This window comes from Xenopus tropicalis, chromosome 2 (assembly GCF_000004195.4).
Source record: "Xenopus tropicalis strain Nigerian chromosome 2, UCB_Xtro_10.0, whole genome shotgun sequence".
Lineage (NCBI taxonomy): Eukaryota > Metazoa > Chordata > Amphibia > Anura > Pipidae > Xenopus > Xenopus tropicalis.
In genome coordinates, this window is record NC_030678.2 from 83708397 (window position 1) to 83768270 (window position 59874).

Sequence of the window (59874 nt, forward strand, 5' to 3'; positions counted from 1 at the left end):
AATATACAGGGCAGTATTCAGTGTTTAGATTAGATTACACATTTGAATTAATTGCTACTCTATTCTAAAGTTCTAAAGTTACTTCTTAGGGGCACATTTACTAATCCACGAACGTCCGAAAAGCGTCCGAATGTGTTTTTTTCGTAATGATCTGTACTTTGCGACTTTTTCGAGCTCTCAATATGAAAGTTGCGATAATTCGCGAAAGTCATAATGGCTATGAAAAAGTCGAGAAAATTCACGAAAGTTATAATGGCAATGAAAAAGTCGTGACAATTCTCCAAAGGCATAATGGCAATGAAAAAGTTGTGACAATTCTCCAAAGGCATAATGGCAATGAAAAAGTCGCGACAATTCACAAAATTTGTTATGGCTATGAAAAAGTCGCGACAATTCGCGCAAGTCGTACAGGTTACGGAAAAGTCGCAACAATTTACGAGAAAAGTCGTAACGGCGACGAAAAAATCGCAAAATATACGAAAAAGTTGCAAATTGTTCGTTTTCCAATCCAAATTTTTCAGATTCGGATTCGTGGATTAGTAAATCAGCCCCTAAGGGGCTGATTTACTAAGACACGAATTCGAATTGGAAAAATTCCGATTGGAAAATGAACATTTTGCGTCTTTTTTGCGATTTTTTTCGCCGCCTTTACGACTTTTCGGAAATTGTCGCGACTTTTTCGTTACCAATACGATTTTTGCGAAAAAACGCGAGTTTTTCGTAGCCATTACGATTCGCTCGTATCTTGTCGCGACTTTTTCGTATTGAGCGCTCGTAAGCGGTGGGCGAAACTTTCAGACTTAGCATGATATTGGAAGCCTCCCATAGGACTCAATGGCACTCTGCAGCTCCAACCTGGCCCAAGAAAAGTCACCATACTGAAGCTTGAATGAATCCGAACGCTACGAAAAAATCGCAACATTTTGCGCAACTTTCGGAATGGCTACGAAAAAGGCGCGACTTTTCGCGCAAGTTTTAACGCTACGAAAAAATCGACAGATTTTACGCAACATTCGGATGGCAACGAAAAAGTCGCGATAATTTTCAGAAAAAATCGCCAAATACCGATCATTACGAAAAAAACGCAATCGGACGCATTCGGCCAGTTCGTGAGTAAGTAAATGGGCCCCTTAGTGTTGAAACCAAATAATAGGTTACTGTTTGTCACCTAGTAACTGTCATAAGTGCCGGAACACTGAAGATACTTCAAACATCGACCTGGGTCTTTGATCTTTTGGTCATTGGTCATTTTCTTCATAAGCAACAAATAACAGGTAATAAAACCTAATCAATTAGTCCATGCTTTATATATTCTTTATCTATATAGATATGGGACTCACAGTGATGGGCAAACTTAATTAGCACTTATTGCTAGCGGTCAATGGGTGTTTTTCATGGCTACCGCAATACTTTTTTTGCGGCCATCGAAGCCAAGACGAAACCTGGTGAAAAATTTTGTTCATTATTCCAAGTCAGTGGCAGACATTTTTTGAACATTTTGTGCTTTCCATGGGGGGGTTGTATTTCCACTTATGGAACAAGATTTAGAACTCTAAACTAAATACAAACATTTTTTGGGATTTATCCCAGAAAACATTTTTGCTCCAAAATCCTACTAGTTTTAAAAGCCTCATGTCATGCCAGTTCTAGATGTTTTAGGAATATTTTTGACTTCTGTAGATCAAGAACTCCCAGCAGTACATAACTACATTTGTAAAGCACTACATATGGTATACTTAGATTCCAAAGCCAAAAAATCCTGTAACAGTAAGTTTACCCCCCCAGAAAAGCACATTTTTAGAAAGTAAACATTCTGCCAAATCCAATATGGGTAACTATATTTTTCTACTCCTAATTACCAAGCTTAAAAGGACATGTAAAGCCTACATTTGCCTATAATGTATATCAGTTGGGCATGTTTCCCCTACCCAAATGGCATCATTTGTACTGCATATATCCCCTCCAGTTGCTAGCACCATCACATTTTCCTAAAGCAAATAGCAGCTTTCACCCGGTGGCCATTTTTCCTCGGATAAATAATCAGTTACATTTAAATCTGCAAACAACATACACACACAGAGACCCTTATTCAGCATACATTTCATCAAGAATACAGGCTCACACAGGTAGAACTGTTGATAAAAGTTCTGCTTTGTTTGAGCACTGTAATGGTAAAGCTGAGCTCAGGAGAAAAAAATTGAAGCAGACAGCTAGAGCTGAGTTTCTATGGGAACCAGCAATGCCATCTCTTTACTGGCTGCTAGACTGGGGGCGTGTTTAGTAACCTGAGCTTAGAACAACTGAGCATGCCCACAAGCCAGAAATCAAAGCAAATTCCTGAGGAAGGGGGCCGATTGGGTTACAGAAGGAGAAGGAAATCTCTGGACAACCAGTGTGGCAAGAATTGAAAGATTTCAAAGAGGCTGTTCACTGATTAAATTTTTGTGTGTGGGGTTTACATGTCCTTTAAAGCTTTTCTGAACTTGGCAATTTTTAGAAAAATGTATGAAAATTCTGAAAATCACATCAAAGCATTTCACTTTCCAACTTTGTATCTCCAACATGCCATTAGGTATTAAAAAAATATCCTAAATATGAATGCCAAGGCTCCACCAAACAGTTTGATGCTTTTTGTGCATTTGATCACAAAAGTATATGGCATGTAGAAACCCTAAAGTATACTACTGAAAAAATATAATGCCCAAAGGCCTGCATGTTCCCTGCTTCTTCTCATTGCATAAGGGCTGGGGAATAAGCAGAAAATAAAAAAGTGGCATAAGAAGCCACTCCCCCACCTGGAAGTGCTGTAGAACATAGAATGTACATTCTGTGGATAAAAGTAGTGAAGTACGATAGAATGTAGATTCTATGTTCCATGGCACTTAAAGGGGGTTACATTTATCAGTTGTTCAATAAAAAAACATCACACCTACAATTATTTTCAATTTTATTTATAGACCACAAATATCTAGAATCCATAAAAATACTTTGAAGCTATTTTTTGTATATGACATTTAAATAAATCTGTAATAGAAAATCAAACATTCTTTTTCTCTTTCAAAAGAAAATACAGCATAGCGGACTCACAAATGCTTAAAATCATTAAAAAAAACCATTAAACGGATGTTTAAAATACTACATTAAAATATCTAAAACTGTACATGTTTGCATTAACAATCAATAATAAAAAGCAAACTGCATGTATACAAATATGTTTTATTGAGAGTTAATAATGATCCAGCATTTACAGGAACCAAGTGAGACACAGTAACAGCCTAACAGAACTGAAAATCTATTTTTGTACAATTTGTCCTCTATATAATATAATGCAGCAGGAGGAAGCTACTGTAACATTATCTAAATCTACTAAAGGGTGCAACAAAAGTTATTAGAGGCAGACAGAGGTAATTGGTTCAAGCAGAAGAGGTTAGGCTTAGGCATACGGTCCCCTCCATTACTCTGATCTGATGTGTTATTAAACTTTGCTTATGGCAAATCATTTTTTTAATTCAGGTTTTGCAGGACAAATCTTAGGCTTAGCTTTGCAAGCAAACAGCAGTTGGGAAGTCAGAATGGAAGATATGTAATAGAGGGCCCCACTATCAATATGTCTATACATTGGGTTAAGTAAGCCCAGCTTCAGGCCAGAAAGAGGAAGAATGGGACATCTAATAATTTTGTCTTCATTTTCTACAGTTCATTTTCAACACTGAATAAAACAGTCCAATCTATAACATAGGTGAACTAGTAAGCAGGAACATATGTATTCTAACAGCAGTGCTCCTTTAATCTATTATGAATGTTTATTAGAATCTAGTGTTTTTATGTTATAATTTTATAAATATATATAGATATATAAAGAGAGAGAGAGATACAGTGAGGTTATATTGTTTATATATAGGTAATAATGTACCCTCTGTTGTAAAATCTAAGGATATTAAAAGTCACTTTTAAGGATATTAAAAGAGTTCCATAAAGATACAAAGGCACAAGAATGTAAGTCATGTGACTCCCAAGTTGACTTCCAATAGTAAAGGGGTACAATATTTCCTATAATACAAATTTTTAGTAGGTCCTGTGACATCACTAAGCATATAGGATACAATACAACCATGAATATCCTGTAAAATATACCCTTAAATGGTGCTTAGTAATGTCATCAGTTATACACAATGCTTAGTGATAGTGAATTTTTCACATGACTAAAACTTGTACAATAAATTACGTTCTCCCTGTACTAAAAGTAATTAAAAGTCCCTTTTGGACGACCTGTATTAATGCAAAATAGCAAAAAAAAGTCTGCAAAATTCTGGGAATTGTAATATCAAAGTCAGGAAGGCACTTAATGTACTTTCACATGTATGAGAGGTATTTTGGTAGGATCCTAGTTAATTAAATGTTTCCTATAAATTATTACTCAAGACTTAAAATATAAATGGTAATATTCCGCTGCTGACAGTGTTATACACAATGCTTAGTGCTAGTGAATTTTTCACATGACTAAAACTTGTACAATAAATTACGTTCTCCCTGTACTAAAAGTAATTAAAAGTCCCTTTTGGACGACCTGTATTAAAGCAAAATAGCAAGAAAAAAGTCTGCAAAATTCTGGGAATTGTAATATCAAAGTCAGGAAGGCACTTAATGTACTTTCACATGTATAAGAGGTATTTTGGTAAGATCCTAGTTAATTAAATGTTTCCTACAAATTATTACTCAAGACTTAAAATATAAATGGCAATATTCCGCTGCTGACAGTGCTGGAATAATCTAACGGCGAAACATATTTAATGGGGTTTTTCACTTTCAATGTGCAAATCCTATAAAACTACTAACAATGCTCTCTCTGTGTCAGAAAATCTTTTAAAAAAATTAAAAAAACAAAAACAAACCAAAAGGTGCATTGTAAATGTTTTATACCTTAAAAGTCATTCCTTCAACTGTCTCTCTCTCAGTTTTCTGAAGGAATGGGAGTGGGGAATTTTGAACCTGACACACTGAGAACTTTATATATGCTGCTTACATCACCACCCCCAGGCTTTTCCCTTACTTTTTTCCTATTGGACACTGATGCTTCCCTCCCCAGGTAATTAATCAGGTGCTTCATTGCTACCTTTCATTGGCTGCCATCTTGTGAGCATTATTGTTTAACACATAGGTAAACAGATTCAGAATATCACAAAGCTTATCTTTTTACTTTGCATTTTGTTTGAAAATGTTTTTATATATACAAATATGAAATTCTTTCTGCATATATGACCACATGACAAGCTAGCAACCCCTACACACACCCTGCCCAAAAGTGACTGACTTTTCCCTCTGAATAACACCATTTGCCTGCACCCCCCATGCCGAAAAACTACAGTTCTCTTCTCACAAGCCCCTCCATAATCTTTTCCTTACACCTCCATCAAGTCACAAAAACCTGTACAGATAACAGACTTCTACCTTAAAGCATGATGGCACACCAGGTCCCAAAAAGTGAGAGATTTTTCTCTCCTCACATGCTGGCCCTCCCCCTTCGTACTGAAAGCTGTGTGTCTTGCAAATTAACAACTCTCACAAAACACTAAGCAGATGTATCAAATCAGAGGCAGATTGACAGGAGATGCAGCCAGATGTGGAGTTAAGCTGTGAAAATAACTGCACAGGCACAAGTGATCTTAAAGCCTTTTCTGCCAGCACTATGTGTGACATCATACAAGAAAGTGGTGACTGTAGCGTTCTTGATGAGCGGAAACCCCCACCAGCAGAGGGACCATGATGAAGTGAAGGTTTAGCAAAGGGATCCATTCTGAAGTGAATATCTCAAAAGCTACAGATTTTCTGTTTATATGGCAAAAATTGTTTTTTTACGTGAACTGTTACATTTCTGAATGTTTTACAAACTTTGGAATTACAAACAGTCATCAACACATGAGATGTTTTGTCTCAATTAAAATTTCCCAATTGAAAGAACTGTTTCTGATAAAAGTGAAATAACTTTAATGTTTAAGGCCAGGGGCGTACAGTGGCATACCTGGGCCAAACCCAATCACCCACAGGTCCTAGGACCCAGCCGTGGGCAATCATGGGAGTTGAGGGGGTTCTAAACGGGTAGCCTCCCTTATGCCACTGGTTATGGCACATGCATGTGTTTCTCTCTCCAAACACAGATCTCTTCGCTTCAAGGTGCTTAACTGCTTGCGGTTATGTGAGACTTTCTTAGAGACAATGCTGTCTGCAAAAAGAGCACCTTAAGGAATATAGAGAAGTGGTGTCGTAACCCATGGGATTTATCAGAGCTATTTTCTGTAAACACACCTATAAAACTAGGTGTTTGCACAAGTGAAACAGTCATGTTCTTTTAAAGGCTGCCACGTTCTTTGGACACTTAGTTTAAAAGTATGGAAATCCAATTTCACAACCAGTTCCATTGTTGAAATCAGCACAGGTTGTAATACAGGTTTGTTTCCTGGCAGAGAACCATGGTGATGAATAAGTGCAAGTTTCACACAATAGCCTGCCATCTTTTCAGTTCAGTACACAGAATGCACTATATATTTAGACAGTCCTTAGGACAAATAAAAACTTACAATCATTAGAGGTCTAATGTTCATTGATGGTGGCTGTTGAAACTCCTTGATGCTGAGTAAAATACTGGAGTGAAAGCTGGCAAATACTTTACTCTGGGTGATGCTCATGGGTCCTCAGGCTGGAGGAATTGTTGGACAAATTCCTGGCACCTCCTCTTGTCTGAGTTGCTGGGTTTTGGCAAGTCAGGTGGGGGTCGGAGCAGCAAGTTTCCAAATATACTTGCTAGAGGGAACACAATTGAAAAGATACAGTGGGAAAGTTAAACATTTCACAAAGCTAGGGGCACACATATATTTTTTTAATTACCCTGGAACAGACATCAAAACTACTATGTTTGGCATTCAGTGTTCCAAAATGATACCCAGTGACTGACAAAGCAGCATACCACAGAGCAGCATGTTACCGGTGGGAAAGTTAAACATTTCACAAAGCTAAGGGCACACTTATATACAGTATTTTTTTTTAATTACCCTGGAACAGAGGTCAAAACTACTATGTTCGGAATTCAGTGTTCCAAAATGATACCCAGTGACTGACAAAGCAGCATACCACAGAGCAGCATGTTACCAGTGACAAGCATGGAAACAAACAGCCAGTGGGAAAGGAAATTATTATCTTTCTTTAAAGAGTGCAATGTGCTATTATCTTTATGCTTTTTTACTTTAATAAAGTAAAAAATAAAATGTTTTTTGTGTGACAAATGAACAAATGAATCAAACAACACATGTACAATCTGGGTTAACCCTATAATTCAGGCATTTACTGCCATATCTGCAGCAGGGGTGACTAAAACTATGAGGGATACAACACTGATGCTGGTATCAGAAAGAGTACAGTTAGCTCTCAGTTTGGCAGGGGTATCTTGGTTGTTGCTGCACCATTAATCGGTTTTCTATCCCTTGGAAAAACCAATTTTTCTCAGATTTAAATATGTAAATTATGGCTTTTATCTGGTTTGATGGATGCAAAACCAGGGTTCCTTACATATGGGAGGATATCCAACACTTTTGCACAGGTATGCAATAAATACTTTATTTACATAGAGAGAACAGAGCACTGTGGTTGATGAGAGGGAATGACTATGCCCAGATGATACTGTACTTTACCCACCAGTAGGTGAAGTAGTTGTTGCCATTATTCATTCCTAATAACTTTTTGTGAGTATATGATAGGCAGTGTATGCGACAAGGATAATAAAACAAATAAAAGCCAGGCACATTTTGAGACAAAGCAAATATTTGCCAAAGGATTCCTACCTTCTTCACATAATATAACCTATCCATGAAATAATGGACATTAGCCATCAGATATGGAACTACATTCATGGTGTGATGAAAACTCGAGTCTCTCTAGAGTTTTAAGACTTTTTGGGTTTCAGCTGCCCTCAGTTTATAATAAGATAAAAGGTAAAATACTTTAACTGCAGCCACCTTGCAATAGTGTTCCAAGAGTGTTGGAGAGAACATAATATTAACATTCATACTAATTATTTTTTAATTACTGCCATTGAGGTTGGGCTACCCCATTTGCTGTTTGTCCACTGCTGGTCCAACGGTTCCACAGTCTCGGAAGCTTTTCTGTAGACCAGATTTTTTAACTTCTCTGCTAAGACCCCACTTTGTGGTACAACATTTGGGGATCAATATTTAGACTATATACATAAAAACACACAGAACACAGTAAGGTGAATAGTTAAAATGGCCCCCACACCAGCACTATAGCAGTGCATAATATCAGCGTAGTGCAAATTTAAATGTAAAGTGCCCATAACTTCTCATGCATCTTATACTTCCAACACATAAAAATGAACTTCAACGCAACTTAGAAACAATTGCACTGATCGTCTGGTGGACATAATTTTGGCATATGGTGAGAGTGATGCATTTTCCTGATTCTTTTGGCACATCTGTGCTATGCCTATTAACAACTGTGAACCATGAAGCTATGGCCTGGTTCGAAGATGGCGTTAAGTAAATTCAAACATGGACTGTAGTGATTATGCAGATATTTTACAGAACCAGTTAAATTCAACTGTGCAGTCTTGAAAAAGGCCAATAATACAGTAAGACAACTGTTCAAGAGCTTCAAATACCCATACCCAAAACAGGTTTGTTTACCTAGTTTGACTGCTGCAAAAAGTGCAAGAATACAGTAAATTACCTAGAATTTTGATGTCCAGATGATTCTTCTCAGAGTTATTTAACATCTCTTGCAGAAAGGAGATCAAATACTTAAAGACATTTTTATGGTGCAGAGGTAACATAGACACAACCTTAACAAAACAAAGAAAAATGCTATGTCACTGACATTACAACACTACTATGTATGGCTCTGATGACAAAAAAAAACAACAAGTGGAAGAATATTTGTTTTGTTTTACTTCCAAAGCTTAGAAAGCAATTGTATTAATTAATTAATCTTTCCACAGTAAAATTACCTCTTTGCTGCTGGAATAATCTCCAATAGACTCCAGACATTTCTGATAAGACTGGTAACAAATGACAGGCTCAGGAAGTGCTTCCAGGAACAGTAATAGAGCTTCTACAACAGAGTGGTTGCTGCCAGCTGCCAAGTCCATTAAGAAATAAAGTTCAAATGAAAATATGTGATTCTATTTATACATGCAAGAGTAAAGCTGGAAAGTAAGAGACTTGGCTTTCTAGCATATTAGAGCATGGGAAGAAAAGAGATGCATTTTTTTGTGCTACACTACAAGGTCTGAAAAGAGACAACCATGCAAGGAGCTTATTAGGTATAACAAATAGAAGAGACACAGATTTGAAGGATACGTAGGGATTCTGGATATCCAGAATCCAGGCAGTCTCTGATGGCTTCAAACTCTGACATTAAACCAGGCTGTTGGAACAAATCTTCCTGCAATTACAGAGCAAAATATATTGATTTTCAGTATCATTTAGGTGTGCCTAAAAAGTAGCAGTGGTCCCATACCTCTAAGAGAAATTTTTAAATTTTTGTAGCTCCATGAAGGCGAAAATGACTGCATGTTTTCTAGAAGTAAGCATGTCACTTGGTGTTTGCTGGTGATTTACATTTACCTTCAGTGGGGGAGTGTTTTGTCACTCTGCTACTGAGCTACAAAGCACACTTGCCCTACGGAAATTTGTCCCCCTAAAGTCCCTGTTAGTGAAAGTCACACAGGAAGAAGAATGGAAGAGGCAGTGTACCTGTTGAGAAGCATTACGATACAAATGATCCACCATCATCCAGAGCTCTTTGGGGATTTTAGCAGGCTTCTCTGCACCAAGAAAATTATCCTTCATCTGTAAGGGCATTTGGGCCTGCAAAGAATTGTGGGCACTGAATGAGATTCGCAGATGTTTGTACTTGAAATGTTGGAGTTTTTTCAATTCTCTCTCTCTACGAGCCAATGCGGTCCCAATTTTAGGCCAGATCTCAGTTTGGTAAGGGCATCGGGGGTGCCCATACACGGGCAGATAAGCTGTCGAATCTGTCTTAAAGGACCCAAATTGTCAGCTAAAATCTGCCCGTGTATGACCACCTACTAGCAATGTTGGTCAAATCCAAACTATATAACAAGTGCTAGTTACTAGACACCTTTGATATTTAGATATAGTAGTACAGGTATAGGACCCGTTATCCAGAATGCTCGGGACCAAGGGTATTCCGGATAAGGGGTCTTTCCGTAATTTGGATCTTCATACCTTAAGTCTACTAAAAAATCAATAAAACATTAATTAAATCCAATAGGATTGTTTTGCATCCAATAAGGATTAATTATATCTTAGTTTGGATCAAATACAAGGTACAGTTTTATTATTACAGAGAAAAAGGAAATCAATTTTAAAAATCCTTATTATTTGATTATAATAGAGTCTATGGGAGACAGGCTTTCCGTAATTCGGAGCTTTCTGGATAATGGGTTTCCGGATAAGGGGTCCGATACCTGTACTAAATTTCTATTTGCGATATAGATGCAAATCATTTGCCTCCTTGCTTGTTATAAATCAATTATTTGACAATTGAATTCTCCAACGGTTGCTGAATTACAGTTTCCAGCAATGCCACTAGCCATATGTTGAGAGATGTTGTTCAGTAACAGCTGTAATCCTCAATCTTAGACTGTGATCCTACCAATTGTGTAATGGTTTCTTCGGACGTGTCCCTCATGTAGCCATTCATGTAACACAGCATTTGGATAGAGGAACCAAAGCAGCTGTGCAGATAGTTTCCTGTCACTGACAAAAAGAAATCCTTCCCTCGGTCAAGGTGCAGAATAAGAATGTCCTCAATTTTTTCTTCAGCTGCGTTGAGTGCAGCAGCGGTTTGATTATTGACAAATACTTCTAACTCTATCTGCATGCTTGAACCTGAAAAAAAAAAAAGAATGCATTCAAGTACAGGCAGAACTGCACTTGAGGTCGACAACAATCAGACATCAAAGAACAACTAAAACCTCCGTCCCATACGTGCTTATTTTATTAATGTTGGGGTAAATTTGTTTTGCACACTTCTTCCTAAAAAACAGCCAATGAAATGTCAGATCTCTTTATTCTAGACTTTCTAAATCTTATATCTTAGTTTTAATGCTTTAAAATATTGATTCATAATAGTGATTCAAACACTGAAACAGAAGCCTAAAAAAAACCACCAAGAAAAGGAGAACCATGTTCTGTATTCAGAAGACATAAGAGGTAAAGAGGCCTAGCATGGAGGAATAGCCCAGAATCAAAATTTATAAAATACATCCAAAGATGGGTTCTGCCAACCCACAGTATTAGATTATTCAAAAACATATCCACCACCATATATAGACATTTATCAGGTTTAATGCAACCAATAACCCTGAGTCTGTGTGGCAGGGATCTTAAGGATAATTTTTTTGAGACATTGTAGCTATTATAAGCTTTCACTGTATGTAAATGTAGAGAAGGCTGCATGTTTTAAATACTACCTGGAGTAAGGAATCCTTTACTTGGATTAGCTCTAAGCCAAGGCTTGCTGTAGGATTCTTCATCGAGTTTTCTGATGAATTCAAACTGACAAGCAACTTGTCCATCATTATGAATGGTAAAAGTCTGTACTTGCAGTTGCCTATACTTCACATCTTTGAAGTGAAACTATAAAAAGAATATAAAATAGAAATTATCTGTAGTTCATTTTTTTTTCCCAAGTTTTGTAAAATGTATAAACTCACAAGCAGATATAATTCTAAATTATTTAAAGGTCACAATCAAGTTGTGCATTTATTACAACTGCCAGCTGACTGTCCCTACCAAGGCAAAAAATTAGGTAGTTCCCACTCATACATTCAAGTGCAAGTTAGCCTAATGTCTGCGGATAAACACAGGCCAAGAATCAGCCCCTAAACTGGCAACACCCTTTCCCTATGCCTGCACCTGAAGCCATTGTGTCGGCCTGAGCGCAGAGAGGCGGAGTGGATTTCAGCACAGAAACGTGCAAGTATACGTATGAAAGGCTGATCCTCGGCCTGTGGATGCCATTGTAGCATTTAAAATTAAATTTTTTTATACAGTGGACAATGGAGATCTAAGGCAATTTGGATGTAGTTTTTGTTCTTCTGCTCCTTTATCTGGTGTTGAAATCTAGGGCCCCACTCACCCTAGCGACCATGCAGATTGGAAGATAAATAGAAAAAGTCTACATATAAAGACAAGTACTAAAAACAAATGATAAACCCTAAAAATCTAGCCTGAACATGAATGTGATATTTGGTTCTCAGAATATTAATAATTTAGACTATAAATTTATTTCAGGAACAAATGCCAATCAATAGAAAATATACCTAGGAAAAATATATCTGCAAGAACATTTACCTATAATTAAAAGTGAAGAAATTCAAATATTTAATTATCCTAAATAACAGTAGTATAAATACTTTCAAGGCTAAGGTCACACAAGTGCTGTTTTTATTTGCATCTGTCATATTTTAGATTATATCGGCCAGGGTACAGCAACCTTATGCTTGAAAATCTTGAAACTGCCAATGTTCTCTATGCCTGACCGGCCAGTTAGTGGCTGCTTGCTTCTAGGGCAAGGGTTTAAGTGTCTGCTGGGCCACATTCACTGGATAAGCTGAAACGCAGTTTGCTGTTAATCATGTTGCATGGCCATAGCAAAAGGATAGATTCAATGATTGTAACTTCCCCAAAGCCACATTTGTAATAAGGGGCAATAAGTTCTACGGGAACACCCCTGTCATAAACTATCCCCACTACCACTACTCAGTTCTACTGCTCTTCTATTTCCCTTTGAAGAATTAATGAGTTTACCTGAAACAAGGCCCTCCATGCAAGCAGAAAAAGAGAGCAGGACTTTACAAGCAGGAAGAAATGTATTAATAAAAATATAAATATACACATCTTACCCCTGGTATATGTAGAATTGCCTTGAAGCTAGTCACATGCAAATTATCTTACCACTGTTCGCATTTAGAATTCACACCTAGGTTTTGGATTCTAAGTTCTGGAGCAGAGTGCCAGCACACAGCACATATCTATTACATACCAAATCTCTCACTACTACCTACCTCTCTTTGTGATAAAGCAGCAGAGGGTATGCAATCATTCTCCATCTTATCAAGACAGCGTACAATCTCTTCAAATGTTTTCTTGTATAATTCTTCATTTACTACTTTTACCTGCATGGAAAGTCAGCCAGCAATGAACATGTTTTAGACTGGAAAGTATATGAACCAAACTTTAATTTACAGCACAGTATATACAATTCCTTATATAAATAAAAATATACATATGTATGACATGGAGCTCCGCAAAGTAGATCAAAAATTGTTTGGACACAGCTTAGACATTTAGTGCATTATTTATTCTGCTTTTTTCGGCAGATCTAGCGGTTATCCAAAATTGTCATTACGCAAGCAATTTGATACATCAAAATTATTATGTTACATGAAGTGGATTTTGGTGCTTAAATGTGTGAATATATATTTTGACACTGAAGTCCGTTGTGTGCCTGCACCAGGCCGACGCAGTGGTTCCAGGTGCAGGCACAGAACAGCACTGATTCTCAGCATGTGCTTATCTGCAGGCCGAGGATCAGCTCAGTGTGGTCTCGGCCTAATACTTAAACCACAAACTTGCAACATTCTTAGCAAAAAAATCTGAATAACAGTAAACTACATATTGAAGAGGTCATACGCAGAAAAACTATATTACAAGTACAGGAAAAAGAAGTAGCTTAAGAGCAGTGGTACACGGGGAGATTAGCCGATCGAAGTTGTCTTCGGAGGAAACTTCGGGCGACTGCAGGACATCACTGCGACGCGTGTGCCATCCCACCAGCAATTTACATTATAGGCGGTGGGATGGCACTGTGGGGAGATTAGTGTACCACTGCCCTAAAGGCAGAGAATACAAATGAAAAAGGTAAAGTGTAGTGCTTTGTTCTAATTAAAATAGAGTACAAAAAGTGAATTCATTTCTGAATGTAACTGTTGTGTTATTCTGCTGGTTCTATAGCCCCAAGAAAATGTGGAAAAGTTATCAGTGTTATATGTTTTAACTGCATTAGCTTTAGAATGAAGTGTCGTTTAGAAGGAACAGGACCCTCATTTTAATCAGCCAACAAATTCAAATCCAGCGACTTCCCTTAAAAATACTGGGAGAAAAAAAATCACAAGAATCACAAAAAACAAGCAAAGAAACCAGAATTCCTGCTGTTTCACAATAACACCACCATATTTTGCCCTAAAACTGGTTAACCATTAAAAAATAAATAAAAAAAAGTCTTACCCCAATGTCAAAAAGAGAGCTGACAGGTTTATGGTCGCTGGTTTTCAAAGCCATGTGACTTCGGTATTCCAGCTGCGTTATATGCTTGCCTTTCCATAATACACGGTCACACCATGCGGGAGTGCGACACTTTTCACTGTGTTAGATAAAACAAGAGAGCGCTCTGAGATTCTTTAAATTGGCTTATTTTCCCCCAACTGCCGAAATGACAAGAACACCATTTATGTTCATGGCATACTGAGAAGAAGAATAGATAAAGCGACCAGCAAATAGTCATATTGCCAGAATGTTGCCCATTATGTAACTCCTGAATTGATGGACTTTGGAGTACTGATTAGTGAAGTACTGCAGGCCTGTGGGTCACTGTTAAAGGATGAGACATGCATATACCAAATTTAAGGCATATACCATTTTAACATATGAGAAATGATGATGTCACTTCTCGTAGCCAGCAGCCCTATACTATAAAAATAAAGCCCCCAAAGGAGTCTCCATTTGGCTTCCTGGTTCCTAAGATAGACCATGTCATCCATTCAAAGCACACACCTTGAGGTACAGGGTACTAAACAAGGGATGCACAGGAGGAATCCAGAAAACAGCTTAACCTCCTTGGTTGGTGGTCTCTCTTGTTGCATAGGGGTGCTGGCAATGGACAGTGCACCCATAATAATTGTTCCTCACTAAGGGCACCATGATCATCATGCAACAAATTATGTACAAGCCACTACTATAGGAAAGAAGAATAGCCCACATGTTTGAGGTCAGGGTTATTGTGTAATAAAGCAACACTAAATACCTATATTACCTTATAGGCAAGTTTTACTTTTAGGCTGCAGTTATTATTTAACCGTTGTCAGAAGGCTAAAAATGGCACCACTGGGGACCTCCCTTTAGTAACTTCATGTGCAGGTCCAAGCAACACCAGAAGAGACAAATTCAGGATGAGCTCATGATGAAAGAACTTTGGCTGCACATGGCTGTTTAACATTATCATTATTTGCAGGCCACACAAGTTTTGTTTCCAGGTTTCGCTGGGCTAGGAGGGTGGAGCACTGATGTAGACAAGGCTGAGCAGGTAAGTAAGGAGGGTCAGTGGGGAAGAAAGGTGTTATTTAGTACCTGATTGGATTTAACTGTCTTAGGGGCTGGAACCCATGGAAAAGCCACAACACAGAAATGCATTTCAAAACACCCATGTATAAGAGGACAAGGAAAGTGATAATTGCTATCTTTGGACCCCAGGCCAGTGCTCCTCACACATGCTTGTTTAGGATATATTCCTAAAGGGAGATGAGATTAAATCAACCAAATAAATGCACATTTAAAATGTTATAAGCCCTGAGTGCAGATCTTCTTTGCAACTTTGGAATAGAAAGACAGATAGATAGATAGATAGATAGATAGATAGATAGTGCATTAGTGTACTTTATTTTAGAAGAGTAAAGACATACTTCACAGCGCTGCGTACATAAGTAGCGCTTTATAAATAAAGATATACATACATACATACCTTGTATCCCATTCATCAGTGCCAGGGTCATACTTGTAGGTGGGCTGAAACATTATCTCTCCCTCAGTAAATCCTTCAAACACAGCCTTGCCATCAATTTGCTGCTTTAGCTGCAGGGTTAAACCAACTGCTCATTAATTTGCTTCCTCAAGTAAAAATGCTTAAAAAACCAAAAATATTGTTCACCTTCAGGGTGCTATCTGGTATGCATCTCTTATTTAGAAACTATCTAAAGTGCCAGGATTTTTTTTATTGTCAACACAGCAGGCAGAAACACTAAATGGCAGATAAATGGAACAAATATAAACAGCTTAATTAAACAAGGCAGCAAACCATCTGACAGGAATATGCCTTTACACACAATATGGCAACATTTTTACCAAAATGAGAAAATCTCAAATACTGCCTTAAATAAATTCATATAATTAATCATAATGTATTCAGCATAATTGCTGTATTGCACAACTGGTGATACAGCTTTGGGCCTAACCCAGAAGCTGTTGAGGTAGTAAAACCTGTTACTGTCTTGTTTGTTTTTATCTGTGGGATACAGAAAGGGAATGTTAACACATATTATGGAACCAGAGAATGGCAATGTCCCAATGCACAGTGCACCCAAACTAATAACGCATAATAAATAATTATTTTACAGATAGGTTTTATTTTACAGAAATTGTTTATTGGAGTTATTTATCAGCCAAGATTTTGCAACTGCAAACTCATCCATGCTTTTTGTCAGTAATGCACTGCAAATGGCTGATTCAAGCTGGGATCTTTCATTTAGAAGGGATGGATTCTGCATGTGTGTGTTTGCAGCCATACAACAAATAGGTTAAAAGAGAAAGAAAGATAAAAACTAAGTAAGCTTTATCAGAAAGGTCTATGTAAATACAGCCATAAGCACTCACAGAAATGCTGCACTGACTTCTCTGTGAAAAGATTTCTTGTGTCTGGAATTCATGTGCCAGAGACACGCAGCTCTCTGCTGTCTCCTCTCTCCTGCTCCCCCCTCCCTCAAGAATGCTAAGAACTCACCCTCCCCCCTTAGGAATGTGGATCTGAGCCAATCAGCAGGAAGCTGACTCATAGCCTAATTAACTGAGCATATTTACTTGGTCTGGGTGTTTGTGCAGGAGCCAGGCATTATTGGAACTTTCTTTACACAGTTCAGCGTTTCTTCTTCCTGTTTGGCTTCTGATCATCTGAACTTAAACAAAGAAGTCGGCTTTTTCATCTACTGCACATGCACTGGCCCAGGGATTCCGAAGACAGAAGAAAGAAGGTAGAGAAAACACTCGCTGCAGGTACCCCAGGCTGGTGCGGTTTTCTCCTAACAGGAGCACCAGCCCAGAGTAAAAGGTAAGTGATTAAAGTCACTGGGGGTGCCTAACACTTTGGCACCCCAAGTGACTTAAGGTGGCCAAGCGAGCGGATCTTCTCCCAATATCTCCACCTATGGGTAGGCGATATTGGGAAAATGAAGGCTAATTCGATTGTTTGGCCCTGGGTCGAATTATCGAGTTATAACGGGAGCAATGGGTGCAGTCAGATATTGATCAGGCAGGTTAAAAGATTTAGTCGGATCGGGGACCGCATCGGCTCGTTGATGCAGTCCCTGATCCGACTAAATCTTTTAACCTGCTTGATCGATATCTGGCCAATTTCAGGCCAGATATCAGTCGGGCATGCCCTTCGTTCCTGCCCCTACACAGGCCGATAAGCTGCCGAATCAGTCTAAGGGACCAATATCAGCAGCTATAATCGGCCCATGTATGGCCACCTTTAGCCTTTCCTTCTCCTTTAAGAACAAATTAATCATTAAATATATGAAAATATATTAAAAGATATATTTAGCATTCACTATAGTTTTTTCTTAGAATAGTAACAGTTCCCCTTTGAGGGAGAGAAGGTTGTATAAATTACAGCAATCCAAACAGTTTAAAGGATCCCAGTGATATGTTATCAGAGATTATAAATAGAGAATAAGGGAAGTGGCACACGGGGAGATTAGTCGCCCGCAATAAATCAAGAGATAAAAGAGATATTCAATGTTAAATTAAAAAATAGTGTTTTGGTTTTTTTTTTTTCGAAGGTTGTACTTCATTTAAGGAGAAGAAAAGGCAAAAATCACTGGGGGGTGCCAAATGTTAGGCACCCCCCCAAGTAATTGCTTACCTTATACCCCAGGCTAGTGCTTCTGTTAGAGAAAACCGCACAAGTCTGGGGTAGCTCTGAGAGAGTGATCCTCTTCAGTCTGTCTTCATTGTTCGGAAATCCTACGCCAGTGCATGCGCAGTAGGGTGAAAATGCCGACTTTCTTGTTAAAGTTCAGCCTTACACTATACTTACAAGCAGCGCAAAGACAGAAGGAGGTGAAAATGCAGACTTTCTTGTTAAAGTTCAGCCTTACACTGTACTTACAAGCAGCGCAAAGACAGAAGGAGGTGAAAATGCAGACTTTCTTGCTAAAGTTCAGCCTTACAATGTACTTACAAGCAGTGCAAAGACAGAAGAAGGAAGAGGATCGCTCCCTTACAGCTACCCCAGACTGGTGTGGTTTTCTTCTAAAACGAGCAGCAGCCCCGGGAAAAAGGGTTTTAATGAAACATGTTTCCCATGCTGAATACATCCCCCAAATGTGCATGCACAGAAAAAAGTGTTTACTCAAAGGGAAGTTCTTGCAGGGTCTTGGGCACTAGAAAACAAAGTATGCCCCAGACACAGGCACAACTGAAATCTATATGCTAATGTCACAACAAAAGTTGTCACTCCTGGTGGATAAAATGCCAAAACTGCTGATTCTGTTGAGTCCATAGTAAGTGACATGTTTATCATCCTCTTGTAACTGTGATAGTAAATGTGTGCAAAGGCAGATTTCAGAACATAAATACAAGCATGCAATAATGGGCCAAAATCTGCCTTGTATACACAGTGATGACAGAGATATTACTTCCTACAAACACAAAAAACTGGGCAGAGAATACACTTAGGGGCCTATTTATAATGCTGTGTAAAATGAAGTTTGCCAAAAAATGGTGTAGAAAGCTGTGTAAAAATAAATGGTGAATTTATCAAGGAGTGTTTTATTTCATGCCCTCTAAGTGCTAGATTTGATGGTGATATTTCCAGCGGAAGTTGCTAAAAAAAAATAACAATGCCTTTTTTTGCACAGTGAAGATGACGTGTGGCAAATTTTATTGCCATTTTTTACACTGCATAATAAATCTGTCCCCTATTGTGACAATAGCTATACAGTTTATGTATCAGATATTTACTGGCATAATGTTCAAGGCACCAGTAGCACCACTCCTCTCACAAACTTTATACTGATAAAACCCCAGTATGCATGACTTGCCTCTCCAGGGCTCAGAACACATTAAAAAAAGATGACTGCATAAACTAAATATTTACCTGATCAAATTTGTGGAGAGTTTTGTAATCCCTACTATCGATAAGTTTCTTAACCTTCTCCAACTCGATATCCTTCAGTCTGTAGTTCAGGTCTCCAAGCCATAACACTACACTATAAACATGTAAAGAAAAAACTACTGTTAAGAATTACTGCACAAACAAGGTACTCAACAGAAGTTATAGCTTTCAACCAAAGCTATCCTACCTTTCACTAAAACTAGAACAAACTAAGAACATGCAATCCATAGTTTTATAAGGGGGTATATACCCCTTGGTTGACAGAAGACAGTGGAAAAAAAATAAAGGCTAGAAAGGTAGTAGAAAAAAAAGTTAGAAACAGGGTGTGAAAGAGGAAGAGAATTATGAAAAATATTGTACCCCAACTTAAGGATTCCAATTGATTACCTTGAAAAACCCAGCCAAGGTAAAGTCCTAGATGTTTATATTTTATTGACCTTAATTTTCCATGTAGAAATGGTTCTTGTAAAGTAATCTTGAGGAGGTAGAAACAGGCCACAAAGCTACTGTGCCTATACCACTTGCCAAGACCATAGGGGTAATTTACCACCCAAACAAGCAAGTGCAAGAGATCTCAGCAGCACAAAAGCATGTGCTCATTTAACAGAATTTTGGAGAGCTGGATAGAAAATTTGGCGCTTTGTGCAGAAAGCAGCACCAGGATTCTAAAGGTGGGGCGGGAGGAAGCACACAGGCGTCCTCCCCTCCCCCCTGAACAACCCACCCACTCCTAATGTGCACATCATTTGCATGCACAATTAAGGGAGTGGAAGGAGGACAGGGCAGGTCTGCATCTTCTGATGCTGCTCTCTGAACAAAGCGTCTTCTGTTTTTGCCTATTTATTTTTCTAATATATAATAACCATTGGTACACAAAGCAGGATTTAGGAAATAAAATTAAATTCCACTGGGCTGTAAAAAACCTGGAAATGAAATCAGGAGGTTATGATGTATCTTTATAAATACACTTACTCATGCTTGTGAATGGTTAATGGTGAAAGCGTTGGATCTGCTTGGGCAAACTGCATTCGAGAACAGATTTCCCTGAAGTCCTGGTTTCTCCTCTCAAACTCGTCAACATGAGCAGCCAGGTGGGAATTTACAATGCACAGATGAGTGTTGTGAAACCGGAAACGGATGGCAACGCCTCCCTTATTACCCTGCATGAATCCATACTTGGGGTTAGTGCCAGCATGCAAATATGAAGTTATAGTCAGTTAGATTTTATCACTTGTTATTAAAGTACATTTAAGAAAGACATGTTGAATGGCAAGACTAAAGATTTTACAGAGGTTTAACATTATCAAACAACATGCAACTTGTACAAAAGTTATCGACATAAAGGGGCAGTTCGCCTTCAAGTTAACTTTTAGTATGTTTTTTTTTTTTACCGTTTCTCAATTAATTGCCTTCTTATTCTGACTCTTTCCAGCTTTGAAATGGGGGTCACTGACCCCCTGCAGCCTAAAACTATTGCTCTGTGAGGCACCAGCCAGGATACCTGTGAGAAAGTCTTTGCAGCGTTTGTGCATGTGCAGTAGAGTGAAAAGCCAAACTTTAACAAAAAAAAACAGCCCGGCCCCAGGATCACAAAGAAAAAAGACACAAGGAAGAGGATCACTTGTCCGCAGGTACCCCAAGCTGGTACTAGTTTTCTGCTGACAGGGGCACTGGCCTGGGTTATCAGGGAAGTGCCTAATATTTGGCATCCCCTAGTGATTATACCTTTCCTTCTCCTTTAAACTATCTTACAGTTTTAGGGTGCACTACAAGGCACAGCTAGTAGAATTTGTATGATTATTTCTGTACCATACTTACCATCCTCCCCATTATTCCTGTTCCCACTGTCTCTGCTTCCACTTCAGAGACATGAACTGCAAGTTCCTTTTTGACATACAGCAGCAGCATTATCCCAACTAGGCGTATCAATTTTATCTATCCAAAAGATAAAATACCTTAATAGTAAAATAGCACAGGTTTTACTACTAGCACAAATTAGAGGAGAGCAACAGTATTCTTATATTCAACAAAAATAACAATTGCATTTTTCATGGGCAAATAATATTCATGCATTTTTACAAGGAGATGCATAAGAGTATATTGTCAGTATAGGTCAGAGGTGTCAAATATGAGATAAGCTTGTGACATGGAAAGTCTTGTTATTAGCAATTGTAGGGACCCATAGGGTTAAGTGCCCTATGGCTTTACTTCCCTACCTCTTCACATCTGTACTGTTATTGGGCAGAGCCCTCTATACTCAGGTTACAGTTGAGACACTATCCCTTATAGGTTTAGTCCAGTTGTACACTCCCCCTGCAGACTGATAAAGTGTCTGGCAGGAGGGAGTGTCTTCCTCTTTTGGCTGCATGCTGTGTCCTAAGCAGAGCTCCATCTGAGCCTGGGACCCAGACATAGGCCCAGAAGCCAATTTGTACCCTAGGGGACCTCATACCCTAGTGAAAGTCGGGGACAGGGCCCTGTGAATGAGCATAAGTCAGCACAGTAAGTTTTGTCATAGCACCCTCTAGGAGAGGTGAGCACAGTTAGCTTATTTAGCAAGGGCAGCCATTAGCCCCACCAAAGGAGTGATTAGGATCCCAGGAGTAGTTCTCCTATTCGGCAATGTTGCCTCAGTGCAGGGCCACAGAGTAGAAGTAGGACAGGCAAGTATAACCCCTGATCCACTCACCTGTAGGACTCATTCACTAGAGGTTATCAACCGTACAGAATATCTACCACCCGGACTACCTCCTCAGGGTACTGGTTGTATAGATGTGTATCCTGGCCCAGACTCTACCAAGAGGTGGGAGAGACTGGTGCACAACTTCCCTTCTGCTAAAGGCACTCTATCAGTTATCCTATCAATCTGCTGTGTCTGTGAGTATAATACCCTGCTTGCACTATTCTATCTATGTTTTGGATAATAAACAAGTTACTATTTCATCAGCAAGAATCCTCTGGCGTCCATCTATATCCTTTGCACCACACTACCTCATATAGTTGTAGTTCAACTACACCTTCAGCTCCACCGATTTATCTCCCACTTAGTGGAGGCCGACACTGGGAAAAGGATTTGCATGTAACACATGCTCTAGAGCACACTACTAGCCTGGGTTTGCCATATCCTAGCCAAACAAGTGTTACACAATATACAGACTGTTCTAGAAAAACAAACCAAGTAGCTATATTTGTTATCATAACTTGCCATTGGAGTAGTATAATCAACACGCATTGACAAAACAAAAGCTGTATTGATAACAGTCCCCAAAATACACTTTTGTTTCTTCTAAGCTTTTGTTCGCACTCTAAACCGCAATGTATCTCTATTTGCATGTGACTTACAAATTTAAAAATGAAATCAGTTTTTACACCAATGAGTTGAACCTGATTTTATTTAAAAAAAAAAATAAAAAATAAGTAAAAAAAAGGCAGTGACTGTAAAATAATGTAATTTGCTTGTGACGGTTCGAACGTCAGTGAAGTGGATGGCATTTTTGGGAGATTTGTTGCCCGCAGTAGTCCAGATATAAACACAAGCTACAATTATTACCACATGCCATCACCCTACTTGTTACATGAAAACAAAAGAATATCTGATCTTCATGGAACACCAACAATATATGTGATTAGAATGGGATATGGTCAATGTTTATTCATAAAGGGGTACGCCCCCAAAACGTTGCTGCTATTTTTGAATAAACACGCAGGGGCTAACCCCCGCTTGCATTACACTCGCTGTGCCGGTCAATTGGTTTTTGCTGGGCTGTGCTGGGCTGTGCTGGGAGTGCCGACTCTCTGGGCTGTGCACCGAGTAAGAATTGCTGGAGGAGGTAAGGGTGTGCTGGGTGAACTTTCCTTGTTGTTTGGTCAATGTTGCCACACCAAGAGCCCATGATGTAGAACAAGTCAGACACACTTCTATAACACTTGGGACCTATATAACAATTGGTAAAGCAGTTGGTTTCACTGATGTTATCGCCTTTTTATAAAGCTTTTAAATGTTTTCAAAAAGATTAGAGGGAGATGTGGTATTTAAGCAGTAATGCAAATGTCATCAAAATAGTAAAATACATAAATAACCAGACTATCAGCAGGTAGCAATATACCAGGAAGTGTCTTTTTCTTTCTCTAGGAATGAGCAGATTAATGTATGGATGTTTTATAAAGAGGATAAAAATGAAAAAAATAACATAAGAAAGAAGTCAGAAAGAGAATGGAAGTAACTGATTTATAATCCAATTCAACTCAAAATTTTTTTTTAAAGGTACCTTTGCATATTTGGCCTCAGGGTGCAGACCATCAGATACAGCTTTGAACCACTCTTCTTCCTTGGGTGTGTCATTGAAAAAAAAAGCTTCTTTGCTGAGGTCAAGTTCTTGAAACCTGGAATGGAAGAAGTAGCTGTCTATATCACACATTTTCTTGTACAATTTCCCATTCTTTGACACAAATATTAGAAAACTGTCTTTAATGTAATAAATCCCAGACTCTTACATTTTTCCAGATATTCTCCTAAAACACTTGCATTGGTTTTGTTGCAGACTAAAAGTGGCCATACATGTGCTCTTTTGGCGAAGTTGCAAAACAAGCAGATCTTTCACTGATATGCCAACTTGAGGAGCATATTGTTTACTGGATACAGGTTGTCGGGACGACACACCAATGTGCTCCTTGTCCCAATGGGATTTTTAAACCCACCCAATCATCATCTTGCCAATTTTCAACCAGATATTGGGTAGGCCTGTCTGAGGCCCCATACACAGGCCGATAAATTGCTACCTACTTTGACTGGTCTGTGTATGGCCACCTTAAGTTTAAGGCTACACCAGTCAGAAAAACATGCACACATAAAAATGAGGGTAGGTAAGTAAAGCTGGCCATACCAAGCAAGATATCATTGCTTACGAGGAAACTATACATATTGAACACTGCAGGCTCTATAAAAATATATCACAAAAACAGCCTTTTTTTGGTTTTTAACAAAAAAAAAAAGCTAGTTTGTATAAAGTCTTTTATTTAAAATATTTTTTCTAATATGTGCCATTGGATAATATAAAAGAACACTGCTGTTGTATATACTTAAGTATTCCCCTTTTGCTCATATGAGACTGTGCTATCACACCATAGATACATGTTGGGTTACATCAACCAATGGATGTACAGAATCTTACTCCTACAATTCTTTCCTACTATTAGAATCTGTATTCTACTCAAAGTAGCCAAAAACTGGTGCCAAAGTGGCCCTCTGAGTATCACCTGAATTTGCTAACACAAGCCCTTGTCGTGTTACCTCCATGGAAAGGATGGGTTTATATGAGTATGGAAGGGAAAATGATTTATTCTTCCAATTCTACATGCACTGCATTCTACATGCACTGCCAACTCTTATTTACAATGATACAACTTTCAAGCAATGTAAATATGTAAGAAAACGTTCTAATTTTAATATTTTAAGAATGTGTTAAATTTTAATGATATACTACAGAAAGGGCACATAAAAGTTTATCATTTCCATGCGTACATACCCAATGCAGTATAGATCAGGAGGTTCCGAGTCTTGGCTAAGCCAGGTCTGCAAGCTTTCCCTGGGAGACTGTCCGTTCACATTGTATGTTCCAACAAAAAACCTGCATACAAAGCTAAATTTATGCACTGATAAAAGAAATAATGTACATACAAGCATCTGAAATATTTCAGTAATTAAATAAAATTTATAATTCAAATACCTGTTGAGGCTCTAGATCAAAGCCAGGAAACCCAAAGCTATTCTGCTATTTTGCAGAACTACAGTTCCCAAAATTCTTCTCTTAACAAACCTAATTAGGATGTTGGTTTTATCTCTGGAGTAGTACCCCATGCCTATGTTTAATACAGAGTACAGTGGAAAATTAACAATTTACTCTGGATATTATTCCATAAGCGAATGTCCAGAAATTTGTTCTTCTAACTGCTGATTATCTAACTCTCCCACTACTAGTTTCCCAGTAATCTTTTAAATAGTTATACATTATTTGTTACATATGCCAGCAACAGCTAAGAGAAGAAAATTGAACAAATGCACATGGGACCTATGTGTGACATCACTCTCATGCACCTTGTGTGCCACAATGGATGACAATGGCAGTGCTATTGCCAGGGGTCTCATGGGACTAATAACATTTTACAATTAAAATTCCAACATACATTAGAATTTCAAGGTTTATGTTTATAGCTAAAATCACTATTGTTCATATACAATCTATTTACAGAATGTCTATTTATGTTACAAGTGAAGTAATTTCCTATTAGAACTTTCAATTGTGTTCCTCATTTCCTCTGTTTTGTCCAAGAATTAGGTTATGAATTTGCTAGCTAAAGCATTACTATGATACTGTAGATCTGTCACAACTCAACTAATATTAAAACCCTCTGAAGTGTTGCAGTGCTTACATTTTATTTAAAAAGAATCAGTCAAAACTAGGGCAAATTTTTTTTCAATTTTCAGTTGAAAAGGATTTTCAGCCCTTTTTTATTATATAATTTAAGGAAATCATGTGACATGTTCATCAATTGTTCTAATAGCAAAACACTGCAGGGTACTGCTTATTCCTATACTGAACACAATAAAAATGTTGCGGTCACATACTAGATATCACTTACATTTATTGGCACAATTACAGCATATAAGACTACTGTAGTATAGAATACATTTCAAGGTAAAGGCGTGGGACCTGTTGTCCAGAATGCTCGGGACCTGGGGATTTCTGGACAAGGAATCTTTCTGTAATTTGAATTTCCATACCTAAATTGTTTAAATATTAATTAAACCCAATAGGATTGTTTTGCTACCAATATGGATTCATTATATCTTAGTTGGAATCAAATACAAAGTACTGTTTCATTATAAAAGAGAAAAAATGTGAATTATTTAATTAAAATGAATTCTATGGGAGATGGCCTTTCTGTAATTACATTACATTACATTAACATTTATTTATAAAGCGCCAACATATTCCGCAGCGCTGTACAATAAGTGGGTTACATACATTGGACATACAGAGTAACATATAAAGCAATCAATAACCGATACAAGAGGTGAAGAGGGCCCTGCCCAAAAGAGCTTACAATTCAGAACTGATTTCCGTATAACAGATCCCATACCTGTAAAATACGAATAGAAAAGTCTAAAGGAACATGAAGGATTCTTTGCCTTGCAAGTTTACCTGTAATTCTGAATTGAAATGTAGGTGTCTTCATTCTTGAGAAGTTCAGATTTAATTAAATTGTCTCGCAGACCAAATTTAGTGAAAGGTACCATCTCTGCTTTGTTTGCTGAGAGTACATCTGCTGATCTCACCAGGTCTGTGAAAGTAGTCTTATTGTGTCTGCCATTGAAACATAGTGGTCATATTACAAAACGCCCAAATTTTAAAAAGTATTATCTGGTCCATTTATTGATCTAAAGGTTACAATTACAAAAATAAAAGGAATTATTGAAAATTTGCTAGCATACCAAGTAAATTGCACTCTGAGATTTTAACCATAAAGTTGTGTAAAAAAAAGGATACTGACAGACAATTCAAGTATTGCTGTAGCAGTAATGTGTGTTTGAACGCTTACCTGACAGACATCTGTGGGGACCGGGAGGGGTCAACTCTTTCATTGGCTTTAATCCACTGCCCATTCATGGCCATTTTATCAGCTTCAAGATCTTTGAAGAGATAATGCAATCTGTTATTGAGTGGAAATTAAATAAAATCCACACAAAATGATTAACAAACAGAGTGATTTTTTTGCAGTTATATTTTCTATAAATTCTTTTAAAGCACATTAAGGTGAATATTTTGCCTCGAGGTTACATGTTTTAGCTCATATTTTCAAGTTTCAGTGTGTTGCCGTTATTGAGTTTGTGCTGTCAGTAGGCTTTATCTGCTATATCTACTGTACATTCTTTTACATGCCGTACTATTTCGCTATAACTCCCTAAACCTGTTTGGGAGGTGGTAGGAGTATTTCAAAGACATCTGGAAGGCTGCAGATTGCCCATTTTGGTCTCTAGTGCAGTTATAGGACCTTTCATCTGCAAACCCATTATCCAGAAAGCTCAGAGTTACGGGAAAGCCATCCCCCACAGACTCCATTTTAATCAAATAATTCAAATTTTAAAAGATTATTTTCTTTTTTCTGTAATATTTATACAGTACCTTATTCTTGATCCCAACTAAGATTTAATTAATCCTTAGTGGAGGCACAGGGTAATAACGTTTAAATGATTTTTATGTAGACTTATTCAAATTATGGAAAGATCTCTTATCTGGAAGACCCCAGGTCCCAATATTCTGAATAACAGGTCCCATACCTGTATATCAAACTATTTCCTACATCTTAAACTATATTTAATATTTAGCCTATTTTTAATCCTTAATAGATACACTGGCATTCAGGCAATTATTTAAAGGGAAACTCCAAAACTCCAACTCACAAAAACCCCTAATATTACTATTAATGTAATCTGTTCCTTCAAAAAGTATGAATAAATACCATTTTTACATGCTGAAATTAAAAACAGTTCTACCCTGCTTTCAAATGATGCAGAAAGAGAAGGAGGGACAAAAACATTGATGTTACAAATTGTAAAAACTTCTCCACAGCTTACAGGCAGCATGTAGGAACTACATAACCCACAATGCATTGCACTGTGATGTTCCTTTCCTTATTGACATCAGGTGTGCAGAGAATTGTGGAATTTCAAAAAGGCAGGCTGAGGGCAGTCGCCTACTGTTTCACTTGATTTGAGTCTCAAAGTAGTCAGCCAGATAAGCAGGAGAACAGGGGGCCATGGCTTCGGTAACGGTTCCAAACCATATTATTACATTAGAAATCATGAAATAATGAATTAGGATTAATAAGGATTAAGTATAACTTAGTTGGAATCAAGTACAATGAACTGTTTTATTATTACAGAAAAAAAGGAAATAATTTTTTAATATTTGAATTATTTTTATTAAAATGAAGTCTGGGGGATAAGGCCTTCCTGTAATTCAGAACTTTTTGAATATATCTTGCAATACATTTTAACTGATGGCTACAAATAGCAGTTTAAATGTTCACTGCTCAGTAGTTGGCACACCAGTTTGTGGAATGATTTTCTCTTCTTTGCATATTAAAAAATGCCCCTTTAAAAATAAACAGCCATAATTATAATCCATTCAACCTTTGGTACCTTAATTGGAGCTGAAATATAACAGAATGCAAATGCAGTAGCCCAACAACTAATGGATAGACACAGGCTGGACACCCCTATAAATTATAAGGTATAATACAGTGCAAATTCAACCAGACTCAGGCCAGGTGCCTCTCATGTTCCAGCTGCTGTACAGTTTAATAAATGTCTTGGGTCTGTTAGGGCACCTTAAATCAAAGCAAGGTCTCTGAAATATTAATATAATAATTGTAGCATTTTCTAGGTCCATTCTACAGGTGTGGTAAGAACCATGAGTGACATTTGACCCTTTTTATAAATGGTATTCAAGCTTCAGAAAACACAACCATTATACACATACAGAGTAATTGTATATTATGTTTTTAATGTAAATAAAGTCCTTAGAACCCCCTTAAATAATTAGTGAAGTGATTTTGTAAATATCACCAGAGAAAGGAAACAACTCCACATAGGTTAAAAAAAATGTAATCTTATGAATACAACATATTTAGTATTTTATAGTAAAAATATATAGCAATAAAGTACTATAGTTAGCGGTTTCCTGTATTAAAAGCAAAATGAAATGGTTAGCCCAGCATGAAAAGAAAGGCCATAAAATGTAAAGAATCTAGCATATGCATGTAAAAGATGTGAGGCATTTAAAGTATTTGCACTCATTAGCAATGTGGGCAGTGTTCTCTCCAGAAAATTGAGCCAGCAAAGAAAAATAATTAAATTATGTCTTGTCCACCTTTCCCACCCTAACAGACCAGTTTTTAGAGAAGCTGATAGGACTCTAGCTTGCATGCACTTCTCAGGTCTGTTATTATCTATTGTTTCGATAGTCAGATCCATCAGAGCAGAAAATAAAGACAGATCTTTCTTTCAGTAGCAATGCAATTTACCAATAGCTTTAAACCACTGAACACTGTAATTAATGTATAGTAAAAAGTTCATTGGAACATTTTATTTTATCAGTTCCAAAAAACTATATTTTTGGGGTTGCATCCCCTTTAATAAAAAAAAAAAACCACTGAGTAAAAAGCTTTGTGCATAGGAACATTGATCACCAGGGTGTGAACAAAGTAGGGTCAAAGTCCATTTGCATTATCAGCTACTACTAATCAGTAACCCAAAATATACATGTTGAAACAGGTAGTAACCAGAAAGGCCTCTCCTGTAACCTTCAAGCTACTGACGAACTACCACTTCCATTTGTCTCCTATGGAACCCTGGAAGTTGTAGCTCTATAGCTGTCAAAGGAATCTAATGAATTTCAATTTTCTCAACTGTTTACTATACATTTTTTTGCAAGAAAAATTCTTCTTTAATTTCTTATTGTTTATAGGGAAAAGATCCTCAGTATAAAAAAAACACGGAGGATCACAGGGGATTATTGAGCAATCCTCAATTAACTTAATGACAACAGAATTGCAATAGTTTGATCTCTCTTGCAAATAATCAGAATGCCCTGTGTTCCATATCTTTAAAGCCCACAAGGTGCATTTTGGCTCATTTGGAATGCTTTAGGGCTGTGGCAGACGGTAAGATTAGTCGGCGCTCGACAAATCTCCCTTGTTGCAGATGACTAATCTCCCCAATATGCCATCCCACCGGCCAGAATGTAAATCGCCGGTGGGATGGCATACGCGGCGCCAAAATCGACAAAGTTTCCTCTCAAGGCAACTTCGGCGATTTTGCCAAATCGCTGTGCCGTGTATGCCATCCCACTGGCGATTTACATTTTAGCCGGTGGGATGGCATTTCAGGAGATTAGTCGCCCACGACAAAGGAGATTTGTTGCGTGGCGACTAATCTCCCCGTGTGCCACACCCCGGAGGCCTTTATACAAACCTATAAAAAACCTTCGGCTTGAGGCCCTTCTGTTGTTGAACTGGCAAGGTTTTACTGCTGTGTTTTACAGACAGGCAGGGCCGCCATCAGAAATCACGGGGCCCCACACAACAAAATTTTCTGGGCCCCCCTCCTGCCACGCCCCCAATGGCCCCTCCCCCAGTGACCCCTCCCATCAATACAAACAACACACAGACTTTGGTAACCAGGGCCCCCCTAAAACATTTGTGGCCAGGGGTTACATTTTGCATTGGTGCCAGAACAGGTGCCCCTTAAAACATTTCTAGCCAGCCCAGGGCCCCCTAAACATTGGTGGTCCTCCCCCAAATACTATGGCCCGCTCCCACTGCTTCCTCCCACTCCCCCCCCACATCCTTCAGCTCCCCCGCCAGTATCCTCTGGCTCCCCCCCAGTATCCTCCTGCTTCCTCCAGGGCCCCCCCCAAAGCATCCTCCAGCTCCCGCCCATGCATCCTTCAGCTCCCCCCCAAGCATCCTCCAGCTCCCGCCCATGCATCCTTCAGCTCCCCCCCCAAGCATCCTCCTGCTTCCCCAGGGTGCCCCCAAAGCATCCTCCTGCTTCCTCCAGCTCCCCCCCAAGCATCCTCCAGTCCCCCACCCCAGCATCCTCCTGCCCCCCCCCCAAAGCATCCTCCAGCTCCCCCCAGCATCCTCCAGGGCCCCTGAAGCATCCTTCAGTTCCCCCCAGGGCCCCCCAAGCATCCTCCAGTCCCCCCCCAGCATCCTCCTGCTTCCCCCAGGGCCCCCCCGAAGCATCCTTCAGCTCCCCCCAGCATCCTCCAGGGCCCCTGAAGCATCCTCCAGTTCCTCTCCCCTGTGCCGGCTCCGACTTCGGTGACGTCCTCCACTATGTCCTGGTGCTACCCGCTCCATCTGCGCTTATATAAAGTTGCACCCCGTATGTGTGACATCACTACGCACGGGGCGCAACCTTATATAAGCGCTGATGTAGCGGGTAGCACCAGGACATAACAGAGGATGCCGGTAGTGAGAGGGCCCGGAGTTGATTAAAGGGGGCCCGAGCTAGGAAAACTCTAGCACAGCCGGGCCCCCCTGTGCCCTCCTGATGGCAGCCCTGCAGACAGGGTTGGACATATTACTATGGTAGCATGTGAAGAGATAAAAAAAAACAACTCCTGGAGAGCACACAGACACAAACTTATAACTATATTTGTACATAATCCTAACAGCTGAGTAGGAAAATTATGACACAGGGAACAATAATTGTACAGAGCTAAAGCTGCCTATTTGTAAAAACATGCTAATAAAACAATATAATCTTGTCCCCCATAATATAAAATCCAGTATACTTGTGGAGGTACAACATAAACAGGTGTATAACAAGAAGGTGAGCAGACCCAGAGGCCCAGAAGTGCCCAAGACCCAGGTGTCATGATGTGCAATTTCAGTTAGTGTGTGTGTGAAAGGTTTGAAGGGCATTAAAAAAAACACATACATACACTTTACATACCTGACATACAATTTACATACCTGACACCAAATTAATATCCAACCCAGAAAGTTGCCTTTCTTCCTCATAATTCATGTTGTTCAAAAATAGGCTGTTTACACTGGGAATGTTTCGTTGCCAGTATTTCCTTAGCCACACAAACTGCTGAGATGGGAACGCAGGAAGTCCTTCTTTAAGGAAACAAACACAGTATTCATTAGCCCTCCCCCCTTATTAGGCAGCTGGACTTTACTTAATATTAACACCATAACAATGATTATTTGTTGCATTTACAGCATGTATAATCTTGTGACTGCTTGCAATTGTATTCTATTTTTTGTTCAAAAGCAGTTTTTGCTTCATGACAAGGTAGCTATGAACGAACCTTGGGCAATGATGTGCAACTTCTGGATGTTCGTGGACTAGATTATAGCAAAATGCTGGCGTCATACAAAGCAGCTTATGGAGCCCATATGCAGGCACTGTAACAATACCTTGGAAGGACATATTTGGCCCACAGGCATCTAGTTGGCTAGTGTATCTGGCAGCAATGCATCTAGTAAGGCACTTTTGAGAGAAGCATTTTTTGTTTGCAGATAATGGGCTTTGAAAATCTGATGAAAAAAATAAACTAAAAAAAATAAACCTTTAAACCAAAACTATTTTGATCTTTTCTTCGTCAAACAATGGTTTATGCAAGTGGCTATAGCCAGTTTCTTCATCAAACAATGGTTTATGCAAGTGGCTATAGCCAGTTTCTTCGTCAAACCATGGTTTATGCAAGTGGCTATAGCCAGATATGCAGGAACTATTCCTCTGCAATCTAACAGACTGAATGGGACACAGAATTTCCACTGGTAATACATACATAAAGCTATATTATTAATTATGACGGTTTGGACCAGGGCCGGAACTAGGGGTAGGCAGAAGAGGCAGCTGCCTAGGGCGCAACGATTGGGGGGCGCCAGGCAGGAGCCTCTCCTGCCTACCCCTAGTCCTGCTACTTGTCATTGTCCCTGCCGCTTGTAATTAGCGGTGGAGGCAATGACCGATCGGATCACACACCCCCCCCCTTGCGTTTGCTATGGCGCGCATGCGCCGTTCGTGGAGAGGGGGGAGTGGCCGAATGCCTAAGCACACGCAAGGGGGTGGGGGGTGCAGAGGGGGTGGCCAACTGGATTGCCTAGGGCGCCCGGTCGGCTTGGCCCGCCCCTGGTTTGGAATATGTCCAGAGGAAAAAGACCATAAAAAGAAACAATAGCCAGATAGGCCTAAGGAAGAGAGTAATATAATTAAAAACTTTTTATGGTGCATCAGAGCTGTATTTATATTATATGTGTAAAATAGATGGTCTATATATCAAATACACATGTTAAAGGAGAAAGAAAGTCAAAGTCACTTGGGGGTGCCAAAATGTTAGGCACCCCCAAGTGACTTTAATCACCTACCTTTTACCCCGGGCTGGTGCCCTTGTTGGGAGAGAACAGCACCAGCCTGGGGTAGCAGCGATCGTTTCCTTCTTCCTGGTTCCCTGCGCGTGCATGCGCAGTAGAGTGAAAAGCCGAACTTTAACAGAAAAGTCAGCTTTTCACTCTACTGTGCATGCGCTGACCACTGGCATTTTTGGAAAGGGAAGCAGGAAGGAGGAAGCGATGGTCCCCCGGGCTGGTGCTGTTTTCTCCTAACAGGGGCACCAGCCCGGGGTACGAGGTAAGCGATTAAAGTCACTTAGGGGTGCCTAACATTTTGGCACCCCCAAGTGACTTTGCATTTCCTTCTCCTTTAAATATAAATACATTGACTAACAATTACTGTGCTAGTTAGAACTTACAATCTAAAAAACTTCACCAACAAAAAATGTATTCTTGATGTTGCCATTAATTGCTGATGTAGTCTACCATAGAGTGATATTGACAAGTTCCAAGAATTTGTAAAGAACATGTAGTTATCACTAGTACAAGAGTACTACACTACCTGAGTGTTATTTACAAGTCCAAAATCTCCAACATGGTGAAGAGGCCACCCTGCCACTAAAACAGTGTACATTTACACTAGAGTGTGAGAGCAACACTAAAGGTGGCCATACACTGTAAGATACGCTCATTTGGAAAGGTCGCCAAGCAAGACAATCATCTCCTGATATGCCCACCTACGGGTGGGCGATATCAGGCTAATTCGATCATTCCTAGGGCCAAGTAATTGAATTAAAATGGCGTATATATGGGCAGTCGGATAGCAGACCGCATAAATAATCTAATGCAGTCCCGGATCCGACAGAAAAATCAAACATGCCCGATCGAGATTTCCACAATTTCAGGCCAGATGTCGGTCAGGGAGACCTGTCGGTGGTGACCATACATGGGCAGATAAGTTGCTGAATCGGTCTAAAGGACCAATATTAGCAACTGAAATTGACCCGTGTATGGCCACCCTAAGGCTAGTGAAACATGGGGCTGATTGTTGGCCTGCAAATAAATGCAAACTGAGAATCAGCCCCTACCCTTAAATAAGCCTAATTAAGCCGTGAAATCTGCTCCATGTGCTAATGCGGATCCTTGGCTTGTGGATAAATGCAGTCACCGTTAGACTGATTCAACAGTAAAGCTGGCCATACAGGCACCGATAATTTCGTACAAAACCTCGTTTCGTACGATATTCGGTGCGTGTATGGCAAGTCAGCGAGTTGACCGATACCGCAGGAAGCTGCTGATAATGGTCGACTCGTCGATCGGGCCAGTTAAAAGATTTTGATCGGGCGCCATAGAAGGCGCCTGACCAAAATCTGCCTTCAGCGCTGAATCGGCAGAAGGAGGTAGAAATCCTATTGTTTCTACCTCCTTATCTGCCACTTCAGCCCTGAATGTGTGTGGCCACCTTAAGGGCTGATTCTCACCCTGCATTTATCAACAGTCTGAGAATTAGCCCTGTGTTGCATTAGCCTAAAAGAGCAGAATCAAAATTTTCAACTGAAAATTTAGCATAGAGCTAGAAATAAAGTCCTCTTTGCCCCAGTCTCAGTGCAGAAAGACAATGAAGGCATGGGGGGGGGGGAATTGTCTGGGGGAGCTATTGGGTGCACCTTTGGAGGCACAGATCTTCCCTGATAAAGGGCTGTGGTTGCCTTGGGCTGGTACACAAACCCAAAACATAATTTACAACATTTATAGCCTACTCCTTTAGTTAGACTTTAGTTTTCCTTTAATACAGCATACAGAACCGGATCTTTTCTCTGTATACACAAGGATTACTGTTCTGGGGGTACAGAATAGTATGTAATAGTGCTATCCTTACTTATTGTAAATAGAAAACAACCTAACAATATATATAAGCTGGTCACACACAAAGATCCACTAAGGTGGAGAAGTCATCAATCTAACAGATTATTGATTGATTTGGCTAACCATGTACAGTAATATCAGGCAAGATCTTTTTACCTAGCAAACACGAATGATAATAATAGAACACCTTTAACTTGGCTATATCTGTACGAGTGACTAATCTATTGCCAATAAAATGCCTGAGTAGCTTTCCCTCTCCTTTAAAGGAAGTTATCATGTTCCTTATTTAAAAAAAAGATCTCTGCTTACCACACCATTTTGATGATCACCGTTTTGATTCATTATGGAACTTAATATATTAAGAAAAAGTGTCCTGTGAAAGGGAAAGGCTACCTGCTCTTTAGAGGATCATAGTGAAAGCAATATCAGTACTGAAGACAATACAGAACTTCCACAGGGACAGCCTTGTACCCTCCTGCTTCTGTTTAGATAAATAAAAGGAAATAGTTCCACAGTGCTCTGCTTAGCATTAACCTCTCATGGACCAAGAAGATCATGTACACCCTTGCCATGCCAAAACAGCAGTTCAGAAATGCCATTAAATAAACAAATACTAATTAAAACACAGTCCATTTCGCTACACTGCAGGTTGCCAGTAAACACAGGGTGTAGTCCAAATCAACTGGCAACACAGAATCATAGAATCTATGGAGTTAACATAATGGTACATTTCTGACAAGCTCATTTATTATACAAGGGTGGCAGATAAAGGGTAAACAAGTACAGATACCTAAAATCAATGTAATGTTATTAATGAAAAGTTCTGTGACTGACACACGTAACAGAGAGGTGATGTGCTAGTTATGTGCAGATAAGGAAAGATTCAACCTGCACCCGCAAAATGTTTCCACTGTAGCACCCACATTCAACCTGTACGCTGGTCTTCCTGCTCAATACTCTACTTCTGTGCACACCTCTGGTTCCAATAGAGGGAATCTTGGGAGCAGAGGAAGAGTGTACTCCCCCAATCTGACCCACACCCAACAAGAACCTGCAAAGGTTACCCAAATTTCAATCACAACCCCACACATCAGAGCAAGTAAAGGAAAATAAAAAGTTTTGAATAAAGGTGTTTGTTACCATTCTATATATGTCAGTCAATGCATTCTATTAATAACATTATCAACAGGTGCACTAAGGGCCACCATCTTCTGCTGAGTAACAGTGACAATCAAAATGCTCATTAGCCTTATGTTTTTATGCCTTTATTCTGCAAACTGTGGTGGGAGACAATGGCGCTATATTCTTGAATCTAATTTATAAAATTTTCATCATACCCATTGCTCCACAACAGAATGAAGGGTGAAGGCGATATTCAAAGAAAGCAGGAGAAAGCAATATGAAGAGCTGAGTGTTGGGGTCATGAAGTGCTTTGGCATGCAAATGCATGAATGTACAGACTTCCCTACATTAGCTGATCGACTACAACCCCAGTCCACCACAATGGATTACCATAGCTGCAGGAGGATCTGCAGTTCAATACAGCTTAACAGGAGAAGACCAGACATCACTAGTAGTGAGAATATGTGTATGTACCCACACATATAAGCTCAATCACCACAATATAATGCATAAACTTCATTTCTCCAGAGCCATTTGCATTAGGGTAAATGCCATTGCTATACTACAGGTCTACAGAGGAGCACATATGTGTATGCACACTACCTGACCACGTTTGTCTGGTTAGGGTCACGTACCAATCCAGGCAACAAAGATGGGTATAAAAGCCCTTTTTCTCATCAGAGTTAGTTACATTAAATAGGGCCATGCTGAGAGAGGTGATTTTTAATCTGTGCAGCTCTAGCTTTAAAATGAACTTGGGAAAGGTAGGACCCTGTACTTTTGCTGAAGACAGATTCATAGTTCTTTTCACATTGTTAAGTTATATCTTTACATTTATTACCAGCTAAGTATTGCATTGCTGTTCATTATTGGGAATATGGTCCACCCTTTTAAAGGGGACATAAACACTGCACCAATTAATGTAAAATTCCTCAAAGTGCTCTCCTATGCACATGTGCAGTGTATTTAATATTTTTTTTATTTATCTGCAGAGTGAGTGAAGGTATCAGGTCCAACCACTCTAATGTCTCCTTTATCCCAGCTGCCAGCATAACCTATATAACCTATTAACCAGAAAAGCTGCTTAGAACAGGTCCATCTACTTATAATAAAGTTTATATAAAATTAAACCTTCCCTTTAAAAGGTGATATAATTTACTGTACATAACTGGGGTCACATGTAATGTATCTGTATAGGCACACATCATGGCTACTTCTATACAGATATAGAGAGACCTACATCACTGGAATAATTCAGAAAACACTAATTATGGATTTCTTTTCATCATTCAGACCAAATCTGTTTATTGCTTCTTATGGGGTTATGGGGGAATGTTTTCAATAGTTAAACTAATATTGTTTTGATACTGTATTGTACTGTATTAGATATAAATACATGTGATAATCTACAGTGATGGCAATGATTTGCTTGTCCAACTGGATTTGTTTATGACTGCACCCATTTTTACTTATGTACACATTGGCTCATGTATCTAACCAGTGTTGAGGTATTTTATTATTTATTATATTGGTTTGAAAAACCCAACCTACTGTTCGTCCACTTCAGCTTATTCATCCGATTCTTCTTTTTTTATTCTTAGCGCGCCCCCCATTCTCTAACCGCACCTCCTCCTAGTTTTGGGAAATACAACACCCAAACTCCCCACACTTCCTCGCCCTATAGCAGAGCAGGTTGCTTGTGCTTTTCTAAGCAATCCCGCCCCCGTCTTTTTGTGGTGGCCCTCTGAACACCCCAACTTTTCCATTGACTTTGACAAGGAAGATTTTCAAACTGCTGCCACTCTTACAGCTTTGAAGCTACACCCCCAAAATTTGAATAACATAATCATGAGTTCACCCTGAAGGAAACGGAGTCAACAACAGCCAATCAAATTTCACCCATTGACTTTTATGGGGAAATTGAAACTGCTGCCAATCTTACAGCTTTGAGGCTACACTCCCCAAACTTGAATCACACAGTCATGTGGTCAACCTGAATGAAAATATGATATTTGTTGGATGGCCAAAAGTGATTTTTGATTTTCTTTATTGATTTTTTTTGTTTAAAATTATAATGTCGCCATTCTTATTCTATTTACACCAGGGTCCCCAAACTTTGCAGAGTTAGTCACTGGGTGACAATAATTCAAGGTCTGAAAAAGTGGGTGGAGCCACAGACAGAGAATCAGATTTATTTCATTGATTTTAATGGGGATAATAAGTGCTGCCATTCTCACATGTTTAACGCCAGTGTCCCCAAACTTTTTACAGTTGGCCACTTGGGGAAAGGTTAGAGAAAGTAGGCAAAGCCACTTACAGCCAACCAATTGAATTTTATTAGTTTATATTTAAACTGCTGCCTTTCTCACGCTATTTATGCCAGGGTGCCTAGTCTTTGCACAGTTAGTCACTGGGTGACTACGTATTCAAGGTTAGAAAAAGCGAGCAGAGTCACCAACATTCAATCACATTTCTTTAATTATGGCATTATTTAAGTATTAATTCCAGGGTTGTTAAACTTTGCAAAGTTAGTCACTGGGTATTTGCGGTCTAAAGTTAGAAAAAGTCGGCGGAGCCACCATCAGCCAATCACATTTCACGTATTTACTTTCAATGGTGAAATGTAAAATACTGTCAGTGTCAAAATTTGTACGTCTGAGTCCCCAAACTTTGCAGAGTTGGTCACTGGGTAACTCTGGGCGATTCTGCATTGGCCAGTAACAGCCAATCAGATGTTACTTATTGACTTTCAGTGAGTAAATTTAAATTGCTGCAGATTCTATTAAAATCAGGGTCCCCAAACTTTGCACAGTGGTTTTTACTATATAACTGCGGTCTAAGGTTAGAAAAACTGGTTGGAGCCAACAACAGCCAATCAGATTTCAGTCAGTGACTTCATGTTTTTCAAACCAACATAAAGTTCATTCTGAAACTTTCTAGTTTAAGTTTTTTAGGTACAGTACCTTAATATCCTTTAGCACATAGGTTGCACATCTTAAAGGAGAACAAAATGTCCTCTGTAAAATGTTAAAACCCCAGTAGTCCATAAAAACTGCACCTGCCGAAGGTCAGGCTGGACTGGCAATCTGTGGATTCTGGCCAAAGCCAGAAAGGCTGCTGTAAGTTGGCATAAACAGTCACTATTTATTAGGCCTGTGGGGCCAATTTCCAATCCCAGTGCCTTGAGAGGAAACTTTCGCGATTTCAGGGAAATCGCGGCACTGCGCATGCCATCCCACCGGCGATTTACACATTTCAGAGAGACTGGCATTTCGTGGGCGACTAATATCCCCGTGTGCCAGAGCCCTTGGCACAGGTGACTAATCTCCCCGAACTACCATCCCACCGGCGAAAATGTAAGTCGCCGGTGGGATGGCACGCGCTGCGCAGGTGATTTCGGCAAATCGCCGAAATTGCCTCGCAAGGCAACTTCGGCGATTTGCCGATAATGCCTGCGCATCGTGTGCCATCCCACTGGGAACTTACATTTTTGCCCACTAATTTAAAGTTGTTAACATTTAGATCTGATAGATTTATATAGTTACTTGCATAGCCTCAGAATATTTTCCACAGAGTTTAGTATCTTTTTGCTTCAACATATGTTCTTTAGCCAACTTTGATTTGTAGCTGATTGAACTTTGAACTTGCTGGGTTCACTATCTGTACATTATTTGCTATAAAATAATAAACATTGTGTCATCTGCAGATAGGATTGCCACTTCAACCTTTTTGGGCCAGCATATAAACATAGGCCAAGATTCAGTCAATCCAATAGCCTTACATTTGTATTTTCACCTCAAAATATATTCTGTGTGTCAGAATCCAGGAAGACACTGTCATATATGGGTTACTGATCACCTCTTCCATACTAAAGGTGGCCATACATGGGCAGATTTCAGCTGCCAATTGGAGTCCTTTAGACCGATTTGGCAGCTTATCTGCTTATGTATGGGAATCCGTGACAGGCCTACCTGACCAACATCTGGCCTAAAATTGGGTAGATCCCGATCAGGTAAGTTTGATTTTCTGTTGGATCGGGGACCACATTGGTTCATCGGTGTGGTCCTCGGTCCGATGGTGCCTATGCCTGCTTTTTTGCATTAGCCCAATATCGCCAACCTCCCCAAACTAGCGGATCTCAACATGTATTGCCACCTTAAGATGTCAGCTTTTTGGTCCATATATGGTTCCCTCCCAACCACCTGCCCAATGATATCTGTCTAAACTTCTGGCAGATATATATTGGGCAAGTTTGAAGATCTCATCAGACAAGGACTCTTTTGGTATGTTGATGCACACCTCTCCTTTAGATACCATTATTATTCAATCGTAGGCACAGTGAGCTGGCAAAATGAGGGGATCCTGTAGAGTATTCCCAGTTAGATAAAAAATAAAAATGTAGCAATGTCAGATCTCATACAGACATAAAAAGCCTATTTTGTCCATATAAATTGTTTAATCTCAGCTAGATTACAGACTTTGCATAGGGTTGCCACCTGTCTGGTACATTACCAGCATGGGCAATAAATAATGTATCCTTGATCCCAATGTTATTAATAGGGAAGAAAGGTAAATATATAGGAAGGCAAGTATTCTTTATGCAGAAAAGTGGCAACCCTAACACAAATGAAAACAAACAGAACATTTTGTTTAAGGGCAGCCTCTTTAGTAAACTTTTTGTAATAGGTAGTAAATGCTAAATTATGATGAATTTTTACTTTATTTCTTTGGAAGTAAGTTTGTGAGGCAGTGAGACTGACTTGGGAGTTAGGAAGGCTACAGACCGGAGAGAGAGATACAATCTACATACAGACTGAGGCAGGGCTGAGTACTCAATGATGGAGGTGATGGTCAGGGACCCTATAAATATCGGTACGGCAGACTCAGGGCTGTACGCTGCATGAGTAATGTATAAACAGAAATCCCACGCCTACAACTTTCTCTGTAATTGCGGGTAAAAAACACAACAGTGACAACTACTCACATTCCTCCCCAAGGCTCCATATCCAGCTGAATCCAAGCTCAGTCTTCCAAAGTGCGCCCTGCCTGTCAGACCTGCCTGCTCACTACAGCAACAGGCACTGCCTCTGAACAAATAGTTACTAAACAGATAAGGAAGCAGCTCCTCCCTTTGCACAAGCCAATTGGTCTGTAGCAAAGGGATTCTGAATGGCTGCACTTATGAAGAGTTGTGTGTGACAGTTGAGTGAGCCAATTAAAATCCTATTTAAAACGGTTGCTCAATCAGCTTTTGAGAGGACGTTCTGCTGCCGCAAAAAAAGAGGAACACTGTAGTTCTTTGAGTAAATGTAAATATGTGGTTGTGTTGTGCTGCTTGTGTGGAGATTTCTTACAACACAATCATAGGTAGTAAAACAATAATAGTTAGTAAAAATGGGATAATAACAACAATGGGAGTTAAGAAGTAAAACATAAGAAAGTAATAATAAAAATATACAATTAAATCAGAGATTTCGTACCTTTTAGGGCTCTGGCACACAGGGAGATTAGTCGCCCGCAACAAATCTCCTGTGTTTCGGGCGACTAATCTCCCCGAAATGCCATCCCACCGGCAAAAATGTAAATCTCCGGTGGGATGGCAAACGCGGCGACTAATCTCCCCGTGTGCCAGAGCCCTTATAAGGGATGGCATACGCGGCAGCGCGATTTCAGTGAAATCGCGCAAGTTTCCTCTCAAGGCAACTTGCGCGATTTCAGTGAAATCGCGCCGCCCTGTTTGCCATCCCACTGGCGATTTACATTTTCGCCGGTGGGATAGCAATCTGGGGAGATTAGTCGCCCGCGAACAGGGAGTTTTGTCGCAGGCGACTAATCTCCCCGTGTGCCAGAGCCCTTATGGTGGCCACACACGTGGCGATCTGACGATCTTTCGTGCGACCATCGGTCTCACGAAACATTGTCAGATCCGCCACACACCGTTCAGGGCTGAAACAGCAGATAAGGAGGTAGAAACAATAGGATTTTTACCTCCTTCTGCCGATTCAGCCCTGACGGCAGATTTTGGTCAGGCGACTTCTATGGCGCCCAATCAAAATCTTTTAACCGGTCCGATCGGCGAGTCAACTGATATCAGCAGCTTCCTGCGATATCGGTCGACTCGCCGACATGCCATACAAGCATCGAATATCGTATGGAACGAGGTTTCGTACAATATTATCGGTGCGTGTATGGCCAGCTTAAGAGCCAAAGCAGTAATGAGGTTTCTGCTCTACAGAGCTTACAATCTAAGCAGGATGATAACTTGCTCACACAAGTAAATGGGTGATAAGAGAAGCCTTTCACAATGGTTGGAACACTGCTCTGTATGTGAAGACTGATTCATATGCTGTGCTATTAATCTAAGAGATAGAGTGGGAACATGTGACCCACTGAATGGTCTGGCTCACTAAATTAGGAAAGCTGAGAGATAAGCAGACTAAAAATGCTCCAATGTCAACAGCATCATGGCTTGACCTCCATAGAAACAATCCATAGAGATCATGCAATGGTGCCTATACAGTGCTACATTTGGGTGCGTACACCAAGTGAAAGTTGCTAGGAATCCTAGAACTGGGGCTCTGTAAAGCAAGGTTTTGACTTATTTCTTCATACTAGGAAACACTGGACTTGCAGTATCGCTGCTCTGGCCTACACATGCCAAATAGGCTTCCATATAACATTTGCTGGACCACATCTTTCAGCTACAACATAGCTAAGGGTGAAGACACACAGCTACTAGCAGCAGCTAATTGTCACTGCTACTAAAATGATAATCGTCTCTACGTGTGTTTTAGCAGAGGCAGTTATTGTCTATGGCAGGGTATGTTCTGGCATTTAGTAGCCGTGACAAGTAGCTGCTACTAAGTAGCTGTATCTTTAACCTAAAAGCTATGATACTGCATTGGGTTTTAATACAATAATGCATTATGAGAGAGATGTACATCCTTCACCTTAGCTGCTAGATTCCTCAGTAAGTATGTGGTAAGGGGGCTTAAAAATTGGATGCATATATAGAAAGTAGGAATGCAGAAGCAGTGCTGGTGGAGGCTGCTGGGAAGCAGGTTGGCGCAATAATGTGACTATGCCTTATTAAAGGCATAGTCACATGTTCCTGCTAAATGTGAAAAAGTGTCATTATCCTATAAAAACTACAGTGAATTTATTTGCTCCGATTCTGTTTCTCTTTCAAACTTTACTATAATATTCAGTTCATTAGTTATGCTGGAACTGACCGAAGGCTTCATTCTCCAAATGTACTGTACAGGGCAAAGTAGCAGGCACATAAGCATGTTTGGTAGCTGGAAAACTATGCAGACACCATTTTCTGATTGACACTAGCTTGTCCCTTAGGAAATGCCAAGGTGTGATGTTCATTGTTGTCTATGGCAATCCTAGCACTAGCATTAGCGTGCCAGGACCTCATTTCCTGGGGGTGACAAACAAATAATGTTTTACTGTCCAGCTGCCTGAACATCTTGTATGATTCCCTGGAAGCTTTGTTGCTTTATATTATGTACTGGTGCATGTGAACACGATTTTTGTATTGTGCTGACAATAAATTGTGGTGTGCACAGAGCATTTTGTAAGGGAATATATAATGTAGTATTAATTCAAACCTAGTTTGGTATCAACACATTTTAAATAATGCACCCCAAAAAAGATATTTTTGTATACATTACCTAATAGTAGCTTTCATGTTGTGTTGAGGAATAAGTGTGAAGTGTTAGTATACATTTAAGGGTTTAACTACTTGAGTGATACACATAATACGTATGGTAAACGTAGGTTATGATGAATACAAAAAAGTGATATTTTAAAGGAAAGTGTAAAAAAGAATTACTAGGGAATAAATGGGAACATATATTAAAAATCATAGCCAAAATAAATACAGGCTGTTTAAGGAACTGAAAGTTATTGCATAAGATGCTTTAATATAAACATATAAGTCCCTTCTTCTTTAAACACCACCCCCATCCTATTTAGTGTGTTTTTATAAAAGAACCGCACAGTAGAAAATAGTTAACTGACCACATTCATGTCCCAGTTGAAAAAAAGACCTCTCAAGGGTTGAAGATCTCTGCCTTTCTATGCTCTGGGAAAACACTCAAGATTTTCTATGTAACTAAAAAGGAATTTGTCATCCCTGCAGCGACATACTCCAAAAATAGATGTGTGTGTGTGTGTAAAATTCAGTGATTAAGTATTTGTGTTTCTCTCAATTAGGACTGAAACTGCACTCATAGGGGCAGATGTACTCACCCATGTTCTATTCCTTTGGGATTCCTATTGGATTTTTAGAAGCGTATTTATTAAATGCTGAGTTCTAAATTTCACCCATTGATAATACACTAAAAATCAAATAGTAATGAATAGAACAGTTACAGTTCTCATTCCAAGCAGAACTTTTTAACAGAGCAAGTTCTGCCTATGTAAGCCTGCGTTCTTAATTGATAGAACTTTACAGGGCACATGTGCTGTTTGCAGATGTGGACGTCATTGATCATGTGTCAGAAGGAAAATGGTACTGGGTGAAAGCTGCAAACTTTGATGGCGCTGGCAAACGGTGGGGATATACGCAGTACAAATAATGCCATGTGGGTGAGGGAGATGTGCCCAACGTATATACATGGCAGGAAAATGTAGGGTTTACATGTCCTTTAAGCTCTAAACTCACGTTTTGATAAATCTGCCCCTTAATGTGCATTTCAGAAAATCCTCTACTAAATGCTTTGTCCTCAACATTTTGCCTTGTTATTGCTCGGTTATGTCAACAGGTTTACATAAACTTCCTTTATGCTCCATCCACTGCCAAACCTTCTTTGTGCTTCCTAAGTCCTACTCCCTTCCCACCCAAACCCTAACTTGTCCAGTTGCATTGTCAGCTAGCATGTTGGCCTGACCTGTTACTTATAATTGTCTGCTGAGGTCTAATAACAATATTACATAATAATATAACAATAATACAATATAAAAGCCCAACCCGAATCCATTTTAACAGTCTAAAATTACATAAGGGATACAGTTAGGGTTACAGTGGATGATGGAGGTGTGCTAACAGTTGATGTAGTAAGGACCATGGAGGAGGCCTCACTAAGTAGGTGTGCAAAGCCCTGTCAACACATAAGATAGGTGGGGGGGGGGACATGCGGCCAGTGAGGGCACAAGAGCCTTGTGCCCCACCCACAGTTGCACCCTAGGCATGTGTCTCTTCTGCCTACACCTACTTCTGGCCCTGATCACCTGACTTCCTTGAAAAGAGAGATACTATAAGTCACTGAGGCATTCCATGGCATAGTTGGCATAGGACAACCCAAAGGTCAAGTGTTTTTATTCACGTAATGGAATTCCAAGATGACTTCTACAGCTACCTGTCTGTAAAACAGTATTTTTATGGTTGCCACCTTTTGCTATTGACCAATATATATATATATATATATATATACATATATATATATATACAGAAAAGAGGAATTGAGAATAACGTTGACAAGAGAGAGAAAATACTTTTGTCAATGAAACAGCATATGCAATGCAAAATATAATTGTTATTAATTGTTATATAAAGTGTTGCTTATTCTTTTGAATGAACAGAACATTTGGTTGGCAGGTCGAACATGATTGCATCAGAAATCTAGAGCTGCTCTGTTAGGATATGCACTATAGCTTTGTATGTATGATTGGGTCCATGTAGGTAAGACTGCAAGATAATTACCCTTCTCTAATGACTGCCTCTTTCCATTCCCTTAAATATAAATATTTATTTATATTTAAATATAAATGCTCAAAATCTGAGAGGGGCAAAAGCTACGAAACCAGGCTCTAATGCTTCACAAAAGATAAGCTACACATTACCAATCAGCAATAGAAGCCTTTAACTTACAGTCTCTTTCTTTGTAGTACCATGTCTGTCAGTAAACTGCAAAATAGTTAAGAAAAAAGATACACACATACAGACATCTTTTGTATTAAGACTAAGAATTTCACAGTTTAACTACATCAGGATTTGTTGAGGCATCGTGGAAACCAACCCCAAACAGAAGGGGCCTATTTTTAGGTCCCACAAGAAAAAAATGTTTGAGTTAATTGCAAGGTAAAAGAGAAGTGGAAAAAACAACTTAATACATACACCCCCCCCCACAGACACACAGAACTAAACACCATTTAAAAAAAATTGTGGTATTGCTTTGCCGAGTCTTGCTAATTAGGCTGCACAGGGTGAATTAGGTCGTGGACAAACCTGTGGGGAGGCATGTGACAGTCACAGTTTCTCAGAAATTCTCAAGGCTGAGACGTGTTAATAAATGAAACCTCAGAGCAACGACACAGATGTGTTGTAAAAACTGAAGACATGCCAAAATCTATCAAGAAGAAGTCTGGCACAGGCAAATCCTGGTACTACAAAATTTAACTACAACCATTTAATTTGCCATGCCATATAAATTCAACAAGCAAACAAAACATTTTGTAATGACAGATTTTGGACAGGAAGGCTTCTGTTATTGGCCTGCCTGACAACACTCATTTAAGTGGCCTGACAACACTCATTTAAGTGATACATACACAAAAACACACAACTTTTTAAGTGGGTGTTGAGCTTTTCCATAGTCACATACACACACAACATACAATTTGACAATTGTATATGCAAATGTGTATTTTTTCTACTTTATTGCGTAACCTAATTGCTAATCACACTGTATAATCTTTTTTTTTTGTTTTAAACTAAATAAATACTTAGTTTCATTTGCATTGCTGTAGGTCAGTGCTGTCCAACTGGCGGCCCGCGACCCCCCTCTGTGTGGCCCCCCACCTGTCTGGCTGCTTTGATGGCTTACTCTTGTGTAAGCTTTAAATGGTATCAGTACTGTGATTAACTGCCCCCCCCTGCATGGTTCTCACCTCAGATTCAGGCTGTAATCAGGCTGTATTGTTTAAATATGTAATCCCCTGTGTTGTTCACACCTTTTAATCTCTGCATTGTTCACCCCCTGCAGTGTTCACACCTCAGGCTCAGGCTGTAATCACCCACATTGTTCCCCTGTTCACACCTCAGGAGCAGTAGAAACCCACAAATAATCCCTGCACACTACAAAAAGAATATATACTGAGGTGGTACTTCAATTAAAAAGTTTTTTAATATATAGTTATTGTGCAGACAGTAGGAGCAGTGCCAGCATTGTGTCACTGTAGGCTGCCTGTGTGTGCCATACACACAGGCATCATAGGGCAAGCAGAGTATGGCACACACAGGCAGGGTAGGGAAGGCAGAGTATGGCACACACAGGCAGAGTATGGCACACACAGGCCAAGTATGGCACAAACCAGCCAAGAATGGCAAACACAGTGAAAGTATGGCACACCCAGGCAGGGTAGGGAAGGCAGAGTATGGCACACACAGGCAGGGTACGGCAGGCAGAGTATGGCACACACAGGCCAAGTATGGCACAAACCAGCCAAGTATGGCACACAGGCAGGGTAGGGAAGGCAGAGTATGGCACACAGGCAGGGTAGGGAAGGCAGAGTATGGCACACACAGGCAGGGTAGGGAAGGCAGAGTATGGCACACACAGGCAGGGTAGGGCAGGCAGAGTATGGCAGGTTTTTGCTGTACTACAACCATTAATATGGGTATGGTCATGTGATAACATGGGTGTGGTTTCAAGTGGGTGTGGTTTCAAAAAGGGGAGTGGTCAAAACTGGCTTCCATTATCGGCCCTCCATCACGTAGGTCGGAAAAATTCCGGCCCTCGGTACAACAGAAGTTGGACAGCACTGCTGTAGGTTGTTTTGTTGTGGCCAAAAGGAAACTAGCAGGGTAGGAATTTTGACAACTAATCTCATTGTGCAACATTTTTTTAAATTGCAGTTATTGGTTTAATTTTTTTCTTAACCGTTTTATTGGATTCTTCATATATTTGTAATCCTATGTATATTGGATGTCATACTGTTGAGAAGACCCTTGGGATTAATATTAATGGTATTTTATCCATACTCTGAAAAACAAATATTACAGGCAGGGTGCTTATTTTGCAGTAGGTAAACTGTCAACCGTGAAAATTTGAATGCGCTAATAATGTTTTGGGCATCAAACTGTTCAGAAGATCCCTGGCATTGATATTTATGATGTTCTATCTTAGAAGCTAACCACATGGTGGAGATAAGATACAGTACACATCAAGCATTGAGTCAATTTTCAGAAAAGTATAAAACTGCTTATTTTAGCAAAGCTTCACAGTTTGGTAGTTTGGAGTTGAAATTTGGTTTTCAGAGGTCCAGTGTCGGACTGGACCGCCAGGGGGTCACTAGAAAACCTTAAACTGTGGGCCCACTCTCCAAAGTATTTTTTCTCCTTTTCTCATTGGGTTGGAAAGTTTACGAGCAGAGAGGGGTGGGGCAGATGACGCTTTGGGACAGATTCAATTTGGTGAGAAAAGCTCTCCTAATTCAATTCCAGATTTTGCCATAGAGCCAGATGCAATTCAATGAGAAAACCATAGCTCACTGTATATCCCATAAAATCTTTTTGAAGTCTATGGGGAAAAAAAAACTAGACCTGAATTAAGAAAAAAATATTTTCTCCTCAATCTTGGCCATAAGACTGATTTGAATCTGGCCCTTTGTTCCCTATTTTCATTTTGCAGTCTGAGCCACATATTGGGCCAGATTCAATTCGACAAGAAATGCTTATCTCCTCACTGTTTATCACATGAAAATTCAAATTCAAATTGAATCTTGCCCATAGAATATTCACGTGATAACCCTTAAAATAACACTTTCTCATTGATTTCAATGTGGCCCATAGGGTCAGATTCAATTTGATGATGAATGTTTATCTCCCAATTCAGCCTGGATTTTCCCATGGAGACAGATGCAATTTAATGAGGAAAACTCACTGTTTATCACATGTATTCTATTCCCTGGCACTATTTTGTATTAGTAATTTAGTTTGTGCAAGATGTTTACAAAACAAAGGTGTGGGTTGAAAGGGCATGGATAAGATCTGGGGAGGTTAACATCTCAACAGGAGATACAATGGAATGCTTTATATGCAGTAACAGGTAAAGATTCACAAGAAGGATACCTTCTAGCACTACTAGTTTTGCAATGAAAAGTAATCATTTTACATACAATAAATACATTTTCACTGCCAGAGCAATTGATTACGTGTATGGGATCCCTTATTCAGAAACCCATTATCCAGAAAGCTCCAAATTATGGTAAAACCATCTCCCATAGACTCAATTTTAAGCAAATAATCCTAATTTTTGAAAATTACTTCCCTTTTATCTGTAATAATAAAACAGTACCTTTTACTTGATCCCAACTAAGATATAATTACTCCGTTTTTAAGGCAAAACAATCCTATTGGGTTTATTTAATGTTTAAATGTTTTTTTTTAATAGGCTTAAGATATAGAGATCCAAATTACTGAAATATCTCTTATCTAGAAACCCCAGGTCCTGAGCATTGTGGATAACAGGACCCATACCTGAAGTAAGAATTTGTTACCTTGAATAGGCTGGTTAACTCTTCGGAGGAACTCCTGAGTGTGGGAGCCAAAAGGAAGCTGCATCACAATGTCAATATCCAGGGACTTAATTCTGAGGGTTACGTCAGTTCCTAAATGCACATAAATTCAAATGGTTGACATTTAATTACAAATTGCAATTTTCTAACAATTTTGATCAGGTGCATCCCAAAAAGAAACCAGTGTGATCACAACATTCTATGACCTGTATAAATGGTCTTGGAATTTCTACAAATGTTTCTAATATTTTGTCATTATAAACCACCAATATGAAAGCTGGGCTTTTTCACTTGCCTTAACCTCCTTTTCTTTATAAATATGGCAATTAGTCCAGAGCTCTCTATCTTCCTTTGATCAAACAAACCCACCCCCCTTCATTATCAACATCCTTTAAGCAGCTTATTTTCAGGGACTTTTTAGTAGACTGGTAGTTCTATCAGCTCTTCTCATTGGGACAAGAAGTACTAAAGTCAAACACAAATGCTGATCCACAAACAGAGCGGTGAGTATTGGTGGTCGGCCTGGAAAAGTTTGCTTTTGCGGTTTCCAGGCTGACCTCTGATCCGCACTGCTCTGTGTGCACACACTCGGGCTGTTGCCATTGCTTCTAGTGCACGCACATAGAGCGGAGTACCAAAGCGGATCCGCTTCTCTCAGCCAGGCAGAAAGAGCAGGGCTGAGACAAGCGGATATACGCTTCATCTGACCATGCCCTAAGACGTGATGGGCATAAGGGTGCGTAGCTTGTGTTGCGCAAGAGACAACTGAAAAGTCTGTCACAATAGTGTTACAGTATCCCCTTGTGGGAAAATAGCCATTAAATTAATGGTAGGATACTTTCTTGGTAACAACCTTTAAACTATGCATTACTGAAAGATGTGGTAATGGTCGTATTTATTCAACAATAAAATATACTTATTTATAACTTGTATTTAGTATCATTTACATTAAACTTCACTTACCAATAACATAAAAACCTTCTGCTGGCATCACTGTGAAAGACAGGAAAGAGTCATATTATCAAATAGATCAACAACTTTATTTTTAGAGATATGCTTATGAGTTACTAGGGTGGGGACAGAATGGGGCAGATTGGTTTATAGGGAATAGGAGTATCATAGTGAGGTTGATGAGACAGACGTAACATGAAATAGTGGAAGGATTTCTTTGGCTGGTCTGCTTTATTTTGCCTGTAGAATCAGACTGGTATCAATAGGAAGGCATCCAATAAATACTCTTAGTATATACTTTATTCATTTTAATCAATACTTTATCTTGCAGCACTCTTTTTACTTACTAAAATGATGGGTGAAGAAGTTGGCTGTACATCTGTAGAAAACTTTTTATATGTTTCAAAATTTGAGTAAAACCTCTAGCTAGAAGAATTGTGCAAAAAATACTCTTTTGTAACATTTTTTCAAACTTTTTATAAGTTTAAATAATATAGATGAGATTTATTGTGACTATTCTACTATTATTGTGACTTTAATGTGAATACCACTTTTCTGCAGAGTTATGCATATACCATATACCTTTAAAAAGTTAGAATGGACAAGTCTTAAGGTGGCCATACACGAGCAGATCTGCTCACTTGGCGATGTCGCCAAGCAAGCGGATCTTCCCCCGATATCCCCACCTACGGGTGGACGATATCAGGGAGCATTTAGGTATGTGGGCGGCAATGGGGCAGTCGGATCGGGGACCGCATCAACGAGCCGATGCAGTCCCCGATCCGACCAGATTTTCTAACCTGGCCGATCGAGATCTGGCCAATTTCAGGCCAGATATCGGTCAGCCAGGCTGCTCTGCTCTCCCCATACACGGGCCGATTAGCTGCCGAATCAGTCCAAGGGACCGATATCGGCAGCTATAGTCGGCCCGTGTATGGGGACCTTTAGCAACTTCTCAATTTTTCTTAATTTTTAATAGTTTTTTAATTATTTGCCTTCTATTTATGACTCTTTCAAGCTCAGATGGGGGTCATTGATTCGGGCAGCAGCCCATGAACTATTGCTCTGTGAGGCTACAATTTTGTCATTTTTTATTACTTATTTTTATATTCTGGCTCTCTCCTATTCATATTCCAGTATTTTATTCAATCACTGCCTAGTTGCTGGAACCTATCAACCAGATGGCTGCTAAAAATTTTAAATTGGAAAGCTGCTAAACAAAATGCTTAATAAGTTCAATAGCACCAATTGCAAATTCTTAGAATATCACTCTCTGCATTACACTAAAAGTTAATTCAAAGGTGAACAACCCCTTTCATGCAGATATGAGGCATGTGACTTTTTTTTGTAACTTACAATTTTTATTAAGAAATTTGGGGGGTACAGAAAGGAAAAAGGGAGGGGGTTAGCAATTTCACTTCCACAGATGGACAAAGCATAGTAAAACATATTATATCCTTAATTATACATTTGTCGTCTGTTACAATCATGTATTGAAGTGAAAAGTAAAGGAGAAAAAGGGGGAAGAGGACAATGAATGGGAAGTATATGGGTGAAAAAAGGGGGGAGGTACACAACTTTAAGTTTGTGTTGGCTGTGTGAGTAGGTCCCAGGGTGACCATATTTTTACACACAGTGGGGTTCTATTTTGTAGCCGGGCTAGATTGTATTCAAATTGTTTGATGTTGTTAATTTTTTGTTTTACTTCCGAGAGTGAGGGGATAGCGGTTGTCTTCCATTTGGCTGCAATGGAAATGCGGGCAACCGAGAGTACCTGGTTGACCAGTTTCTGTGTATGTTTTGGCAGTTGTTTGTATGGCTTACCCAGGAGTAGGGTGGTAATGTCTTTTTCTAGAGGTGCGAACGTGATCTGGCGTAGCAGTGCCAGGACTTTGTCCCAGTATGGTTGTATCAAGGGGCAATGCCAGAAGATGTGAGGTAAGTCCCCGGGTTGCCCGCATTCCCTCCAGCAATTTTGTGTTGTTTCCGGGAATAGTGCATGGAGTTTGACTGGTGTATGGTACCAAAACATAACTATTTTATAAATGTTTTCTTGTTGCCTTACACACGAAATGCCTCGTTTCGTATTGTCCCATATGGATTCCCATTCAGTTTCTTCAAGTTCTCTGCCTATGCAGGTCTCCCATTTACGCATATAGTTGTGTTTATTGTTCTCCTCTGTGAAAGGATTAACTAACATTTTGTAGATAGCGGAAATCAGGCCTCTTTGAGGGAGGCCATGAACCACCAAGCGTTCAAAGGGTAAAAGGAGGACCCTTCTACCGGTTGAGGCATGTGACTTTGTCAAGCACCAAAACCTTATTGTACTAACATTAGTAGCAGCGGTATGCAGCACTTGAAAGATGCTTTGTGTCTGTTATTTGCAAGATGCAAGACTTAGGAAGACTTAGGAAGCATTAAATAAGGGGACCCACAATTGTTTATATATTCTTTACCTTGCTGTATGATAACACCTTCTGCCAGTGGAATGATTTCATCCAGTGAAACATCATCAGCACAAATGGCCATTCTCCTGTGCTTGTACAAGAATATTCTGCGAACAACAAAATTTTTGCAGTTTCTTAAAATACAGCAGGGTACAAATACAAAAGGGTAACCAAATTCTGAACTAACAATACTATACATAGTATGAAAAGTATTTTTTAGTGACACTATTAAAAGTAAGGAAAGGCCACGCAGAATATTGCTAATGCCACAAAGGCCTGATTCTCGGCCTGCAGATAAACCAAGGCCAAGAATCAGCCCCTACTCTGGCATGAGCCTTTCCCTGTGCCTGCACCTGGTAACATTGGTAATCATTTATTAACACTGGGCACATTTGCTGTGGGCAGTAACCCATGGCAACCAACCACTATGTTGCATTCATTTTTCTACCTGCAGCTATCTGAAAAAAGCCAATTGCTGTTTGGTTCCTACGGGTTACTGCTTATAGATATGACTTCTATGGGTTACTATTTGTCTACAATGTTAATAAATATGGCCCAAAGTGCTTATAAATATGCCCCTTTTATGTACACCTTGTAATTATTTCTAATCTCTTAACATGCCATGGCTGGCTTTTTGACCTGTGGTAAACACTGTTATGTAAACAAATTCACAGCACAGACCAAAGACCTGACCAAAATTCAGAACTGAAAGTGTCAGCACTATGGTATTTATACTAGGGAAGAGTAGATTCTAGGTTTGGTGGCACCAAACAATTATCTTGAATACCCTGAGACTTGATTGAGATGAACAAACATTTGCATACTATTCCATGTCCCATTTACAGCTTCTGTACAGAACCTCCTGTAAGACTGGTTCCTAAGCTCTGCAGCAAAGCATGTATTAGGTAGACCAACCCACTGATATAGCAGTATACAATGCAAGTATAGCATGCATAATACCACAGGTCCATAAGAAATACAAAGATAACTTACTAGAAAGAATATGGGTACCTGAGAGAAGCAAATGCAGATACATCCCCCTGTGGGGCAAATACCAGTTGTACTGTTATACTTACGCTAATGTTTCTCTGTTCTTCACCAGTCCCACAAGTCGGCTTTCATTTGTGTAAGGTGATACCAAGATTCCTTGCACCGCATGGAAATTTTGATTAAAGAATACAATTATTTATGAAGTATTAAGTATCATTATCGTAATGTTTTCTCGCAGATACATACTATCATATGTATACATTTGCAGTTTGTCTGGAGAAATATATTTTTTTAATGTTACTGTTTTTTTGTTTTTTTTTAATTAGGGTTATAGCACAGTAAAGGGCATCATAAATCTTTTTAGCTGAATTGTGCACAAAACAAGACACCTATGCAGAACAGTGATTTTTCTTTGTTCAGTTTACTGCTGCTGTGTCTATAGTATTTTATTTATTTCATTTCCACACCTTGATTTCACCAGTGATTGCAGATGGTGCCCCTGGTTCACCACCCTGTACCCTCTAGTGTGTGCCGCTACAGTATTCTATATAAATCACAAAAATAAATATCATAATAATAACAGGTATCTAAATTGCCTCTGTTGTTATATTTGAAAAGGCTGGGCTAGTTTTACCAGTGCTAATTTCTTACATAACATTTATCTGTCCTGATTTTCTTTGCATAGCCTTGAATCACCAACCCCAAAAGGGGCAGACATTACTGGAAGGTGGGTTAGGTCTTGGGAATTCAGGGGGTTGGGCTGAGAAGATTGCTGGGCATGGCATAACTTCCCTATTTTAATTTTCAAATAATGCTACGTATGATTTTTGTTTAGAAAGGATGGCTAATAAGTTTGAAACATAAAAAAAGGATATGACAAGGCATGTATCTCCTTTTTCTAATGTGTCCTGGATAGCAAAAGATTGATCCATATCTTGGCCGCAAATAAAAACCTAAGAACATTAAAAAAACATAGCATTTCAATTGAGTGGTATTGCATGTCTATTTTAGGATATCCCACAAAACAAGCTTTTTAATATATATATTTTAGTATTTATGTTAGGAAAGTACAACCTGGGGTATCTCCAGCAGTTGTTTGACTACTACAGATATTTTGAACTCTAATTCAGCAGTTGGAAGGCCACAAGGTGGACATCATACTTACTAGAAGTTAATAGGCTCCACAGCAAAATAAACCCCTTAGCTTTGGGTATAGAACATATTTCATAAATATATATTCATATTGCTTATCAGTCAGTGGTCACTGGTGCCCTAATACCCTCTATGCCTTTCAAGAGTAGCAGGTCATGTTTACTCTATTATTACACCACTGTAATCTCTATTGAACAAGGATCTCTTATGGGGGAAGGCCAAGTTGCCTGGGCACCCTAGAAGCATGCATGCGCCCTGATGTTGCAGGGGGGAAGGGTATGCCGCGCTATTACAAGTTCTGGGTCAAGGGAGCACTGACCAGGGGTAGACAAGAAGGTTCCGGAATGGCGCCTCCTCAGCGTTGCACCCTAAGCAGGTGCCTCTTCTGCCTACCCCTAGTTCCGGCCCTGATCTCTTATCGCCTTGTGTTTAGCACAAAGCACTAAGGAGGTTATGTAATAAAGTGAAAAGTTTGCTACACTTCTTATCACCTATAGCAGGGGTGGGCAAACTTTTTGGCTCTGGGCCACATTGACTTACCGACGGGACAGGCCAGCGTTACACCGTTTCCCCTCGTCAGTCTCCAGACGGCAAGTCTCGCGTGATGAGACTTGCGGAGTCAGCGGGCCAGATTAAACAGACCAAGGGCCTGGATGTGGCCCGCGGGCCATAGTTTGCCCACCCCTGACCTATAGCAAGCAATCAGCGGGTAGCATTTCCTAGTCACCTGTTTAAAAGTAAACATCTTATTGGTTGCTATGGATTACTGCTCCTGGCCAATGCTTGCGTCTTTTATTACATATAGGGGTTAATGTTTATAACTGTGTATATTTATATTTATTGCAATGTTTAGATGATAACTGTATAGTAACAATATAGCATATAGAAGTAGTCCAGTTTTAATAAAGATATACATATATCATGCATCACATCAGTTTTCCCAAGCTGCGCCCTAGATTTTCTGTTGCCCTGTTATATTGCTTTCTGGAAATGGGACTGGTTTCTGTAGAGTTAAATATGTTATGAAATACAAAACGGTTAATAAAAACAGTATAGGTTTGTGACTTTTATAGTGAAAATATACTGTGTTATAAATTAGCTAAACCATTTTTAGTATTTTTAGCCTTATCAAGGAAAGCGCAATCCACTGGAGCAGCTGGAATGCAATCTTGGGTGTTTCCATAAAAGAATAAAAAAATAAACATGCACATGGTGTTAGTAACTATTTAACCCAAGCGTAAAATGGTTGCACCCAGTCACAGTGACAGCAGTATTTAGTTACCGATCAGTTCTAGAAGCCTGAGCACCAGGAATGGGGTTCTGATTCTCGCTTTGAGCAGTTGTTTATGAGGCTGCAGGGATAGTGGATCTGTATGCAGGCAGCTCAGTTACTCCTTGGCCTAGAATCTGACAGGCTACGTCAGCACTTCCTTTTTCCCCTACTGACAAAAGCTGCATGCTACAGCAGAGACTTGTCTTGTTATTTTGTCTTTCACAAGCAGAGGGTGCAGTACACACAAACTTAATCATTGGAAACGTGTTAGGTACCTGTATTTTAATGGACTAATAAAGATGTGGTTTTTATCCCTTTGAATCCGGAGTGCCTGGAGCTTCTTTCGTTTGGAGCATTTAGAAATAGTCGTGAGGGGGGTCCCTAAGGTGTGTAATTATATAGTAGATTTGTGTGGTTGCTACAGACAGAACAGGTTCAATTTATCAAAGAGACAAAAATATTTATCAATCTTTATTGGATGCAAAATTACAAACAGAATTATTCAGTTTGCAGACTGTAGAAGTTGTGTATACAAAGATAAGATCACAGCTTTTGCACATTGTTTTGGACATTTTGCCGCTAATATATATGAAATGTAGGTCTCTTGACAAGCTAGGTCAGATAAAGCAAACTTAACTGAGGCTAATGTAGAGACTTGTTTTGTGACCTGGCCAAACTTATGGTCGCACCTGTATTCATCCCTGTGGTAATATGGTTTCAGAGTTTATCACCATTTAATTTTTATAGCTGAGGAGCATCAAGTAAAAACATAGGTCATGCATTTATTTGCAAAATTAATTCACTGCATGTTTTGTAGTAATGTATAATGTATTTTATCTCTTTTATTGCACAGCATGATAAATGTGCCCCTAAATGTTGCACAATGTCATTTTAGTGTAAAACAAAGGTGACATTTATCTATAAGTATAAATGCATAGACATACATAATTTTTTAGTAAATCATTGATTTACTAATTTCTATCTTTTGCTCTTTACTTAGGAAACCTTGATTACACATAGGGAATCATATTCTAGTGGTGTAACCACATGGAAGTTTGTGAGCATTAAAATGTCATACACATAATGGTTGCATTTAACTGCATCTAACACAAATGTGCTTGCTGTTCTTATTAAAGTGAATTGGGTGTCAGTAGCAGGGCACAAGGGACCTCTATAATTTATACCTACAAACCCAATGTAACTTGCATTGTGACCATTATAAAACTTTGTTGAATAACTTGTCATTAAAGGAGAATTAAACCTAACTAAAGACGTAGGCTAGCAATGTTGTACATTATGTTTTGGGCTTCTGTACCAGCCCAAGGCAACCACAGCACTTTACATCTCTGCTCCCAAAGATGCTCCCAGTAGCTCATATTCAATTCTGCTGATTCACTACACATGCTCTGTGCTGCTGTTAGTTACTGAGCTTAGGGACTGACTCACAATATACTGTGTATATATATATATATATATAAGGCTGATTAGTAAGTACTACAGATAACTACTACACGGCAGATCTGAAACCAGTGCAATTAGCATCAAAATGTAATAATCAGCCATGTAGAATCACCTCATGTTGCAGGCCAACCTCATTTTCTTCTTGATAATTTGCTACCACCCCTAAGCTTAGCTTCTCAGCAGCTGCTCAGATTACACTGATTGTGGGAGTGTCGCAGACACTTTCCAAGATGGTGACCACCTGTGACAAGTTTGAAGTCCTGGATCATTGCTGCTCTTGAGCTGCTGAAACTTTAGGCTGGTGCAATAAGTCCAACTTAGAAAATATGGCATTTTTATCCACATTCATTTTTAGGGTTTAGTTCTCCTTTAAACATACAGAAAGAAATCCCTTTGTACACTGCACAAAACAACAAAGCAATATAGAGGGTGTGAAAAAAAATACTTGTAACCCATATGCGGTCTGCAATGTGTAGATTGTGATGCTCATAATTTACTTAATTGTTTCGCCAGTTACACTGGGATTCTACGATATAATGCAGGAAAAACATTCTTTGCACTTGACAAAAACATGGTGAAAATGCAGTCTATGCATATAATATATGTAATCAAATTATACAGCAGATATTTACTTTTTTGTGCAGCACGAATGAGGGGTTCATAAGTGTAAAGTGCACAAGTGCTATAAACTGTAAAGTAACCAAACTCTGGTTCAATTTAAGTCAGACAGAAAACTGTACTAATTGCAATCAACTGTTGGGTATTACAATTGCCAATAAGTCATAGTTTCCATATCAGGATAAAATGATTCAATATCATCCCCTGTTATAGTACCAGCAGCCTGGGGGAAATAAAAGATGTATTCAAGGCTTGGTACCTTTGCCTGTGTGACAATTGTACATGGAGGGTCACAAGGGTGGGGTGGGTAGGGAATAATGATACTTTTATCTAACAATGAGTAAAGTTTAGATTTAATTGCATGCAATTGTTTAGAGGTTTAGCTGTAGAGGGACCTGGCAAAGCAAACTAACGGCACATAGTGGTGGTTTGGCATTTTACCACTACCTAATGCCAGTGGTTATCAAAGCAGTCAATGTGCAACTAACCTAAGACTTTGGGAAATCAAAATAATTGTTTCAAAACCCTGAGAAAACTCAACAATATTTGTACAATGCCTTAGGCTTTAAAAATTTCAGACAGAAAGACTTTTTTTCTAGTGGTTTTTACCATAATTTAGTTTATAATTCAGTATCTTCTATAATTCAGTATCTCCTTAAACTTTTATCTATGAATTATAACTGCATGGTTGCCTTAAAGGGCACCTTAAATTTGATTCCCCCACCAGAGGTTTTATAAAAAAGAAACAGTCCTCACCAGAGCTCCCTGTGTGGGCGGCCATGCACATACTGAGTGAGACTTCCCCACTTGCTCATTATGCACATGCGTGTGACGTGCAACTCATCTGCCTATGTCACACTTGTGCGCATGATGAGAGAGTTGTGGCACTCGTTTGTTATGCATATGTGAGTGCCACAACATGGCTGCCCAAACTGGGAGCCTAACAATGTAGGGGGCTATTTAAAAAAAAAAAATTGTTTCCCCCAACTGGAATGCTTTATTAGCCTGCACCTCCAGTGTAAGAAGCAATATGGGGGTAATAGGTAACCTTTAATGATATGCTGCACCAGCTCTTTGGTTTGAAAGATGTAGGGCACATATTTAATTTGTCAATATGTCAAAGCAGTCAAATTGTGTTGTTTTTTTCAGAGGCAGCTGTAAATCTTAACACCAGATCAATTTGTTACTTCCTCAAAAAAGAACATGAGTTAGGCTGATGCCACAAGTGGCGTTTTTCCGCTGCGTATTTTCTAATTCTCTCGGCGGCTGAAAAACGCCCGATAT

General features: G+C 39.4%; 1 protein-coding gene across 3 annotated transcripts; it reads right to left on the reverse strand.

Moving 5' to 3' along the window:
• Positions 1-3196: 3196 nt before the first annotated feature.
• On the reverse strand, positions 3197-56647 carry inpp5b (inositol polyphosphate-5-phosphatase B). Of its 3 annotated transcripts, XM_031896911.1 has the most exons (24): positions 56521-56647; positions 54962-55039; positions 54173-54252; positions 53106-53203; positions 50662-50691; positions 49681-49791; positions 31813-31962; positions 26866-26956; positions 26469-26630; positions 24792-24893; positions 23535-23649; positions 21085-21201; positions 20239-20426; positions 19249-19360; positions 15838-15947; positions 14328-14463; positions 13106-13216; positions 11510-11675; positions 10690-10925; positions 9762-9875; positions 9366-9450; positions 9014-9141; positions 8737-8848; positions 3197-6798 (listed from the first exon to the last, which is right to left on the reverse strand). In XM_031896911.1, exons 2-24 carry the CDS (start codon positions 55016-55018, stop codon positions 6680-6682), a joined length of 2730 nt encoding a protein of 909 aa, XP_031752771.1. In that variant the 5' UTR covers positions 55019-55039; positions 56521-56647; the 3' UTR covers positions 3197-6679. The 3 variants fall into 3 exon arrangements, with proteins under 3 accessions (XP_031752771.1, XP_004911650.1, XP_002939536.2); XM_004911593.4 differs by lacking the exons at positions 49681-49791; positions 50662-50691; positions 53106-53203; ... (1 more) ...; positions 54962-55039; positions 56521-56647 and adding an exon at positions 41156-41282 and having other exon boundaries at positions 31813-31959; XM_002939490.5 differs by lacking the exons at positions 49681-49791; positions 50662-50691; positions 53106-53203; ... (1 more) ...; positions 54962-55039; positions 56521-56647 and adding an exon at positions 41156-41282.
• Positions 56648-59874: the final 3227 nt, after the last annotated feature.

What these genes read in the sequence shown, in the direction of transcription:
- inpp5b (XM_031896911.1), bottom strand. Translation starts at nt 55,018, where the DNA reads ATGGATCAATCTTTTGCTATCCAGGACACATTAGAAAAAGGAGATACA. An exon ending in ATCGTAATGCTTCTCAACAG is followed by an intron (nt 9,451 to 9,761) that starts GTACACTGCCTC and finishes CTGTAATTGCAG; the next exon opens with GAAGATTTGTTCCAACAGCC. An exon ending in TCTGGACATCAAAATTCTAG is followed by an intron (nt 6,799 to 8,736) that starts GTAATTTACTGT and finishes TGTTCCCTCTAG; the next exon opens with CAAGTATATTTGGAAACTTG.